Here is a 72,089-nt window from a genome sequence, read left to right on the forward strand (position 1 = left end):
AACCTGTATGGAAGGTCATTATTGACACTTGTAACCTGTATGGAAGGTCATTATTGACACTGGTAACCTGTATGGAAGGTCATTATTGACACTGGTAACCTGTATGGAAGGTCATTATTGACACTGGTAGCCTGTGTGGAAGGTCATTATTGACATTGGTAGCCTGTATGGAAGGTCATTATTGACACTGGTAGCCTGTATGGAAAGTCATTTTTGACATTGGTAGCCTGTATAGAAGATCCCCAATGATACTGGTAGCCTGTATGGAAGGTCATTATTGACACTGGTAGCCTGTATGGAAGGTCATTATTGACATTGGTAACCTGTATAGAAGATCCCCAATGATACTGGTAGCCTGTATGGAACCGACATCAATATACATGTATATGTATATATTAGTTATTTACAATCTTAACGTCTAATAAATAACACCCACAAACGAAGTTTCACAAATGGCTAATTTAGTTAAGATTATCCAAAATATACTCGAAACGTATATGTGGGGCCATAAAAGCAAAATTCGCGGACCAAGAGGTGCAAAATGAAGAGGTTTAATGTGTTATAGTGTCAGTGACATGGCCTTAGTGGCAAATTAACAATTTGCTTTTATAGAAGTTTTGAAAGAGTTTTTGTTTGTAAAGTGAATTCCAAGATATTTATAATCAGTGACATATTCGATTAGTGAGCCATTTAATAAGATATGTTTTATCTTGTCTCTTTTTGTACCACCAAAAACTATAATTTTTGTTTTACTAGTATTGATATGCAATCTCCATTTTCTGCAGTAAAGTGAAAAAATATCAAACATATTTTGTAAACTTTGATGATTTAAAGCTAACAAAACTGTATCATCTGCATATACGAGTGCGAACAAAACAACGGAGAGATCTAACACAAGGGCCATTGAGCAGCACGTACCGCACGTGCAGCAGCACTATGAACGGTATTAAACTGAAGGGTTTTTGATTGCCTGACACTGCGTCAATCGAACTGTGAAAGTTCAGCAACATGCCAACATTAACAGAAGTGCAAAGAAACAACGTCATAGGCCGCTTTCAGGCAGGGGAATCCCGATCAGCTGTAGCCCTGGTTTTCAATGTAGCGCCCAGCACCATCACAAGGCTATGTGATCGGTTTAACAGCATGGGTCAACACGTGATCGGCCAAGGTCGGGACGACCAAGAGTAACCAGCCCCGCCCAAGATCGCTACATTCGACTAAGCCACCTAAGTGAAAGGACGACCACAGCCACCTCAACCTCATCCCAAATACCCGGACTGCGCAGAATCTCCGACCAGGCCGTACGAAACCGTTTAAGAGCAGCAGGTCAAAGAGCAAGGTCCTGTTCGACGCGTCATATTGAGTCAACAACGACAGCACTGGTGTTGTCAACACAGGGTATGGAGAGATATCTGGTTCAGCGACGATTCAAGGTTTCCCCTCCGCCGAGGGGATGGAAGAGCTCGGGTCTACAGACGTCGAGGAGAACGTTACTCCGGAAACTGCGTCCAGGAAGTGGACAGGTTTGGTGGGGGTAGCATTATGAGCTTTCTCTCATCATGACAGGACAGGTTTGGTCCATATCCAGAGCAGTCTTGCGGCTGAACGATACATCAACGAAATTCTCCTACCACACGTCCTCCCAATTGCAGCCAACAGCAACGGTGTATTCCAGCAGGACAACGCTCGACCGCATACAGCACGGATCACAAGAGCTTGTCTACACACCTACAACGTTGATGTTCTCTCTGACCCTCCAGATCCCCGGAATTGAACTCTATAGAGCACCTGTGGGATGAATTGGATAGACGGCTACGCCGACGTCAACCACAACCCCAGACGTTGCAGCAATTGGCGTTTCCGTTGCAGGCCGAGTGGGCTACCATTCCCCAGGATGTGATTCGCATACTCGCCTCTTCCATGGGCAGGAGATGTCAGGCCGCTATGATGATAGCTGACCTTCACCTTGGACTTTTCCTGTGTACCGATAACTGAGATGACTACAATCACCAAGTGTTCTGTCCACAACATATTGGCTGAATACCTTGTACGGTTCCTCGTATAAATGTATTTTCCTAACTCACACAAATCTGGCTTTGTATACATTGAATCTATCGCCAAATGCATCTAGCTAGCTAAATTTACAGATCGGAAAGGCGTCAAGGGGTTTTTCTTTTTCAAATGATAAAACATAATGCAATTATAATAAAAGAACCATAGTGAATGTCATTTTTATATTTCAGGCTCGGGCTAATTGAACGTCTAGCAAGTTTCATTCAAGTCCTCAAACTGACTTCTGTTTGCCTACAAGCCCAAATATTATGAACTGATACAGTTGATCAACACAATTACACAAAGGGTTTGTTTGTTTGTTTGTTGTTTAATGTCGCACTCAGCAATATTCTAGCTGTATGACAGCAGTTTGTAAGTAATCGAGTCTGGACAATCCAGGGATTGATATCATGAGCATCGATCTACGCAATTAGGATACGATGACATGCATCAACCAAGTCAGCGAGTCTGACTACCCGATCGCGTTAGTCGCCTCTTACGACAAGCATAGTCGGCCCTCACGGCAAGCATGGGTTGCTGTAGACCTATTCTACCCCGGATCTTCACGGGTCTTACACAAAGAGAACGTTTCGGCTTCACACATAGCACAGATTACATTGTCTAACCGAGGCTGACCATGAGCACGATAACGTGGAAACTAGTGTCTCTTGACGTACATAAGCTCTTGTTATTTTCCGAGGCACATGTTCACACCTACCAGTTTCGTCATGTCAGACTTTGATAATGACCCCTACTTCAAATTGCTTGGTAGAGTATTTCTTCAACATAAAGGGCGTTTCTGGGACCAACTGTAGAGCTGTGGAGAAGACCATTTCATTTGTTCTGCGAATCCCCGCTTTCAGCATTGTAAATGCTCAGCTGTCCTGTCGTTGTCATTGTTTTCATGTTACTTATAAACAAAGACGATCAGAGAACACATATGAAGACGTTTGCGTTTTAAATGATACCACGGGGCAATATGCTCTGAAAATACGTTGACGATAAATATTGACATGAAAACAGGTTAACATGTGTGACTTGGTTAAAGGAGTTGGACACATCTGCATTCAAAGACAATGAAACGGATGTGACACAATGGATGTCACATCTCTCTGGGGCGTCATGGGAAACAGCACAAGGAAATCCCGTCAGTACGGGAACCTAACCACCAAACCAGTATTGTTGGGAATACCAGTAGCCTACATATAGATAAAGCCGAATCCCCCCAAACCCATTGCTTCTTACTGAAGACCTGCTGTCAATGAGAGCTATTTCTGCAGGTACGGGTTTTCACTGTCCACATATGTCATAGTTCCTGTTGTTAATTCGGTGTAACTGTTCACATTCGTACATTTTTTAACTTTCCATCTGGGAATTGAGGGAAAGGCATGATTATGCCTGACAATATCAAGGATCAGCGTGTCCTGGATATACGAGGTGGGTAGGAAATCCCCCTTCCCGTTCACACCAAGCTGGATGTTCCAACAGGAAAGGTCGTATAAGCTGATCTCTGCCCGCTTCAAGAATATTATCAAAACATTCATGTCGAGTTATTTCCGGCGCAATACAAGGGAGGTAACTCCGTCTAACATATATCTTTGCAGTACTCGCTTGAAGCCAGAAAGTAACAAGCCGTTACAGAGAGTGAGTGAGCGAGTGAGCGAGTGAGTATGGTTTTACGCCGCTTTTAGCAATATTCCAGCAATATCACGGCGGGGGACACCACAAATGGTACAAGTCGTTAGATATACTTTGCTCGTTCTTTTATGCATCTTTTAACGTCTTTTGGTAAGACGCGGCTGGGGATCGAACCCCGGACCTTCCGCTCTACCACTAGACCACGGAGGCGGTCATTTGATTAAAATAAACCACACATTATTTTAATTGCACTGCATACATGTATACTGATATCAACACTTTGAACATGCATACATAGCTTTGACTCAAAATATTAAAACAAATGTGTCTTTGTGCTCCAGTCCACATCCAAACACATCGATCGCAATTGCGTGGATCGATGCTCATTATATCAATCACTGGATTGTCTGCTCCACACTCGATTATTTAAAGACCGCCGTCATTAAACTGGTATATTGCTGAGTGAGGCGTAAAACAACAAACCAAACCCAAACCAAACACATCGAATGAGATTCGAACCCATATGACAATACCCAGAACAACCTCATTTGATTTTTGTGGCCATTTTACTAAAGATTACCAAAAATAATGAATATTCGTCTTCAGTGTCTCAGTATATATGTCACCATATATATAAAATGAAATGTATTACAAGTAAAGAAGTAAAAACGACGTAAAAGTAAAAACACCAAACAAACAGAAAAGAACCTTTGCTTACTGTGTGTATCTCCCGTGAATCTACATTGAGGCAAATGTTCACTCGGTGTACATGTAAATATATAATACAATAATAAAGTCCACGTTAGTCCCACATCTTCTTTATATCAGTTTCAGGCGTAGTACTCTCTTCCGTGTAACTGACAATGACATATGACAATGACATAATTATGATGACGTCATATATTACAGTTGTAATCTGTTAGTATCTTCATCGTTTTATGCCACTGGAGACATTACACAACCCCAAACATGACTCTGACACTGACACAAAATATCTTCTTAACGTGTCTCACTTAATATTTCCGTAAGGAGAACATACACAGGTAATACAAAGAGTGAGTGAGTGAGTTGGGTTTAACGCCGATTTTAACAGTATTCCAGTTATATCACGGCGTGTCAGCTTAATGTGGGAGGAAAGCCCGAAGTGATGCAGGTCTCAGACGTTTACCACTTCGGTGAAACCCACGAGCACGGGTATGTTGCTGACAAACCTAGAAACATAATTGGGGCGTACCGGGATTCGAACCCACAATCATAGGTTTCTGGCGTGCATAAGGGACGCAACTCTGCCAACGAATCGCGGCGCCTTAGACGACTGGGCCACCCGTGCCCCCAATACAAAGAGACAAGGTAGACAAACATGAAATCATATAAAAATAAATTGATTACACACTGATGAAATACGAGGGGCGTTCAATACGTTTTGCAACTTCAATATTAATTCACAGAATATCTTTTGCACTTTTATTTTTCAATTTAATTTTCATTCACCTCAATACACTTATTCCGTTTGTCCTTCAAGCTTTTAATACCACTTTGATAGAAATCAGCAGATTGGCCCTCTAACCACGCCTCTATGGCAGCCTTTATGTCTTCGTCTTCCTGGAACCGTTTTCCGCGTAGGGCAGAGTTCATTTGCCGGAACAGAAAATATTCACTGGGAGCTAAGTCTGAGCTGTACACGCCCCGATTATGTCTCTAGGTTTGTCAGCACTATACCCGTGCTCGTGGGTTTCACCCAAGTGGTAACCGTCCAAGACCTGCATCACTTCGGGCTTTCCTCCCACATTAAGCTGACACGCCGCGATATAACTGGAATACTGTTAAAAGCGGCGTTAAACCCAACTCACTCACTCACTAAGCTGTACAGTTAAATCACCCACCCTACAGTCCAGACTTATCCCCCAGTGACTATTTCCCATTCCGGCAAATGAAATCTGTCCTATATATAGCTACGTGTAAGACGCTACCAGGATGACGAGGTCTTTTATTGAAGTTGCAAAACTTATTGAACGCGCCTCGTATTATGCCTTTTGATATTGTATGACCTGTTAAACCAAAAAATACATAATGGTACAATTACACGTTAAATATTAGCTTTTAGATACTTATTAGAAATATATATGAATATAAAAAGGTGAAGTAATCGTAATGTTACATTATTTAGTGAGAGGTATAAAACTCAATAAGCTTGTATGACGAATGCGTGGTGACCTCACTGGAAATGCATAACAGCCTTTGGGCTTTGTTTTGTCACTACTCTCGAAATAGCGTGTAGTAGTTCCTATTTTCCTTTTGTAGATTTAAAGCCACATGTATATCATTTACAATTTAATCAGGTCGGTATCACATACGATTTGGAAAGAAGTTGATCAAGGATACAACCACGGGTTCTGTGCATTCACATCCTTGCTATAATATTTTTCGTATTACATGAACATAACACTTTACATATACATCGACCAAGACTCTGTACAATGACAAAACCTGTTTGCTTATTAAATAACTTCAAAGCTTATCAGTGCGTAATAACCTTTGACAAGACGGTCACCCCTCTCTACACACACACAATTATTTCCCTATGGGTGTTATTCAAAACTAGAGTTTTACTGCGATACTATTGTCGTAATTGTTGGCAAGGCCACCTTGACTCACGTCACCCCCGGAGATTGAAACCCAGTTGACTGGCGATACGTGATTTCAGTACCATATAAGGCTTGATTTAGCTAACATGTAAACAATATTTTTGAACTTTTTATGCTAGTTATTGTGCTGGGGTCAAGGTTCAGATTGTTGTACACACAAACTGTACCTGTTTTACCACAACTACCCCATATTATAAAACTATATTATCTGTAACACCTGTTTTGAATACATCTTCAAATAAGTATAAATTGTCAATGCAACAGAATACCCAGTCTGGATTAGCCGCCGAAACAGATTCCAGTTTGAGAAAAGGGCAAACTACATGTAGTTATAAAAAATGTATGAGTGGACCAGTGAAAATCGGTGATGACACCAGGTATTCGCGAAACATTTCACTACAGTATTTAACCTGATTATCATAATGTACATAATATAATAACACATACAAAGGGTTGAAGCATGTTTGTTCATAGTCTGCAATTTCTGACTAAAACCTGCGACTTTGAGACCGCCTCTGTGGTCTAGCGGTAGAGCGTCCGCTCGAGAACGGAAGGTCCGTGGTTCGACACCTGTCCGCGTCATACCAAATGACGTTAAAAGATGATATTTGTTGTAACCCTGTCTGGCGCTCGGCATCAAGGGGGTAAAACAAGGGCTGGTCAGCTCGACGTCAGTATGCTGTCTCTGACTGGGGTATTCATGTTAAACTGAGGCATGGTATCTCAGTGTGCTAGCACTATTAATCGGCATCAGTCCGGACTAGTACAAGCAGCCACACACACACACATACGTGCATGCACGCCGCTGTATAGGTGCAATAATCTTGGACGCGACGTTAAACCCATAATTTCAACTCATCTCACCTCACCTACGACTTTGATTACTAGATTCTAAAGATTTATTAGTTGCACAGCGTCTGCATTAATCTAAAGTGTGTGGGCAGTACAGTATTGTCATATTAATTGGTAATTTAATCTGTTACCAATTCAGACACCATAGCTCAGTTAATTATATAATACAGCTTGTGTAATATGTTTTGACGCGTCAATATAATAATATGACGTCATGGAATATCATTATTGATGTCATGTGGCCACTGGTTGTTGTTGTTGTTGATTGTTGTTTAACGCCGCACTCAGCAATATTCCAGCTATATGACGGCGGTCTGTAAATAACCGAGTCAGGACTAGACAATCCAGTGATTGACATCATGAGCATCGATCCACTCGGTTGGGATACGTTGACATGCATCAGCCAAGTCAGCGACCCTGACCATCCGATCCCGTTAGTCGCCTTTTGCGACAAGCATGGTTGCTGAAGACCTATTCTACCCCGGATCATGGTAGTATCCCGACATGTTTTGTTATTTGTATAGACTATGTCATTATTTGTATATTTTGGTTTTGGTTTGGTTTGGTTTGTTGTTTAACGCCGCACTCAGCAATATTCCAGCTATATGACGGCGGTCTGTAAATAATCGAGTCTGGACCAGGCAATCCAGTGATTGATATCATGAGCATCGATCCACACGGTTGGGATACGATGACATGCATCAACCAAGTCAGCGAGCCTGACCACCCGATCCCGTTAGTCGCCTTTTACGACAAGCATAGTCACCTTTTACGGCAAGCATGGGTTGCTGAAGACCTATTCTACCCCGGAATCTTCACGGGTCTATTTGCATATACTATGCTATTGCTTCGCTGCGCTATTGCTTCACTGCAGGTAAAGCCCGGAGTGTGGATCGTAAATAAAGGAAATATTACACTCGTATGTGAATCGTACTCTTTAAAATGATCGTGTTAGAAAATGTCTGCCTATTTTATCAACGGTTAAACAACTACACATACATTGTTATATATTTGGAAAGGGGTGTTTAAAGCTGTTTCTCACAAAATATCCAGCATTTCACTCCTGGTGGAATATCATTCCCTTGGGAATGCTCATGACATATTGCTCAGTCGTGTGAAAATATCTTATAGTGATAATACCAGGTGTTCGCAAAAAGGTTAGCGTATCCTGCCCCACTGGTTGACATCTGACATCAGTTTGGAAATGTCTTCTACATGTCTGCCATAAAACGTTTTGAAAACTTTAATGAAGTCTTGAATGTTTTGGCCTGATAAAATAAGTTTTGAATATGCGTCGTATGACGTTCTTTGAAATCTTGGTAGAAAGAGCATGCTCGATTGAATCTCAAAAGTTGTGACGTCAAATGCTGGAGCTGCTGTAATATTGTTTGACATAAGGTTACGTTGACTATAGGAAAGTTGAAGTTACTCTCTTGTCATTTTATCTTGTGCAGAGATTTGTTTTGTCATTGTGAATCTTTATGCACCGATCTAAGTATGAAATAGATAAGGCGGTCTCACTGGTCTCCTTTATTTATTGCTCAGGTGGGTAGCTCAGTGCAAGGCTATATGCTGATTATTGAACGATATTAGATCATCACTCATCAAATGAATCCCGGATCGACAACATATAGGAGTCTAAACATGTCCAGGTTCAAAACATACTTGATCCAAATAACAACACAGCTTCTACTTTTGTAACGGAAATGAATGTTTTGATTTTAAAGACATATCGTATCTAAATTAAATTACTATTGACAACTTTACATCATACCTTCCCTATATATTCTGTTCTAACTCACACACACACACACACACACACACACACACACACACACACACACACACACACACACACACACACACACACACACACACACACACACACACTGTCACTATACAATTAACCAAATACCTTTAAGCATGTTTCACACGTTAACACTGATACAACCAGAAGATGCATGTGGAATCCCAAAGCATAATACCTAGGTGCTAAATCTTGGGAGAATGTCTCGTGTCTTTTCCGCTCGTGTCCTTGTGTCTTTCTTTGAATGTACTCGTCTAAATATAACGCTTTTCACCACACGCATTACTAAAAAATGCCTAGTCTAAATTGCGAAGTTGAGTTCAGGTCAAACATGTTACAGTGGTCAGAATTTTTATGGAAAGTTTATTTTGCTGAAATGAAAGGTTACAATTCAGTTGCTTTTATCCCTGGTTTTGACATAACCGAGAGAGGCTATCAAAACTAGAGAATAGCTAATGAACTACGATGAATTAAGGATAATTTGTCCGGAGTGAATGAATCTCCCGAGATATCGACGAGGAAATTACAGCTTTTACACCTTTCATTCTCGAGGAACAGATTATCAGTAATTCCGAGTTTCAAGTAGGTTATTCTATATATTACTCATTATCATTTTAAGAAGGAAAATTAAAACAAACCGTACGAAATGTCTACCCTGCAAAGATTCTTCTCTGAAGTTAGCCTATTGTTCAGATGACCTCGGGGGAAGAGGTACGCCAGAAACTTGATTGTGAGACCGAATCCTGGATTTGCCCTGATATGTTTCCTGATTTGTCAGCATAATACCCATACCCCTGTGTGTCACTAAAGTGTCTGTGGCCTGTGTTATTTCGGGCTTTCCGTCCATGAAGCTGACATGCCTTGGCATGACAAATACTGTTTATATTCATGTGCGGAGGATGTATAAAGGATCTAAATATGAAATAGATGAAGCGGTCTTACTGGTCTCCTTTATTTCAAGATCAGGTGGAATGGGAATTGGTATTTGATGGTTATTGAATGGTATCAGATGATTGTTATACCTGAAGTTCAAGTTAAACGTCTTGGCCAAATTACCTTGTTTTGACTTGAGCAGAAATTCTCATTCATATGCATAAAGCAACATAGCAAGAAGGGATGGGACAATTGGTGCCCATGGGGATGCCTACTTTTTGCCTAAATGCCTTTCCCCCACATTTTACATAGATATTATCAATGAGGAAGTCAAACATTTCACATATTGTTTTTTCAGATTGCAATAGCTTTCATCTTTGACAAATTGACCTGAAACTCTGAGTGAGTGAGTGAGTTGGGTTTAACGCCGCTTTTAACAGTATTCCAGTTATATCACGGCGTGTCAGCTTAATGTAGGAGGAAAGCCCGAAGTGATGCACTTCAGTGAAACCCACGAGCACGAGTATGGTGCTTACAAACCTCGAAACATAATCGGGGTGAACCGGGATTCGAACCCACAATCATAGGTTTCTGGCGTGTCCAGGGGACGTAGTTCTGCACAGCGAATCTCGGCGCCTTAGACGACTGGGCCACCCGTGCCCCCCTGAACCTCTGAAGATAGATATGCAACTACACATATATCTATGGTCATCATGTTTTGTAACAAAAGCCCAATTGATCAAGGAATGAAATGTTCATGAAGTTTGTAATGTTGGATTACAAATCCTTTGAGGTTTTAATAATCCACAGGATATTATTTCCTCTTGTCTTAGGTACAACGAATGTAGGCTATAGGGTTGCATGGTGACAACCCCGTATAGATCCTGGTTAGAATTAGTTTTCAGCAACCCTTGCTTTCGTAAGAAGCGACTAAAAGGATAGGGTGGTCAGGCTCGCGGGCGTGGTTGATCCATGTCATCGTATCCCTATTGCATAAATTGATGTTTATGATGTCAATCACTTGATTGTCTGGTCCACATTCGCTTATTTCTGGAATATTACTGAGTGAGGCATAAAACAGCAACAGGTAGAATGAGTTGAATTTTTAGTTTATATCCTTATGTTGATGTTTGCATTCTCTTTCAACAAATAATATGAGGACCGTGCCTCTTTAATCAACCGTCATATCACACCCGAAACGTGTTTTGAAAGTAGGACAACCATTGTTTGCATTACGGAAACAGCAGGCCGGGTTACTTCAGTTACATCACGCGATGAGCACATGTTAATGGAGGTAAACCGGAGCATTGTGATACTTTAGCAGCTCTCACACTTTTGCCGAGGTGGTTGCCGAGCTCTCCCGAGCCTAACTCGGTGAGGACTCGGGAGGAGACTACATACATACGAGTATCATACGAGTACGCTACGAGTGTGTTACGAGCCCCATAGGGTTGAGTGACTGAGTTGGATTTAACGCCGCTTTTAACAGTATTCCAGTTATATCACGTCGTGTCAGCTTAATGTGGGAGGAAAGCCCGAAGTGATGCAGGTCTTGGATGTTTACCACTTCGGTGAAACCCACGAGCACGGGTATGGTGCTGACAAACCAAGAAACATAATCGGGGCGAATCGGGATTCGAACCCATATAGTCCAATAGGAGTCTAATAGGAGTCTATTAAGAGTTGCATACGAGCAAAACGATCTCGATACGAGTTTGGTACGACTTTGGTACGAAGTGGCTACGAGCTGCTAAATAATTCGGCGTGAATTACACTCGTACAGTTCGTATTAAACTCGGTCAACACGGCAATACATTTTGCAGACGATCCTCATACAAGTTCTGTACGGACACCACGAGGTCGCCACGAGAGTACTACGAGTAGGACGAGTGTGTTACGAGTTTGTTACGAGCTTACGAGAAGTTGGGATTGCGGCCCGACTGTTTGAGCACTTCCAGAAGTCTCGTAGATCAGTACGAGTTACCCCGAGTTACTCCGAGTTTAGTACGACCTCGCTACGAGCTCCATACGAGTACCCCCGAGTCAGCTAGGGTCCATACTCGGGACGCGACTCGGCAAAGTGTGAGAGCTGCTTTAGTCCAGAACAGATGACACCTGAATGGAAAAAAATGTCATTGTCAAAGAGCAATAGTGACTGCATTTATCAATGATAATTATCTACGCTCATACGGCGGTGGAGGTAGCTGTCTATTCACATAGTACAGTCAGCAGTATATAACAGTGGTTAGGGTTAATGATAGTGTCCAAATACAGTAAACTACGGTTATAACGAACTGAAAGGGACCACCTATTTTAGTTAGTTATAACCGTAGTTCGTTATAAGTATATATCCAGCGTATATACAACAAACGGACGAGACCAAAAGTATACAGTTCGTTATATCCGCCAGTTCGTTATATCCGCCAGTTCGTTATAAGCGTGTTCGTTATAACCATAGTTTACTGTGTGTCGGTTAAGTCATCGCATAATGTGCAGGATGTGTGTAAATGTAACTTGTGACCTCCACCAGATCAAAGATCATTACCTCTATGAGTACAGTTTGTGAATGTGTAAAACGTAAATAATATATACTTCTCAACATTTGATAGGTATAATCTGAGTGTCCAGATTGGGGATATATCTGACGCGATTTGTGCATTGACGCATGCTAAAGTTTTGGCAAACATTTTGATACGTTGTTGTCTCCTGATTTTAGAGCTAGCAAAGTATCCCTATCGGGAGTTGAATACTAACATTCAGACTTTTGTATCTGAGTGAACTACAGATCCATTTTGCCATCGTCTTGGGAAATAATTGTTCAGTAGCCTTTATGCAGCAAAGATTAACTTATCCCCATCCCGTGTCTCAAAATAAACCAGGGGAACTGGGTTCGACTTTTGTTTATTATTGCTTGAAATGACGCTCAGCATGCGTCCGTTACACGCCCAAATCGCATCCTACTAGTATGTCAAAATAACCCGTCATGTATATACCCCACCTTGACACTCAGAATATCCCTTCAAAATTGTTGTTTATAAAAATAGTACGATGAGTTAAGCATAACATTTAACTGTCGGCTCAAATACCTTGTTATTTTATGCACACTCTTACATACACTAAACCTGATATGCTGACATATACCTGAGATTACAATCTACCAGGTACATTGTGTCCCTGTGTCATTGCAAACTTGGTCACGTGGGACGTAAGTTGGACATGAGTGGGACGACATTCTCGACATCCAGGTAAGAACGCAGTTCAACTTGATCTCGTTTTAACACTATTACTGATTACATGAAATTATTCGCTGATTGTCTAGTGCCAAAGCTCATTGTTAAGAACGTTTCTGTGTGAGTTAATATAAGCCTCAGTGAACTCAATGCTTTTCTACATGTTGCGTGAAGCTTATCGGTGGAAATGGTTACTGCTTGTCTCTACCCGTCACCAAATGGATGTACACGCTCAAAGTTCGAGGTTAAGTTAATAATGTTAATTTATTTGTTCACAGTAGGTTATGAACAGTTGAATCTAAGCCAAGTCCTTGACCGTACTGTTAACGTTACAATGAAGTATACTATACTATAATATTTTTTGAATTTTCATCTCGTTCAAAGTCCATGGTGTTTTGGGTGTCATCACTGATTTTCACTGCTCTTTTGCCTGTTTTGAGACTACGTTCGAAACTGGTTGTTCTCTGACGCTGACGTTATACATGTCAGTATCTTCAAATAATAGTGTTTAATATCCTAATAAGTAAAGGAATTGATGTATCGCTATCTTGAAGGTCGTAATGAATTTCAATTGTTTTTTTAACTTTCTTTTTTATTCAATTCAGTATATGATACTACAGAGTTGTACATTGAGTAGCACGTCATGTGGTATACGTATTAGGTGTAGGTTACATACCTATACAGCAGACAGTAAATTTAAGTTGGCTACAGGTGTCCAACAATGTTTACAAATGGAGAAACGGGCAGACTAGATGGTTATGGGCCGGAAGAGCGAAACCTAGCCATAATCAACTCTAAAATCTCTTCTCTTTCGTGAAGCTACAGTAAGACTGGTCACGCTAAAGTAAACACGGGATATTGCTGTACCGGGACTCTCAAATTACAAGAAAAACACAGAAATGCGTATACCGTATTTACAGTAGTAATTTATTAGAGGCTGAAGTATAGTATAGTTGCACAAAAGTTCTTTACATTTAACAAATTTAATAACTCTAATACATTAATATTTCATAGATGTACATTATAATTTCTACAAAAACAACAATAACTTATATCTTAAAATATGGTAAATACATAAATACATTCTATGATAAATTTGTCATTCACTCCAAGTGGACCAGGTCACCAACGTGATCTGTGTACTCAACGTCGCCGATGACGTTGTTGACGAGATTGTCTTTCAGAGCCTGAAGACGGTTGTCAATCAGCCGGTATCTTCTCTTTCTGGGTGGTGCTGACCAGTGGGCTCCAATTCGTTGAATGGCGACTTCTACGTTGGATTGTTCTCTTTGAAATAGTTAGTGCGATGCCCTTGGTTACCAAAATGGTTCCAGATCTCAGGTCTACGTGTGTGTACGTATTTTCGGACTTGTTCGGGAGCAGACAGTACACAAGCGGGAACATGTGGCCTTGGAATTCATCATGCAGTGTGTAGATCTGCTCAAACAGTCGTGGAGCCGAGGAGAAGGTGCCGTCACCAAACACTTCATTAATTTTTTTGTCTAGATGTACCGCACATCTGACATTGCTAAGCCACTTTGGGGTATCCCACTTAGTTTGATCCTGTTTATGCTTTTGGGCATATCAATTGACTCTGTAAGGTTGTCCCCGACAACAACATACCCTCTTCCACACTTATTTATTCGAATAATATTTTTGTGCTTCAGCTCTTTGGCAATATCTTGAGCTGTTAGGATCTTATTAAGATCTTGGGAGAAGTCTGCGCTAAAGACTACTTTTTCCCATTTGGTTTGTGGTCTTCTATTTTGTTGTGTCTTTGATTCTGATGAGACCATTCTTTGTCTTTTCTGTACAATTTTAGACTTAGGTGGGCTAGATTGAGGCTGTTTGCTTTTCAGCATGCCTTGAGCCCACAGGGCACTATAATCGATATTTTCTTGAACGTGAATCTGTCCTGAAAACGGTCAGGGACATTTAGCGCGGCTTGACTATAAGTCAAGTTGGCTGTTTTTTGGCAGTTTTTCTGGTGACCAGAGTGAAGGGATTCCCTTCATTTGGGTTGGGCTGACCCTTTCGAGAACTGGGCTGGTTCTCTTGAGAGTTGGGCGAACTCTCAACAATTGTAATTTCTGGACATAAGTCCGCCGTCTCCATTTCCAAGTTCATATTTGTCAGTCCCAGGGGCCTGGGTGATTGACAACAGTGCAGTTTTAAGCTGGTGAGCGAACCGAGCTTGGTAGGCGCGGAGGGTTGTGTACAGTACGGGACCTGTGACACAACTGGACATAGATAAATACTTACTTACTTACTTACTTTGGAGATTTAACGTGCTCTTCCGACTGATGCGTATTTCGCTCACGGGCCCGGCCAGGCCATTTAATGTGTTTCCGAAAGGGGCGAAAGTAGTCTGTGCAACCCAAGAGGGGGCTTTAGGGGTTGCTTATATAGAATTTGGGAATTTTGAGATTTGGAATAGATGCCGATGGGGTTGGGGAGGAGAACTAAGGGAGCTGGGTATGGTGGATGTTTGTTTGTTTATGTGATTTTGATTTGGTAGGTTATTGTGTTTTTAGATGCGTTTTATTTGTTCCGTTTTGATTAAGAATACGCCTAAGGCCTTGAAGTTTTCTAGTTTATTTTGTGGGTTTAGTATTGCTTCTAGAGTGAGAGCCTTGTTTAGATTGAGGGTGGTTTGTAATGCGGTTCGATGTGTTAGGTAGTGTGTGCAGTGGATGAGTGCGTGTTCTTGGGTTTCTAGTTGTTTGCAGTGTGGGCAGTTACCTGTAGTGTGTTTTTAAAAAAAATTTAGGTGGTTATTTAGGTTGGTGTGTCCTGTTTGGAGTTTAGTGATTACTCTGTCGATTTTTTTTTGATGGATGGAGAATTTTTGGTTTGGTTAGTGGTTTGCTGAGCGCTTTTTTGATTTGGCTATTTGAGTTTAGATATAGGTTATGCCATTTTTGTGATTTTTTGCTTGTTTACACTTTTAATTTCTGATTTTGAGATGGGTAAGTTTAAGCTTATTTCTGGGATTTTGAGGGATAGTTTAGCTGCTTTATCGGCGTTTTCATTACCGTATATTCCTACATGGGCGGGTATCCACAACAAGGTTATTTGTTTGCATGCCTTAGTTAGGTCGTTGGAGCTTTTAAGTATTTGATTTATAAATTTAGGTTGGTTTTTGGTATTTTTGTTTTGGAGGGCTTGCAGTCCACTTAGGGAGTCGGTAAGTATTAGGATTTTTTTGTGGTTTTTGGATTCTTGATTATGGAGGGCTGAGGCCATGCCCATTAGTTCTGCCGTGAATATTGATTGGCTGTTTGGGAGTCGGAAGGATTGTGTGGTTTTAGTTGGTTGTGTGGTATGGACTCCGAAACCTGTGGGTTTGGAGGTCGGATCTGAGGATCCGTCCGTGTAGATGTGACACCAATTTGGCCAATTTTCGTGTATGTATGCTGTTGTTGTTGTTGCATTAGGTGTTTAAGAGGTCGCCTTCTGCCTAGGCAATTTCGCCTGACCTGTCCCTCTTTGGGACTCCTGTGTGTGAGAAGGGTTCACATATCTATTGTGATTTCGGTGTTCACATAATTTCTGTTTTTGCATTGATATGATTTCTATTTTCTTATATTGATATAATTTCATTTTTATCCTTGGCTGCTCTGTTTATATACGTTCGAGCAGCGGTCCATCTCTCAGAAATAAAGTTAGTTTGGCCTTCGCTATTGCATCTCTTGGCTTTAGGAGATCTATGACAGATAGTGGATCTAACTGCAATTCTTGTTTTAACCTAGCCCGGGCTGGGGCATGGTCTTGACATTCTAGTAACACGTGGTCAATGGTTTCAGCCTGATTGCAAGATGAACAAACCTTGTCATAGTGTTTTCTGTGACCAAGTCTGAGGCGTGAGATAGCAATTTCAATTTTCCTTACATTTGAGTATGAGTTTGGCTTTTGTTGGACCTTGGGTTGAATTTTGTATAGCCATCTGCCGATCTTACTTGCGTTCCATTCGGCTTGCCATCTTTCTGCTATGGAGGCTTTGATTTTGCTTTTTATCTCTAGTTTACTAAAGGGAATAGGCTGTATATCCGCTTTGTCTAGAGCTAGCTTCGCCAGTGAGTCTGCTTTTTCATTTCCATGAATATCTATGTGAGAGGGGATCCAACACAGCTCCACCTGTTGCCCTTGGTCCGATAGTTTTGTATATTCATATAGAATATTGTTGACTGTGTTTGGCCTGGAGTTTGAGTTTCTGCCACTGATGGCCTGAAGTGCACTTAGCGAGTCTGATAGGACGACTGCCTTTGCTTCCGGGAGTTCCGGTATGAGATTGAGTGCATGATGAATTGCCTCCAATTCAGCCGTGAATACTGACTGACCATCAGGCAAGCGAACTGAATGTGCTTGGGGTTTGGAGCTGTGGATATGGATCCCGTAACCAACACTGTTGTTGATAGGATTCTTGGATCTATCAGTGTATATATGGGCCCAGCTGTCCCAGGTAGTTTGAATTTTAGTGATAGCTACTGATCGTAGTAGGGTTGGGTTTTCTCTTTTAGTGACTTCTGATGTTAAAGCCCTGAAATTGCCCGTAATACGTTCAGGTCTTTTTGACTTTTGTTTTCGACATATTCTATATGCTTGCGCCAAGTGAGGTGTTGATCAAGGATCACACCAAGAAATATTGCAGGTTTTTCGAATTTGATAGGTTTGCCTTTTATGGAGACACGGGGTATCATAGCATCTTTACCCCGGCGTTTGAAAAGAACTCCAACAGTTTTTTCACTTGAAAGAGTGAATCCCCATTTATTGCACCATTGATCTGCTCCGTCCAGGGCTGACTGGAGTTTTTTTTCTGATTTGTGAAATATCTCTGTGCTTTACCCATATTGCTCCGTCATCGAACTTAGAAGTTTGGGTAGGAGAGTTGACATGGTCAAAAAGATCATTGATCATGATATTAAACAGGGTTGGGCTTATAATGCTGCCTTGTGGCGTGCCATTGTCCAGTGCCATTGTCCATAGTATGTATGCTAAATGTTGTTGTTGTTGCATTAGGTGTTTAAGAGGTCGCCTTCTGCCTAGGCAATTTCGGCTGACCTGTCCCTCTTTGGGACTCCTGTGTGTTAGAAGGGTTCACATATCTATTGTGATTTCGGTGTTCACATAATTTCTGTTTTTGCATTGATATGATTTCTATTTTCTTATATTGATATGATTTCATTTTTATCCTTGGCTGCTCTGTTTATATACGTTCGAGCAGCTGTCCATCTCTCAGAAATAAAGTTAGTTTGGCCTTCGCTATTGCATCTCTTGGCTTTAGGAGATCTATGACAGATAGTGGATCTAACTGCAATTCTTGTTTTAACCTAGCCCGGGCTGGGGCATGGTCTTGACATTCTAGTAACACGTGGTCAATGGTTTCAGCCTGATTGCAAGATGAGCAAACCTTGTCATAGTGCTTTTTGTGACCAAGTCTGAGGCGTGAGATAGCAGTTTCAATTTTCCTTTCATTTGAGTATGAGTTTGGCTTTTGTTGGACCTTGGGTTGAATTTTGTATAGCCATCTGCCGATCTTACTTGCGTTCCATTCGGCTTGCCATCTTTCTGCTATGGAGGCTTTGATTTTGCTTTTTATCTCTAGTTTACTAAAGGGAATAGGCTGTATATCCGCTTTGTCTAGAGCTAGCTTCTCCAGTGAGTTTGCTTTTTCATTTCCATGAATATCTATGTGAGAGGGGATCCAACACAGCTCCACCTGTTGCCCTTGGTCCGATAGTTTTGTATATTCATATAGAATATTGTTGACTAGGTTTGGCCTGGAGTTTGAGTTTCTGCCACTGATGGCCTGAAGTGCACTTAGCGAGTCTGATAGGACGACTGCCTTTGCTTCCGGGAGTTCCGGTATGAGATTGAGTGCATGATGAATTGCCTCCAATTCAGCCGTGAATACTGACTGACCATCAGGCAAGCGAACTGAATGTGCTTGGGGTTTGGAGCTGTGGATATGGATCCCGTAACCAACACTGTTGTTGATAGGATTCTTGGATCTATCAGTGTATATATGTCCCAGGTAGTTTGAATTTTAGTGATAGCTACTGATCGTAGTAGGGTTGGGTTTTCTCTTTTAGTGACTTCTGATGTTAAAGCAGTGTCAACTTTGGGAGTTTTTAAAGTCCAGGGAGGCCGTGACCCTTTGTAGTGACTTTCTGGAGGCTGAATGTCATTGCAATTGTGACTTCGAATGAGTTCACGTACTAATATCCCAGATGGCTTTAGTGAGGGATTTTTTCGAGCTAGGGCTTCATCTCGAGTGTTTTTGTCTTGCCATATCTTTTTAACCAAAGGGTTTGATGTTCGTCCCCTGAACGATAATATTGCCTGCTCTCTTCTTAGTTTCAATGGGAGTTCTCCCGTTTCTACTTGTAGTGCTTCTAGTGAGGTGCCTGTCGCTGCGCCTGTGGCTAGCATTAGGGCTTTGTATTGTATTCTGTCTAGGCGCCTCAAGACAGTATTTGATGCTGAATGAAAAGCCTCACAACCATAGTCAATTTTTGATCTGATAAGAGCTTTGTAGAGGTCCAGCTGAGTGTCCCTCGATGTGCCCCAAGATGTGCCTGAAATTGCCCGTAATACGTTCAGGTCTTTTTGACTTTTGTTTTCGACATATTCTATATGCTTGCGCCAAGTGAGGTGTTGATCAAGGATCACACCAAGAAATATTGCAGATTTTTCGAATTTGATAGGTTTGCCTTTTATGGAGACACGGGGTATCATAGCATCTTTACCCCGGCGTTTGAATAGAACTCCAACAGTTTTTTCACTTGAAAGAGTGAATCCCCATTTATTGCACCATTGATCTGCTCCGTCCAGGGCTGACTGGAGTTTTTTTTCTGATTTGTGAAATATCTCTGTGCTTTACCCATATTGCTCCGTCATCGAACTTAGAAGTTTGGGTAGGAGAGTTGACATGGTCAAAAAGATCATTGATCATGATATTAAACAGGGTTGGGCTTATAATGCTGCCTTGTGGCGTGCCATTGTCCAGTGCCATTGTCCATAGTATGTATGCTAACTTACTTACTTACTTATATTGGAGATTTAACGTGCGCTTTCCGACTGCAAGCGTATGTCGCACACGGGCCCGGCCAGGCCATTTAATGTTTTTCCAAAAAGGGGAAAAGTGAGTTTGTGCAACCCAGGAGGGGGCTTTAGGGGTTACTTATATAGTAATTTTGAAATTTTGAGATTTGGAAAGAATGCCAAGAGTGGGTGGGGGACGTACTAAGGGAGCTGTGTGTGTTGGGTGGTTATCAAATAAGGTAGTTTTGGTTTTAATATTTTATTTGGGGTTTAAATGCGACTAATTAGTCCTGTTTTTATTAGGTATATGCCTAAGGCTTTGAATTTTTCTAATTTATTTTGTGGATTTAGGATTGATTCTAGTGTAAGTCCGGTTTTAAGATTTAGGGTGGTCTGTAGTGTTGTTCGGTGTGTTTGGTAGTGTGTGCAGTGAATGAGTACGTGTTCTGGTGTTTCTTGTTGTTTGCAATGTGGGCAGTTTCCTGTTGTGTGTAGTTTAGCTATTTTACGGTGATTATTTAGTTTGGTGTGGCCTGTTTGTAGTTTGGTAATTATTCTGTCGATTTTTTTGGATGGGTGTAGTATTTTGGGTTTATTTAGGGGTTTATTGAGTACTTTCCTGATTTGGCTATTTGAGTTTTGGTATATATTTTGCCATTTTTTGTTAATTTTTTGTTTAGTGACACTTTTGATTTCTGATTTTGAGCTGGGTAAGTTTAAGCTTATTTCTGGGAGTTTAAGGGATAATTTTGCTGCTTTATCTGCCTTTTCATTTCCAAAGATTCCTACATGGGCGGGGATCCAAATGAACTCTATTTGTTTACCTACCTTAGTTAAGTTGTTTGAGCTATTGAGTATTTGATTTATTAGTTTGGGGCGGTTTTTAGTGTTTTTATTTTTGAGGGCTTGTAGTCCACTGAGGGAGTCGGTTAGGATGAGGATTTTTTGGTGTTTTTTAGATTGCTGATTGTGTAGTGCTGAGGCCATGCCCATTAGTTCGGCCGTGTGTGTGTGTATGCTAAATAAGTTGCAATCTTTATATATACCATCAAATGCATACTGTATGTATTCTTAAGAAACGACTCTCCTCTCCTCTCCTCTGTTTGAACAGCACGGACGCTAATCTAAACTACGGTAATCCGGTGTTTTTATAGCCATTACTCATTTCTCGCTTTCGTGGGACAAATATCCCAACTTGGGTTTTCGCTTTACTGATACTAGGGAAAATTGGATTTTCGCTAACCCGGCACGACACCGACTAGATTCGCCATGTTTATGAACTCAGCATGAAGCTAAATCCTTCCAGCATATTAGCGGAAATTGATCATGTTTCAAGAAAAAGAAATAGAGACATATTAACTAGACAATTCATTTGCCAAATTTTTCCATTTTCTGTCAAACTGCCTTATTGTATTGTTTTTGTGTGCAATTGATTTCTCTATCCGAAATATATCAATTAAAGTCTTCAGAAACTCTTCAAGTGACAATTTGTTTTTCTTAATACTTGATACATGAATATAGGTTTTGTATGCCAGTATGATGTGATTTAACAGAATGTTAGAGTTGTACCAAAGTAAAACAGAGCATTTTGTAAATGTAAATTGTTTTGAACATTTTATATTCAGAAAACATTCAACTTTAGCCCAAATCTCCTTAACATGCTTACAGTCCCAATATACATGAAATAAGGATTCAGTATCAGTTTCACAAAATGAGCACAGATCATCATTGAGAATTTTCATTTCAAACAATTCTTTCTTTGTATAGATATCGATGATGCGATAAATAAATTTATATTGAAAAATCAAGTAATTTTACATCTTTTGTACATTTTCTGTATCTTATAAAAACATCCTTCCATGATATATCTAAGTCGAGATTTGTATCCCATTTTTCACAGACTGTTGGGAGACTTGCTGTAGTTGAATTATTAATTGTTCGTTACCTCATTGCCAGGCCAGTTGCCTATTTACCTATTTTAAGTTCCACTGCTTTACGTAAGCAGTAATTAATATGACTAGTGTGTACAGTTTGCCAGTGCATAAGCGTAACGTTATCTGTCCCAGGTCAGAGAAGGAGTGACATGGGTTCAACAACGCATAGATCGGTAATCAAGATAACATACAACAGGCACGAACTGAGCATAATATATAACATGGTGGTCGTTACAGGTTATGATGACCTAGCGAAATAATGATTGTCACAACAGTAAACGGGATATTATATATGTCTCTGATCATACACACCTTAATGAATTTAATTACATTGTCATTCAGATAATCAGTTTCTGAAGGTGTGAAGGCTTGCAATTGCAACCGAGTGCACAGGTTGCAACGACGACATTAGGTATATTATTATCAACAACTGTAAAACAATGCGTGTTAGACCACCACAATTCCAGATCATCTAAACGTCGCCAAAACAACCAAAACCAACCTGATATCTCAATGTTTTTTGTTACGTTACTATGCAGATCGTTTCCACCAATAAACAGAAAAGAAACCTATTCATTATAAGGATAAATTACATATTATGGAAGAGGAAATAAGTTATTCCCAATTTATTATCAAGATTCCCTTCAATTTATATGGAACATACTCTGAGTATTATCAGTGTTACATTTTCCGAAACGGAAACAAATACCTCCGCCTATCACTGAAGATATTAAACAATAAGGACATTATGATAAGATATATCATTACATAAACAATTATGTTCAAGGTAAAATTACTTTTCTCTTGAATGCTCTATCACGAACTGCACGTATGTAGCGACCAGAAGTGGGATACTACCAGAACTGGGATAAACACTGGGATAGCGAATTATATCTGTCACATGCAACTATGTGTTTAATTAAAAAACATTTAATAAGAGCAAAATCATCTGCACTTCTTGTGTATATTGTTTTTACTCCTTTCTGCAAAGTTCGCCAATGGCAGTGCTACTGACTCGATATCCGTCATTTGTAGCTAAATATAAAAGTGGTAATGCGGAACTAAAGCGGAATACACTTTCTTCTTTTTAAACAGATCGCTGATGAAAAAATGCAATTCCTATGAAAATGGTCGTGTTGCTTATTATCTGTAATTACTACCCATTGCCATGTTTAATTTCTAACCATGATATCACTCCCAATGTATTATTTAATTGTCTTTCATATCATAACCTTTGTGAGGTGGTGACATGTTTAATAACAGAATCAATTTTCGGTTAAATAGCTATCTTGGCCACTTCTGAACAGTGTTTTCCCACGAAATAGCAAAAGCCAAATGAAAATAAAATGATTCTCTAATTTATATATTTTAAAGATGTTATGCCACTCATTTGTTGGGATATAAGTTCTTTGGATGTTTGCTATTTTTCAAGATTATTTTAATTATTATTCTCATACACAGACACACAGGAGTGTACAATAGGCGATGATGTTTACAATATATATGTAGGAGGGTATGCAAAGTAATATAATCATAATAATTATTTTGAATATTACTGAGTGTGGCGTTAAACATCAAACTAAGAATAAGATACACAACAGAGTTAAAAGGGGTACAATTACATTTGTACTATTCAAGGGATTTCTGAGCCCCAATACCTCAGAGCCCTCTGGCAATTGATGCGTATAATTTTGTTTGTATTCTAAAGTCCCAAAGTCATTTTTTGTAAATATTATTATCACTATAATGCAAGAATTTTATATTCAAAATCACTCCATTTGATTATTGTGTACTATTTTTTTTTTTAATGTTGGAGGTGCATGTAACTGCTTCAAGGCATAGCAGATGCGGAATGTGAGAGAGTTAACTGGGAAACTCATTGAGCCATTGTTGGTAGCTTATTGACATATGTATATTATGGTCTCTGATACATATGGAATCTAAATAATATCATTTATTATGATTGAAATAATTAGAAAGGCTTCAACATTACCAACTTAAGACAAATAACATGTATTTCATAAACCCATTCCTAATAGAGAATTGAACTTGTTATCTCATGCTCTGTCATCATTGACATAAAATTTGCAAGACAAAGCGACAGTAACAGTTATCCTCCCTTCACAACTTGATCAAAATGGTCGTCTGGTCCTTGCAGTTGAAGGCCAAGTGGCTGAAGCTTCTAAGATATTTTTTCTTTTAAAGCGAGAACGTCAAGGTAAGTGATTATACCTTTACTTTTTACGTTTTTTCTGTGGTTTCTATCAAGGCAGGTACAGACCTAGCACAATCTCATACATTGTGCAGTCAGTCCCTCCATGATGATCAGTTAGCCTATAATAGTTGTGAAGGGGACGAAGCTTTTTTTTAAACTAGGTTGTTTCATTTGAAAAAAACTTATTATCAAAGAACATGTTTCTCATAGGTTTGAAATCTGAATGACAATCAACAGAAACAAAACTCTCAAGATTCCTTACATTCTTGAAAGCATTACATTTATGCCACTACTGGTCGAGGGGATGTGAGTAATAATATAGTAAAATGTCTCTTAAAATTGACCCATAGCATTCCAATTCTGCTCACAGGTTTGAATTGAGATTTACTATCATCAGCCAAAAGAAAACATTAAGATTCCATTAAGTGTAGATTTTATGGGTGATATCCGATTTCTTGTCAAGGTGATATAATTAAAACATAATAAAAATTCTCTTAAAATTATAGATATTGTCTCATAGTATTCAGGCTTTGGTCCCAGGTTTTAAATGGTGTTTACTATCATCAGCCAAGAAGAAATCTTAAGATTTCATTAGTTGTAGATTTTATAGGTGATATCCAATTTCTGGTCAAGGTGAGATGAATGATATATAGTCAAAAATCTCTTTAAATTATAAATATTGACCTAATGCATTCAGATTCTGCTCACATGTTTGAAATGTTTCCTACTATCATCAGCCAAGAAGAAATCTTAAGATTTCATTAATTGTAGATTTTAAAGGTGATATTCAATTTCTGGCCAAGGTGATATGAATAATATATACCGGCAGTCACAAATATTGACCCAAAGCATTCAGATTTTGCTTACACGTTTGAAAGGTTATTTACTATCATCAGCCAAAAGAAAATCTTAAGATTTCTTTATTTGTTGAGTTTATAGGCGTTATCCCATTTCCGGTTGAGGGGATATGAGTAATAAGATAGTAAAAAATCTCTTGAAATTAGAAATATTGACCCATAGCATTAAGATTCTGTTCACAAGTTCGAAATGTTATTTGACAAGGAGAAATCTTAAGATTTCATTAATTGTAGATTTTATAGGTGATATTCAATTCCTGGTCAAGGTGATATGAATAATATATAGTCAAAAATCCCCTAATAATTAGAAATTTTGACTCATAGCATTCAGATTCTGCTCACAAGTTTTAAATGTTATTTACTATCATCAGCCAAAAGAAAATCTTAAGGTTCCTTAATTTGTCAAGTTTATAGGCGTTATCCAATTTCTGGTCAAGGTGATATGAATAATATATAGTAAAAAATCGCTTAAAATTAGAAATATTGACCCATTGCATTCAAATTCCGCTCACAAGTTTGAAATGTTATTTACTATCAGCAGCCAAGAAGAAATCTTAAGATTCCATTAAATGTAGATTTTATGGGTGATATCCCATTTCTGGTCAAGGTGATATAAATAATAACATAGTAAAAATTCTCTTAAAATTATAAATATTGTGTGATAGTGTTCAGGCTTTGCTCACAGGTTTTAAATGGTGTTTACTATCATCAGCCAAGAAGAAATCTTAAGATTTCATTAGTTGTAGATTTTATAGGTGATATCCCATTTCTGGTCAAGGTGATATGAATAATATATAGTAAATAATCGCTTGAAATGAGAAATATTGACCCATTGCATTCAGATTCCGCTCACAAGTTTGAAATGTTATTTACTATCAGCAGCCAAGAAGAAATCTTAAGATTCCATTAAGTGTAGATTTTATGGGTGATATCCCATTTCTGGTCAAGGTGATATAAATAATAAGATAGTAAAAATTCTCTTAAAATTATAAATATTGTGTGATAGTGTTCAGGCTTTGCTCACAGGTTTTAAATGGTGTTTACTATCATCAGCCAAGAAGAAATCTTAAGATTTCATTAGTTGTAGATTTTATTGGTGATATCCAATTTCTGGTCAAGGTGATATGAATAATATATAGTAAATAATCGCTTGAAATGAGAAATATTGACCCATTGCATTCAAATTCTGCTCACAAGTTTGAAATGTTATTTACTATCAGCAGCCAAGAAGAAATCTTAAGATTCCATTAAGTGTAGATTTTATGGGCGATATCCCATTTCTGGTCAAGGTGATATAAATAATAACATAGTAAACATTCTCTTAAAATTAAAAATATTGTCTCATAGTGTTCAGGCTTTGCTCACAGGTTTTAAATGTTATTTACTATCATCAGCCAAGAAGAAATCTTAAGATTTCATTAATTGTAGATTTTATAGGTGATATTCAATTTCTGGTCAAGGTGAGATGAATGATATAAAGTCAAAAATCTCTTAAAATTATAAATATTGACCCATTGCATTCAAATTCTGCTCACAAGTTTGAAATGTTATTTGCTATCAGCAGCCAAAAGAAAATCTTAAGGTTCCTTAATTTGTTAAGTTTATAGGCGTTATCCAATTTCTGGTTGAGGGGATATTAGTAATAAGATAGTAAAAAATCTCTTGAAATGAGAAATATTGACCCATAGCATTAAGATTCTGTTCACAAGTTTGAAATGTTATTTACTATCAGCAGACAAGGAGAAATCTTAAGATTTCATTAATTGTAGATTTTATAGGTGATATTCAATTCCTGGTCAAGGCGATATGAATAATATATAGTCAAAAATCCCCTAATAATTAGAAAATTTTGACTCATAGCATTAAGATTCTGCTCACAAGTTTGAAATGTTATTTACTATCAGCAGACAAGGAGAAATCTTACGATTTCATTAATTGTAGATTTTATAGGTGATATTCAATTCCTGGTCAAGGTGATATGAATAATATATACCGGCAGTCACAAATATTGACCCAAAGCATTCAGATTTTGCTTACACGTTTGAAAGGTTATTTACTATCATCAGCCAAAAGAAATTCTTAAGGTTCCTTAATTTGTCAAGTTTATAGGCGTTATCCAATTTCTGGTCAAGGTGATATGAATAATATATAGTAAAAAATCGCTTAAAATTAGAAATATTGACCCATTGCATTCAAATTCTGCTCACAAGTTCGAAATGTTATTTACTATCACCAGCCAAGAAGAAATCTTAAGATTCCATTAAGTGTAGATTTTATAGGTGATATCCCATTTCTGGTCAAGGTGATATAAATAATAACATAGTAAACATTCTCTTAAAATTATAAATATTGTCTCTTAGTGTTCAGGCTTTGCTCACAGGTTTTAAATGTTATTTACTATCATCAGCCAAAAGAAAATCTTAAGGTTCCTTAATTTGTCAAGTTTATAGGCGTTATCCAATTTCTGGTCAAGGTGATATGAATAATATATAGTAAAAAATCGCTTAAAATTAGAAATATTGACCCATTGCATTCAAATTCCGCTCACAAGTTTGAAATGTTATTTACTATCAGCAGCCAAGAAGAAATCTTAAGATTCCATTAAATGTAGATTTTATGGGTGATATCCCATTTCTGGTCAAGGTGATATAAATAATAACATAGTAAAAATTCTCTTAAAATTATAAATATTGTGTGATAGTGTTCAGGCTTTGCTCACAGGTTTTAAATGGTGTTTACTATCATCAGCCAAGAAGAAATCTTAAGATTTCATTAGTTGTAGATTTTATAGGTGATATCCCATTTCTGGTCAAGGTGATATGAATAATATATAGTAAATAATCGCTTGAAATGAGAAATATTGACCCATTGCATTCAGATTCCGCTCACAAGTTTGAAATGTTATTTACTATCAGCAGCCAAGAAGAAATCTTAAGATTCCATTAAGTGTAGATTTTATGGGTGATATCCCATTTCTGGTCAAGGTGATATAAATAATAAGATAGTAAAAATTCTCTTAAAATTATAAATATTGTGTGATAGTGTTCAATTCCTGGTCAATATATAGTCAAAAATCCCCTAATAATTAGAAAATTTTGACTCATAGCATTCAAATTCCGCTTATAAGTTTGAAATGTTATTTACTATCATCAGCCAAGAAAAAATCTTAAGATTCCATTAAGTGTAGATTTTATGGGTGATATCCCATTTCTGGTCAAGGTGATATAAATAATAAGATAGTAAAAATTCTCTTAAAATTATAAATATTGTGTGATAGTGTTCAGGCTTTGCTCACAGGTTTTAAATGGTGTTTACTATCATCAGCCAAGAAGAAATCTTAATATTTCATTAGTTGAAGATTTTATAGGTGATATCCAATTTTTGGTGAAGGTGATATGAATAATATATAGTAAAAAATCTCTAAAAATTAGAAATATTGACCCATTGCATTCAAATTCTGCTCACAAGTTTGAAATGTTATTTACTATCAGCAGCCAAGAAGAAATCTTAAGGTTCTGTCCACAAGTTTGAAATGTTATTTACTATCAGCAGCCAAAAGAAAATCTCAAGATTCCATTAAGTGTAGATTTTATGGGTGATATCCCATTTCTGGTCAAGGTGATATAAATAATAACATAGTAAACATTCTCTGGAAATTATAAATATTGTCTCATAGTGTTCAGGCTTTGCTCACAGGTTTTAAATGTTATTTACTATCTCCAGCCAAGAAGAAATCTTAAGATTCCATTAATTGTAGATTTTATAGGTGATATCCAATTTTTGGTCAAGGTGAGATGAATAATATATAGTAAAAAATCTCTTAAAATTATGAATATTGACCCACTGCATTCAGATTCTGCTCACAAGTTTGAAATGTTATTTACCATTTTCGCCAACAGGAGATTTTAGGATTCCATTAAGTGTAGTCCTTGTGTAGGCCCCTAAATGCAGGGGTAACGACCTGTACTATCTGTTAACGTCTTTTGGTATGGCGCGGCCGCTTGTCGTGCCACTGACCTTCCACTCTCCTGGCAGACGTTCGTTCCACCAAACCACAGCGCCGGTCCAAAAGTGTGAAATGGCAATATAGCATTGTCAAAGAACCGAACGATGGTCATGTACTATATTACCAAATCAGACAGCACAGTAAAGTTATATAACTGTTTGCGTGACATGTAATAACGCCAGAGTAGAAGATGACGTAATGGTATGTCATTATTGACGTCATGTTGCCACTGGTCGAATCGCGTCTAATTATTTTTCTTTATAGGATACACTACTGCTTCACTGCAACTGCAGGTAAATCCTGCATATTATATTCCTGTCTGAATCATACCATTTAAAACAATCTGTCTGTCTATCATAAATTGTCCGTCTTTTTAATCACTTGCAAAAACTACATATACATTATTTCTATTTTCGTCAATGGGTATTTTTTCAGAGTTTCGTCAGAATTATCTAGGATATAATTTTAGGTAGAATGTCCTTAATAACGCAGTTACGTAGCGTTTGTTGTTTAACGTGGCACTCAGCAATATTCCAGATATGTGTTGTTTAACGCCTCGTTTAACAACATCCCAGCTAGATGACGGTGGTCTGTATATAATTGTGTCAGGACCAGACAATCCAGTGATTGACATCATAAGCATCGATCTACACGATTGGAATACGATCATGACATGTTTAATCAACCAAGTCAGCAAGCCTTACCTCTGATCCATTTAGTCGCCATTTCCGACATGCATAGGTTGCTTGAATTCTTACCTGGAATCCTCTGGGGTGGTCAAGGTGTTGTTATCGCCTAATCCGAGAAGCTAGGTCAACAGCGCTTAGTACAAGTAATTCTCAGGCCAGAGCACAGAGCAGTAACATTAGTGACCAAGGTAGAGTTCACAGAGATGTTTTGCCATTTTCAGTAAATGTTTTTTTTACTACCTCCGATTTAAGTTTTGTACATGATGTCGATATATGATTTGAATTCCAATGTATGATATATGAAAAGTATTATGTTTTTGTTTGTTTGTTATTCAACGCTGCACTCAGCAATATTCCAGCTATATGACGTCGGTCTGTATATAATCAAGTCTGGACCAGACAATCCAGTGATTGACATCATGCGCATCTATCGACGCAATTGGAAACAATGACATGCATCAATCAAGTCAGCGAGTCTGACCCCCCGATTCCGTTAGTCGCCTCTTACAACAAGCATATTCGCCTTTTAGGGCAAGCATGGGTTTTTGAAGACCTATACCACCCCGGATCGTCATGGGTTTCAATGTATGATAATAATCTTATGATGATAGTTATTGACACCTTACCATGAGTGTCATATGCTATATTTTCGTCCTTACACTGAATTCAACCAGGGTTACTGTAATGGGTTGGGGGTGGGGGACGTGGTCAGGATTTCTTAAGTCTCCATCGCAACCGTCAGGTTCAAAGAGATAGTGTAAAAGAAGAGATAAAAAAAATAAAATATAACAAATAACGGAAATCTTTACTTGTTTTTGTAGTTATTTATGGCAGTTACCATTGCAATATATCAATAAACTAGCTGCAAGACGTAGATCTACTTTAATTTAACCCTTATCAGTTTTGACAGTTAGATGATCAATTTCTACAAATTTTAAGTTTTGTTTAATTAATCTGCTTGAAAGAATAATTACTAGACGCAAAGGAAGAGTCAATAATGCTGCAAGGTAATTATTATAAAAAAAAACCGTTATGTACGTTTATAGAATCATAATAATTTTTCTAAAAAACTCGTGGGGCCGAAAAACTACAACTTACGTTGAGTCTGTTATTTCTACAACTGATTTGGAACGAGATTGTTATCACGGTGACGTCACTTCCGGAAATACATGTAGCAGAAGACACCAACATTTAGACCGAGAAGAATGCGATTAATCACCAAATATAAGATGTGACAGTAATTTAGATAGATGTAATCTACCCAATAACATGGAAAGTGTTTATGTAAGCATTTTGAAAAACATATTTTTACTTACGTGAATTTAAAGCGTGAAACAACCTGGGAAAGAACTACACAACTTTTGATGACGTTAGCGCCAGCAGTTCGCGGGACTATTTGAGCCGATCACTGAAGATAAACTACGACTGTAGAATATTACTCGGATACATTTGATCTTTCTTATGCCTACAGTATACATAATTTTACACACAAGACGTGTATGTAATAATAAATAATCATATCTTGAAGAGCTATAAAAACTCGGAAACGTGGGCGAAAACCAAAGGTCTCAATGGTTTATCACAAACCCGACTCTCCAAATCATACGAGTTTATTCAGATGGGAGACAAAAATACAAACTAGGATTACAGTGGAAACGAAATGCGAATTACCCGAAAAAAATACAAACGAAATGCGATTCAAATGCGATAAAAAAATAAAATAAAATAAACATAGTGGCGCAAGTTAATTCTGCTTTTCGTTATCGCATTAACGACCCGTGCTTGAATGGCATATTTGTTTGAGCATACACTCTGCATATGTTTCTGCAAGTTATTAAGAAGCATGAAATTGAGGGTCCATTCCATTAAACCTGAACTGCATGTAGCTTTCTTAAATATAATACGTCAACATCAGAGAATAATCAGTCTAGATTATTTGCCGAAACAGATTCCATGGGTGTAAAAGACAACTAGAGGTGAAAATTATATGAATTAGTCCATGCGCCAGACCAGTTATTGGTACCACTTGGGGTACGCTTTTTTAAAAGTAAAATATCCACAGATGAAAAAAAACACACTTTAAAAACAATCAGAGACTGTAAATACATAACAACTTTCGTTCGTTGACAGACCAAACTGAAACCGGTTGCAAAATCTGGTTGCGCATGAATATTGATATATGACCAAATATGGGCATTGTTGACATGTTTATGCATACGCATTAACAACATGCGCCTGCTGTTCTGTTTGCAAACAAACCAGCACCGACGCTCAAGATCCTTTTGGAAGAAAGTCTTCAACTTATGGTAATTCAAGCGCCATGTTGTTAGTACGCAGGACACCGATAAGAAAATTTGAAATGTCACATTAGCGCCGCGCTTTGAATATCGGACCAACAGTCGGTCACACTGCCGGGGTCCTGTCTTTGCAATCAAAATGGTTCGGTTTTCTTGATCTATCAGCTGAATTTATATCATGTCCGTACCATTTTGGAAGAGGGAAATCAGACTGTTTGCCAAAGACATTCATGTTAACTGTACCACCCTTTACTGAAGACGTGAAAATCAACAAACTCAAGTCTGCTTGCATGTCAGTGACAGCTTCGAACGATCAAAGGGCAAGGTCGCCACCGGAATAAGAAAAGACAACCGCGATCCACTCACAGCGTTTTACGCTAGAGATAGGGAATGTTACTGTTCACATTTGGGATGTTTGGGGCCACAAAATCAGAAGTCAGGCACACCTCCACGGAGTTTTCGAATGATTTTTATCGGAACTGTGAACTTTAAGTGATCTGGTCGTGCTGTCGTGTTCGTTCATTCATGAACAACACCTACCGAAACAGCGCCACAAAATACGCTTCAAAGGGGACACCGATGGCACAAGTAAGTCTAGATATCTGTCCAGATAGTTTAAACAGACTTCATTTCACCACGCTTATCCTTTTACGTTAAATCAAATTGAAAGTTGCGAAAATGGTCGGGTGCGTCACGCTCAAGGGACGCGCTCGATCGGCAGTCGTACATTGTAAATCGATTTATAGATCTAGCTCGATTATACGTCTGTAGGAGCTCTATGCATAACTTATATTGAATGCAAACCGAATTTGATGCGTGTGACTATCTTGTTTGGTTTAATAAAGTGTTTGTAAATATCTCTCGTTCTCATGAATTTCTTCAGTTCTGCCTTGTAATCGCAAAATGAATGACGTCTCGCGATTTTTTATGAATGAAAAAAGTAGTCCCGGTGTGACAGAGGTCACGGTTATCCAATCAAAACGAATAAAACAAGGTCAACCTTGTACGACACACGTGTGACGTACGGATTTAGTATCTTACCACCTGTATCTTCACCACGTGGGTAATAAAGTAATAAGGTAGTCATGTAGGCCATCAGAGGTCAAGAGGTCACGAAATATGACCGCTGCCTAAAATCTTACCACCTGTCAATACACTGCAGATACCACATCAATGAGACTTTCTCATCCCATATGGGTTATAATTGAAGCCAAGAAGTAACCAAGTCTATTAAAAGTCTGTAAAAGTGGAATTCATTGTCTTTTGTGTAGTGGTACAGAACGATTTTTGATGCAATTTCAGAAAAAACACGCAAAATTGTAGGAAGTTGGCCTGCTAGAAATATATCACTCCAAATGATAACAAACAAATTCTAGATGTATTCAGTACTGACATTTTGCCACCCTAGGTGGTACCGCTTTATAAAAATTGGGGTATGGCTCATGGACTAAATAGATAGTCAAAATCAGAGATGACACGAAAAGGGTAAGGATGTCCTGTCCTACCAGCAAGACGTGGGACTCTGACGTACTGCATTTGACGTGTTTTCCAAAGCCGAAAGTGAATTAAGATTAAACCGGAAGCTCCTCTTCTGTTCTTATGAAGGTAGCTGGGTGAATGGGGGTGTATATATTGGTCTGGTTAAAATAGCTAAAGGCCTAGGACCTTGTGTCGCTTTCAGTTTCAACTGATCAGTAATTGCGTTATCGATTGTGAGGTCTACTGCTATGATTTGAATGTCAAGATACATAGGACCTTCTGGATTAAAATTTTGGGGATGTTTTATTCATGTGTTTTACTTAGCCGCTTTTATTTACTCTAACCACCAATGACCTCATTTTAGCAGAGATTTCTTATGATTCTGGAAATCGTTTCGTCGGTTAAGGGATGGTTCTGTGTTTGCAAATAACTGTAATGATTTACCTAGTTTTCACAGAAAACGTTATTACATAAGCATAATAGTTAACAATAATATATTTCTTATGCAATAGATGTGATTCCCGTGGGTGTCAGTACGTGTCCAAATGAATTCCATCTTACAACCCTGAACATGAAGAGGAGTCACTGTAGCCTGATATTCACTGCATACCAAACGAATGATCCCAGAAGGACATTGCTTTTGAGTCTAAACATGTCTAGGTTCTGATCATAATTGACCTGATCAACGATAAAGTCTCTATCTTTGTCGCTGAAATAAGTGTTTTGATTTTAAAGACAAATCATATTATAATTATTATAAACAACTTAAATACATTATTACCTTGATATAACTATTTAGACGCAGTGCATAGTTGGATGGATGAAGGAAAAACATATACATGAACACATTCATTTTGTTTACAATTACAGTTTTGTAAGTAATAACTGTTTACAATTCTAGGGAAATAATTTTGCCATAAGACTCTTCAGTGTTGACATTGACACGGTAACACGATATCTTAGGGGAAGTTTCACATGCTTATGCTAAATTTAAGATATATGAAGTTCCAAAACACACTACCTGGGAACGAAATCTTGGCTCACATGTGGGGTAATATATTGTCGCTGTGCTGATAGTGTTGTCGTGTACCTCTAGGGTCATAAACTGCAGTTCAACAATCCCTTAAGTTTAACGCGTATCACCATGTCTTTATACTTTTTATAACATTCCAGTCCTAACATGACTAGTCTAAACGGGGAAGTGTAATTCACCTCATGCATGTTACAGGGTTCAAATTCCTGACGAAGGTAGAGTGGAAGTGCTGTTTGGCAGAACAGAAAGGTTAGATTTCAGTTGCTTTTAATCGTGCCTAGTCTAAACATTGAGAATCGCTAAAAGTATCTTATATTGTTACAACTCGTTCTATCCACCCTTATCTGATTTATTCATCACCAACAATGACCCTGTCCTGCTACAAAGTTCTTTTAAAAGTAAAAACTGCTCATCTACTAATTCATTGCTGATAAAATCTCAAGTCTAGTAATGGTAAGATAGATTTCTCTCCTGTTATACTTGCATCGCTGTAATACAAGGTGAGTGAGTTAACATTTAAAGTCACATCGGCAACATTTCAGCCATGTAGTGACTACTGTAATACAAGGACTGTTCTGAAGCGTAGTCCGTTCAAATGTTGTAGTTTTTCTCGCTTCTCATATACTTTTATGTCTGACGATATGTATCATCATTCTCGTGTACTCGCCACCGTTGCATTTCTGACAGTTTTGATGTGTAGGTTCTCTTGCAAATGCTTAGTTTACCTTTAGACGGACACTTAGACAGACGCGCGTGCGTGTGTGTGTGTGTGTGTGTGTGTGTGTGTGTGCGTGTGCGTGTGGCTGCTTGTACTAGTCCGGACTGATGCCGATTTTATAGTGCTAGCCCATTGAGATACCATGCCGCAGTTTAACATGAATACCCCACTCAGATACAGTATACTGACTCCGAGCCGACCAGTGCTTGTTTAGCCACATATTTTAATGCCGAGCGCCAGGCATTGTAACACCAAGTACCATCTTTAAACGTATTTTGGTATGACGCGGACGGGGATCGAACTCCGACCTTCCGCTCTCCGGGCAGACGCTCTACCACACGACAACGGATGCGGTTTATCAAAAATAGAACACCTACACTTAACTCACATATAACATAACATGTGCCCCTTATCTAGCAAACTGCCATCTCATATCTGGCTTTGATGATCAGACTGAATACGTTTGACACAGTGAAACATCGAAAAGCTCAGTTTGTGGTAAGGTGGTTTAAATTGGGGTCAGAAGAGTCGAAGATACATTCGGCATTACTAAATTTCATTTGAACTTTAATCACTCAAGGCTACACGGCATAGCATTATGAGGTAGTTATCAGAGATCTATATTCAAGTACATGTCGGCAGATTAAACTTATTGATTATTTGACAGCAACATCTAGAGATTTTTTTAATATAATGTTTTTTAGACTTTTAAATAGATTTATTATATTGAACATTGAAGGCCTCTTTAGATAATATATTGGCAATAATTTCCTTCTTATATCTACAAAGTATTCGCAAACAAATAGACAGTGATACTCGTCTCCAATACAGGAGTTTCCACTTTTGGCAGACCTGACAAAATCACAAACAATCGCAAACACCCACAGTCGTAATTGATGAGTGACGTAATATAGGTTGTGTCTATTAATTTCAGTATTTAGTTATTTACACCAGAATACCTTAATTATAACAATAAAAGACAATGCACTCATAACCCCAAGGGGCCCGTGAAGGTCCGGGGTCGAATAGGCCTTCATCAACCTGTGCTCGCCGTAAAAGGCAACTATGCGTGTCGTAAGAGGCGACTAACGGGATCGCGTGGTCAGGCTCGCTGACTTGGTTGATGCGTGGATAGATGCGCATGATGTCAATCACTGGATCGCCTGGTGCAGACTCGATTATTTACAGGCTGCCGTCATATAGCTGCGGCGTTAAACAACAAACAAAATGACAAACATACCCAAAGGATCTGCCCGGAAAGGGTAACGTTTACAGTAAACATCACTATATCATGACATAGTGTCTACAGGCGCGGTAGTTGTGACGTCATGGCAGAGTAGAGTAGTGGCACATGACAAGGTGTGTTATGATAAAGCATTGACAATATAGTCACTTAGTAGCGCCACCTATACTAGTCCGTCTGATAACACCGGAGTAGGAAAGCCTATATGGGGGTAACAAAGCTGACGATTTTGAGTTCAACATATCTCCTCGGATATACGGTTGCTATAGTCACGCAGTTGTTCTGTGAGCCCAGTTACATCGTAGTACATTACCGGGATTGCTGATCTAGCTACATGTTAAAATCATGCAGGAAGACGGAAACTTTCACAATGATTAACTGGAAAAAATGTATACAGCTTAAAGCTCTTTTGATAAATAACTACACATACGTTAAAATTGTCATTTGTAACCACGAGAAGCATAAGAAAATTTATAATTATTAAACATGCACAGGAAACAGAAACAGACCCGATACGTGCTCACAAATTGATACGAAGAAAATAGTATGTTTTAGCATAGTATTATCATTAGTATTGTTTTGTTCTTTATAAAAATTTTTTATCTAAAGCTTAATGTGGGGTTCCAATGCAGATACAATCTAATGGGTGACAACAGTACATGATCATTGTACATATGCATGTTTGGTTTGGTTTGTTCTGGTTAATTTACATGCCACAGAAGTACTGCTGTGCGGTGTCAGGCAACAAACACTTACTTATTTTCATTCAAATTGTGTGAGTGGCGGGTGCTACCAGGAGGGCAGGCCATGGTTTATCTTTTCGCCTGGTAGCATCAGTGACTCCTTTGCTTGTAATCTGCAGGAGGCACGGCTGTGGAATCCCCACGTGCACAATTGCATGGTGCATGAGTGTGAAGAGGTTCTTTGAGGTGGACACGTTTGACGCGAGAAGAAGGTAGGGTATTATTGTCTCCGACGTTTTGCCTTATCCGCCTAGTGGAATCTGTTTCGGCGAATAAGTTGTTCATGAACGGAAACTTGAGAATGTACTAGCCTTTGCAATCATCCCTTGCCAAGTGAATAACTTAAAAGGGGGCAGTACAGTGGTTTCTAACACCGTCCAAATCAGATGCTGGAGTCAGTTAGCTGACTTACACAACTGTGTGTGATGAAAGACTTTGTAAGCGTCACAAAGGCCACAGAAATAGACTTTGAGGATATTGCTAGAATAATCTCAGAACTCTGATAGGTTGGAGAACGTTCTTTATTCAGGTGCCTGCGTTACAAAGAACATTCGACTATTATATAATTACAGAAAGTTGGTTGGTTGGTTGGTTTGTTGTTTAATTGTTCAGCAATATTCCAGCTATATGACGGCGGTCTGTAAATAATCGAGTCTGGACCAGACAATCCAGTGATTAATGTCATGAGCCTCAATCCACGCAATTGGGATCGATGACATGACATGTGTAATCCAATAATTACAATATGTTACAATGACAGTGTGTGCGTGTGCGTGTGCGTGTGTGTGTGAGTGTGGGTGCGTGCGTGCGTGAATCCGGATTCTGATTTCTAGGAGATCATACGATTCTTGACATTTAGCATTTGCTTGGTCTGAGGTATTTATCTGTTCGGACATAAATAATGTATTTTATACTGAACCGCAAAAGAAACGTCACCCCAAGTAACAGTGCCTGAAAAGTTGTCATTTAAATATGAAAGTTGCTAAAATTTCACATTAGTTTGTCCGGAAAAATGAAATTTGATGATAGAAAAACAATAAAACCGATCGACCAAACGCATCACGGCAACGGCCATGGTAACCCGATGTACGTGAGTTCCGTGCAAATTGAAATGCACATGCGTTCCCCCATTTCTTGCCCTATTAAAATCCCTCCTGATCGGATAAAATTCATTCTTTTTTCAATTTCTACCACATGTCAAGATTGACAAAAAATCAGCGACACCAAGCCCTTGGACGATTGCTAGCTGGACAAACCGCCTGGCAGGTAGCCGATGCATTTCAAGTCCACGTAAGGACCATATACATGCTCCAGCAACGGTACCAGACACCCAACACTACAGATGACCGACCACGTAGGGGAAGACCAAGGGTCACCACCCGATGTCAGGATCGTCAGATTGTGCGACAGCATCTTCAAGATCGCTTTGTTACTGCTGCGGAAACAGCTTGACAGACCAGAGGGACACACCAGCGACACATTAGAGCAGACACCTCCACTGTCACAGGCTACCCCGAGGACACCTTCTGACGCCGCGTCATCGCCGGGACCGTCTTTAGTGGGCAACACAGCACCAGCATTGGCGCCACCAGTAGTGGAGAAGAGTCCTCTTCTCAGACGAGAGCCGTTCCTGTATCTTAACAGCAGATGGCAGAGAGAGAGAGTCCGGCGACGCCGCGGGGAACGTTATTCAGATCCTTGTGTTGTTGAGAGAGACTCGTGGGTCTGTCCGAGCATCATGGTTTTTGGGATGAATTGGTCTTGCACAAAGGGTCGGCCCTGTGGTCTTCCAGAATTTCGGTCCAGGGAGAGGCATTGGTGTCACAGCAGCTCGGTACATTGATCACGTCTTGAGACCACACGCCATACCTCATTTGGCACGTCGACGCAACCACGAGTTTCAGCATGATAACGCCCGTGCCCACAAGAGACTTCCTCCAGCTGAATGGCATCAGAACCATGCAGTGGCCTGCCCTCAGTCCCGATTTAAATCCCATTGAGCACCTGTGGGACGAGATGCAAAGACGACTGAATGACGTCCGACCAAGGCCGACAACTGCACCTGAACTGTGTCAGGCGTTCCTCAGAGTGTGGGCTCAAGTGTCGATGGCCTTTTATCAACCGTCTCATCCATTCCATGTATCGACGTTGCATGGCAGTCATCAATGCACATGGCGGACACACGAGATACTGACTTGTGATGCCATTTTCTCAGAGACTAGTATTGTGTTTCACTTTAAGAACATTTGACACTTTAATTTTCAACCTTTTTGATATGCCTCAAAGTATGTTTACAGTGCTTGGACAAATAAGGTTGCTCATATACATGTATCTACCCATGGTGACGTTTCTCTTTCGGTTCAGTATATAATATTCACATGGCAGTGGGTAAGGAGTGACATTGGAGTCTGCAACAAACGCTGAAAAAAGTTCTTTGGCAACCTTGAAATAAGTATTTACATGTGCAGACAACCAGACATTTGACGAAGCTATGCTATAAAAAAGGCTATATGATACATTATATTTTAAGCTCATATAATTGTGTGTGCGCATCAGAACATAATTCTCAGCTATCTCTTAAACTAACATCGTGTGTAGGGACGTCTTCAGATTGTAAGCAGGTGATTTCTGAACATTACTGAACCACATCTACAGCTGGTGTAAGGGATGCTCAGTTGAGAAAAATGGAACTGTTTTATATATCCCTGTGCATGTTTACAACATTTAGCATCTATGCACTCACATACTGCGAAAGAGGTTCAGGCATACAAGGGGACGAATATCGTTCATAAATGTCCACTGCTCTTGATTCTTTCTCACTATCGTTTCGAAGTCCATCGATGTCAGATTCAACATCTGAAGTGTCCCTTTCATTTTCGTCAGATGCGTTATGTGTACCTTCACACAGGTGTACAGGTGACTGGGAATCATCAGAGGACACAGCCATGTTTCTGTGCATGTCACTATAGTTTATTTCCCAGTACCTATGCAGGGGTTCATATCGTGTATCCATATGACGTATTTCATCAACAACCACAGCGTGTTCTGGGTCGTTTCCGTTGGACAATCTTCTCCTAGAAACATATATAGGTCTGAGACATACGAAATGGGAGTAATGTAGAATTATCAAGTCAATTAGAAACTCTTCCACAAGAAGCTGCGAAAATACTTTCTGGGCTCCAAACACAAACATCTGTATTATGAAACAGAATGGTACAAAGGAGGAAGTGTAAGCTATGTTTGTTCTACAAAATACAAAGTAATATTACCCCAGCTTATCTTAAAGACATTATAACTATCACTGTAAGTTCAAATGAATCATTTCATTTAAGAAATTCAGACAATCTTGTGGTTCTAACTACTAGACTAAAGTACTCAACGTGTTCTTTTATTCCAACAACTGTAAAGTTATGGAACACCTTTCCTGTAGCAGGTAGAAATTGTACATCTGTATCCCAGTTCAAGTCATACATAGGGAAACAGCAATGTGTTGCACCTTCATATTTTTCCTATGATGTGAGAAAGTTGGAATATTTATAATACTCGATTAATATACATGTAAAGCCAGTTAACATATTATTTTCTACAGAACAGAGATAAAATATGATCCAGTGTGTCAATGTGGTAATCCATGTGGAAAACTCATATCAATATTTATTTGAGTGTCCATTGTAAAGCCACCAAAGAAAATCTGTGTTACTTAAAATTTTGGTCATATAACTTTGCCGAAAAAAAATCTTGCATTAGATTTAAGTTTGAAGATGGATGGAAATGAGTGTTTGTCCATTATCGTTAATCAACATTTCTCTGATGTAGTGCAAATATACTCCTCACAAAAAGTTAAGCATCAAATCTATTATGTGTCAGTCCATGTTCATATATTCCAATACCTAAAAACTGACTAAAGCAATACAAAGAAAGAGCACAAAGACACATTGTCCTCAAAGGGAACTGAAAAGCGTTTATGCCTAACAGGTTTACAAATGATCAAAAACAGTATCATGAAAACAGTCGTGCAAAATGTGCTGCACTGAAAGATGAAAATCTTTAAATTTGAGTTTAGACATCAGTTCTGTGTCCAACCCTGATGCCAGCCCAGATCATCAAACTTTCACCTCCGTACTGGTCGTGTTCAGCAATTGTACAGTTGGCGTATCGTTCATTACGGTTTCTCCGCACACGTGCCCTACCATCGTTGAAGTCAAGGCAGAATCTTGACTCGTCTGTGAAGAGAACGTTACGCCAGCGCTTGACCCTCCAGTTACGGCGTTGATTGGCTCAAGCAAGTCTCTGTTGTCGATGGTGTGCAGGCAGTGGGATACGTCGTACTGGTCGTCTGGACCTCAGATCCTGAGCGTGAAGTCTGTTTCTTACTGTCTGTGTTGAGACTCCGTTTCCTGCAACTATCTGAAGGTCATTCTGGAGAGATCTGGCAGTAGTAAACCTGTTTCTCCGGGCTAGGGTGGCTAAATACAGGTCCTCACGAGGAGTTGTCACCCTTGGACGACCTGTGCGTGGTCTCTCTGTCATCAGTCCAGTTTGATGGTATCGAGTTATCGCTCTTGAGATGGCACTGCGGTGAACATTAAAATGATTGGCAACAGCAGTTTGGGTGAGACCCCCCTGTACCATTCCAATAATCTGAGCAACCTCAGTTAGCGTTAAGTGACGCCTAGCCATGTCTAAAGTGTTAATGTCGACAAATTGCCCTTGCTGGCAGTTTTTAAGCAATCAGGGTGCATGGGTGAAGTGTGTACAAACATGTATGTCGTCAGGCGATGTTATCAGTGTTATCAGGAAAATCTACATGGAAAAGGCTTTAAGTCGAGTATTCATAGGTAATTCTCCTGTCTGAATTTGTTCTCAATGGATGGCATTCAACAATGATGAGAATGTTGCACGGAAAATAATACTTAACTTTTTGTGAGGAGTATATTTATATGCCACACAAAGATATTTAAGTAACTCATAAATGTACATACTTTTCTTTCTTTTGCACATTCCTTTTGTATCTAAACACTAATCTTCTTTTTTGTTTCCCTTACGTTATCCCACAACTGTAAAGAACGATATCGATTGCCTGTTGTCTCTCTAAAGTCTCAGCATACCTACCGAGGACAAAACTGTGGTGCTTTACGCGGAAGGAGCAACAGCAATAGGATAATAACAATCAGCAGCAGAACAGCCAGGATGATTCCCACGTCCAATATGTAGTTAGGTTCAACAGACACTGAATACAAGATACAAACTTTGATGAATAATACAATGAATCATGTTTTCACACTTTCAATTACATTTGTAGCTCATTGGGACATACAATCCTCAATGGCCAGGGCAATATATATTTTGTTTATACCTATATCTGCGTTAAGGATGTCTACACATATAGTAATCACATCCTCCATTATGTCGAAAGAGAAATTATTTACTTGCTCTGCACATGCATTCTGAAATACGTTTTGCACCACCTGGTGAACACGGTTCGTTTCGACTATTCGAGTACGGGTACAGGGGCTATTATCATACTTAAGGTCAGAAACATATCTAGGCATTATCTGTTGTCTATCAGATAATGGTTATAAAACGAACTGTACATGTTATTCAGTTAAACTCGTTATGTCGAACTTGGATATGCCGAATTCCCGATCGTCTCAAACTCATTTGGAAGTCCCAAGTATCCAAGTTAAGCATAAAAGTCCCCTGATGTCTCGAATCCTGGATAACTCTAACTTTCGTCCAGGTCCCCTCGAGTTCGACGCAATGAGGTTCGACTGAAGATAAATTTAAGGCGATTTGATTGGTGTCTGTGTTGTCCTGTAATTGATTTTATTAGAGTCTTGATATGAAATGTTATCACTATTACATAATTACAGGACCGTCCAGAGTTTAGGAATGTATCAGCTAGCGTCTCTTACTTTTAGTTTACTTACCATCTTTATCATATCCGTTCTAGTTACATGTGATCGGTAGAAACTAACAGTTTTAGTCCACCAGTCCTTATTATGATAACATACAGCAAAGCCCTTAAAATGGCAAATTTCTACTGGCCCTTATGATACCTTAACTAGTTGGCAGTTTGGCAATTTCTACGGTTGCATGTATCAAATACCTGGCAGGTTGAATAAAACAAGCATGAAATATTCATTCCGTCAATCAGTCCCCCCCCCCCAAAAAAAAAAAAAAAAAAAAGCCGGGGAGTGGCTTCTTCTAAAAAGACAATGACACTGACTCATAAACTGATGTGCTGCTGGTTGAATTGTACATGCTGTCGTCTCTGTAAGGTAGTGTCACTGGAAACAGGGGTTATCATCAAACCCTAATGTTAGATCATGGCTTGACTGATAACTGTAAAAAGTTTGATCAACAAATATTGAACGGTCTTTGAGTTGTTCTCCGAATATAAACCTTACCCTCATTTAAGGCTTAATCTGATTTGTTGTCGTGGAAATCGGAACAAATAAACACAGACCAAAGGCATCACATCATGCCGACTTGTATATATTTGAATAATAATTATTACAACTAAATGTGGGATATACGTTTGCATAACACGTCCCTTTTCACAGTAATACATAAATGTCATTCCAAGATTTAATATGGGAACAGTCTCATAAAATATACTTACCTTTTTTATCAAGATCTGATTCTGTTGTCGAGGAAGTTATTGCATCACTGCACCACTTGGATGTCTGGCATATGTCAGACGTAGAACAGTTCTCCTTGCACAGTTTGTCACAGTCATTGTCATAGGTGGAATTACATTCATCTACACACAATCCAGTCTGTTGTTCGCACACACTCGTCACACATGATCCACAGTGTAAGCTACAGTTCCAACCGTAGTATCCCTTCTTGCATCCATCAGCACAGTGTCTGCTGTGGGTGTCGCACGTTCCATGACACCCTGAGTGACACTGGATGCACCCCGGGCCATAATAGCCCAGTGCACAGCCATGTTTACACTCGCCGTTCTGGTCACATTCACGGTGATAACATCCACTGCTGCATGTTTCATTACACTTCTCTCCGTACCATCCGCCTTTACATCCATATTTACATTCCCCCGACGTTTTGTCACATTGTACGGGAGAACTACTGGTTGAATTGGAAAACACATCACAGTTTATACTGCATGTGTTACCACAGAGTTGCCCATAATACCCTGTTAAACATGTAGTACATTGTGCCGTTGTACAATGTCCTGAACAGTTGTGACACACATGCTCACACTTTCCTCCAGTGTAACCGGTCGTACACCTTTGGCATTCTCCTGTCGTGTAGTTACAGAGTTCACATTGTTTCGAACACGATTTACACTGGGAACCAAAGTAAGAATCCACACAGTTTCCCCAGCAGCTGTCGTTTTGCACGCAATAAGATCTAACACATCCAGATGCACATCTGTTACATCCAGGTGAAGATGTTATACAGGGCACCCTACAGCTTCGACCAAACAACCCTAACTGACATCCATTAGAGCACTCGCTGACACCATTTTGTGTGTTTAATGTACACGTATTGTTTAAGCATCCTTGGCTACATCTGTGGTTACAGTGTGAGCCATAATATCCATCAAAACACTCACTTTGGCACTTGCCATCGGAGCCACATCGTGAACATTTCTGGCCTTCTGTGCAAGTCGAATCTGGAAGAGAAGGAAAGTAGCCTTAGAACAAGGTTATGTTTTTAATCTGCTTGAATTTTGATTTATCAAGATTATCAAAAATATATTACTTTGACAGATATTGTTTCTCTCAATTCACGCTGACGGCAGTCAACATCTGGAAAGAAAATATGGTATTAATAATAATTGCTCGTTTTCATACTTCACATGATACTTAGTAATTGTATCATTACCTGACGGCATGCATAGATGTGCCGACGGAAGACACAGACACACGCCAAGTATAAAGATAAATCCGTGCATCATCACAGATCCCACCCAAGCTGGCACAATAAAATCAATACGAATTAACAGTGGCAGTTCGCCGAGGACTGTCGCTGTGGCTGTGACTGGGGCAAGTGACATCAGTGCATATAAGGAAATAAGGAGAGATGAGACATATCAGCGCAGTCGCGGAATAGGAAAGCAACTTTGCCAGTGAAGGAAACTTTTCAATAAATAACGTTGGGTCTTTATGTCCCATTGAACCTAGACGCAATTGCCAAACTACATAGCTCGGGTAATGTAGAGGACGGAGAAAGTATAGGTCATGCCAGTGTAATTGCATGGTTAAATGTGTATTAAACTGACAGTGGCAATTGAATCATTGCGAAATTTTTCATGTTGTGATTTCATGTTGTGAACATCAGGCATCAATCTGACAATATGTTCATACGAAACTTACACTCATGAAGTGAGGAGAAGTGAAATGAAATGAAATGGGGCTTATATAGAAACTTGTTTTCTTTAACATAGTATACTCTTTGGTAAAAGTTGAGAATGCGACAATAGAACATGATGTTAAATTTCGCAATCTCAAAAATGTATACTAAAACATTCAGTTTTGGGTTTACAATAACAAAGGCAATACCACTGGTCAAACAAGTGGCAACAAAAATACACGACAAGCCCTACAACGCGTTTCAGAGCACTCACGGATGGCAAAAAGGTTTTACTTTTAAAAGTCTTGAAGGAGGCCCGAGCGCCTTTCTTGATACTGGGGTAGTTTTTGAAGATGACAGGAATTCGGTGTTTTCAGAGTGGCACCCTGTCCGCACCTGTCAAGTCAATCATAAGAGGCCCCATCATTCTATACTGATCCATCTCGAAACTCCTGGAATGGTAAAGTCTGTCCCGTGTTTGTCCACTAAAAAAAGGTACTCACGGAAATGAAAAAAAACCTGTTTTTTCGATCTCAGATTTTAAATAAATGCAGTTAATATACAAAATATATAAATATTCAAACAACTCAATTAGTACTAATTGGACCATGGCACAAACACAGCATATCAAAGGTTTTTATGTCTTTTTACACGTAAAAGTATGTAAAAAAAGGAACAAAACAGACTATTGTGAAACTGGGCTTAACAAGGTGTTAGTAGATCAAGGTGAAAATCCATGACCTATGACACCTTGACGACAGGTGCAAACAGGTGCTTGAAACCCACGTGCATGTGATATGTTAGTGATTTGTGAGTGGCATTGTGGGATAGTGAATCATCGTCATAATATCAGAACGTAAAAGTAACATATTCCCGTCTCAAACAACAACTTACACGTCATTATTATTATGTACATAAACATAGCTGTTATTTTTATTGTTGTTTTGATAACTTTGTTGTTTTGATAACTTTTTTCCCAGCCTAATGTATTAAGATCACAAAATATGGTTGGTATTTTACAGGTTGTATACAAAGCACGAGAAACACTGTTATATATTTGCACATGGTAGGAATCAGCGTTCAATCTCACCACATAATCATGATTGAAAATACTACACGAAATATTTACAAATTTTCGTACATAATCCATTCAACAAAATAAATAAAAAATTCCTAGATCTATCATGAATTACATTCATCTACACACAATCCAGTCTGTTGTTCGCACACACTCGTCACACATGATCCACAGTGTAAGCTACAGTTCCAACCATAGTATCCCTTCTTGCATCCATCAGCACAGTGTCTGCTGTGGGTGTCGCACGTTCCATGACACCCTGGGTGACACTGGATGCACCCCGGGCCATAATAGCCCAGTGCACAGCCATGTTCACACTCGCCGTTCTGGTCACATTCACGGTGATAACATCCACTGCTGCATGTTTCATTACACTTCTCTCCGTACCATCCGCCTTTACATCCATATTTACATTCCCCCGACGTTTTGTCACATTGTACGGGAGAACTACTGGTTGAATTGGAAAACACATCACAGTTTATACTGCATGTGTTACCACAGAGTTGCCCATAATACCCTGTTAAACATGTAGTACATTGTGCCGTTGTACAATGTCCTGAACAGTTGTGACACACATGCTCACACTTTCCTCCAGTGTAACCGGTCGTACACCTTTGGCATTCTCCTGTCGTGTAGTTACAGAGTTCACATTGTTTCGAACACGATTTACACTGGGAACCAAAGTAAGAATCCACACAGTTTCCCCAGCAGCTGTCGTTTTGCACGCAATAAGATCTAACACATCCAGATGCACATCTGTTACATCCAGGTGAAGATGTTATACAGGGCACCCTACAGCTTCGACCAAACAACCCTAACTGACATCCATTAGAGCACTCGCTGACACCATTTTGTGTGTTTAATGTACACGTATTGTTTAAGCATCCTTGGCTACATCTGTGGTTACAGTGTGAGCCATAATATCCATCAAAACACTCACTTTGGCACTTGCCATCGGAGCCACATCGTGAACATTTCTGGCCTTCTGTGCAAGTCGAATCTGGAAGAGAAGGAAAGTAGCCTTAGAACAAGGTTATGTTTTTAATCTGCTTGAATTTTGATTTATCAAGATTATCAAAAATATATTACTTTGACAGATATTGTTTCTCTCAATTTACGCTGACGGCAGTCAACATCTGGAAAGAAAATATGGTATTAATAATAATTGCTCGTTTTCATACTTCACATGATACTTAGTAATTGTATCATTACCTGACGGCATGCATAGATGTGCCGACGGAAGACACAGACACACGCCAAGTATAAAGATAAATCCGTGCATCATCACAGATCCCACCCAAGCTGGCACAATAAAATAAATACGAATTAACAGTGGCAGTTCGCCGAGGACTGTCGCTGTGGCTGTGACTGGGGCAAGTGACATCAGTGCATATAAGGAAATAAGGAGAGATGAGACATATCAGCGCAGTCGCGGAATAGGAAAGCAACTTTGCCAGTGAAGGAAACTTTTCAATAAATAACGTTGGGTCTTTATGTCCCATTGAACCTAGACGTAATTGCCAAACTACATAGCTCGGGTAATGTAGAGGACGGAGAAAGTATAGGTCATGCCAGTGAAATTGCATGGTTAAATGTGTATTAAACTGACAGTGGCAATTGAATCATTGCGAAATTTTTCATGTTGTGATTTCATGTTGTGAACATCAGGCATCAATCTGACAATATGTTCATACGAAACTTACACTCATGAAGTGAGGAGAAGTGAAATGAAATGAAATGGGGCTTATATAGAAACTTGTTTTCTTTAACATAGTATACTCTTTGGTAAAAGTTGAGAATGCGACAATAGAACATGATGTTAAATTTCGCAATCTCAAAAATGTATACTAAAACATTCAGTTTTGGGTTTACAATAACAAAGGCAATACCACTGGTCAAACAAGTGGCAACAAAAATACACGACAAGCCCTACAACGCGTTTCAGAGCACTCACGGATGGCAAAAAGGTTTTACTTTTAAAAGTCTTGAAGGAGGCCCGAGCGCCTTTCTTGATACTGGGGTAGTTTTTGAAGATGACAGGAATTCGGTGTTTTCAGAGTGGCACCCTGTCCGCACCTGTCAAGTCAATCATAAGATGCCCCATCATTCTATACTGATCCATCTCGAAACTCCTGGAATGGTAAAGTCTGTCCCGTGTTTGTCCACTAAAAAAAGGTACTCACGGAAATGAAAAAAAACCTGTTTTTTCGATCTCAGATTTTAAATAAATGCAGTTAATATACAAAATATATAAATATTCAAACAACTCAATTAGTACTAATTGGACCATGGCACAAACACAGCATATCAAAGGTTTTTATGTCTTTTTACACGTAAAAGTATGTAAAAAAAGGAACAAAACAGACTATTGTGAAACTGGGCTTAACAAGGTGTTAGTAGATCAAGGTGAAAATCCATGACCTATGACACCTTGACGACAGGTGCAAACAGGTGCTTGAAACCCACGTGCATGTGATATGTTAGTGATTTGTGAGTGGCATTGTGGGATAGTGAATCATCGTCATAATATCAGAACGTAAAAGTAACATATTCCCGTCTCAAACAACAACTTACACGTCATTATTATTATGTACATAAACATAGCTGTTATTTTTATTGTTGTTTTGATAACTTTTTTCCCAGGCTAATTTGCACAATGCCTATAGCCTGTTTCTGCCAAGTCAATTTGGACTTAGTTTTATTTTTTAATGTTCAAAGCGCCTACAAATTACATCCTGTAAAGTACATTTTGTATTGAGCACTGAGATAAAACTAGCAAATCGAGACTAGTACTTTTCCAGTTGTTTTGTTATTTCGTATTTCCATCTACGTAATGCTTTGTGTCGATTATTAAATCCAGCAAAACAGGTTTTTTTTTTCATTTACATGAGTACTTTACCAAATTAGGTAAATCAAAATCACACTTCCTTTCACAATCCGGCCACTACTCGATATTATACGTATGTTTCAATCATTTGCTGTCTCTGATTACCATTACAAATAAACTTACAACATTCTCACTGCCACGTACCTCATGGTGTACGCGTATACATTGAATCAGTTAATGCTTATTTGTTGGTCATTCGCATGCATTACGTATGTTATTGATATTAATAGCGAAAGACCCCCACTCAGTTTGAAAACTGTAGATATATTTGTAAGTTTACTTACGTATAAGTTGGTCTGAAAATATATGTTAGAAAATATGTCAGGGTCTGTTATGTTAAATTAACATTTGGTCCCTATGCCTATTAATTATTTATACGGGGCATTTGTTGCATAACATCTTTGTACAGACAATCTACCTCTTCGTTGTATCTAAGTCACCATGTAATTACGATTGAAATATCGCATTTTGAAGCCTAATGTATTAAGATCACAAAATATGGTTGGTATTTTACAGGTTGTATACAAAGCACGAGAAACACTGTTATATATTTGCACATGGTAGGAATCAGCGTTCAATCTCACCACATAATCATGATTGAAAATACTACACGAAATATTTACAAATTTTCGAACATAATCCATTCAACAAAATAAATAAAAAATTCCTAGATCTATCTGATGACAAATTAACAGAAGGTGACATCCATAAATTATCTTCCTTATTCAGATTTAGGTTCACAATAACAATGACACTGGCAATATAAGTGGCAGCAGACATACGTAACAGGCCCTACAACACTTTTCACAGCATTCACGGAAGTCAAGAATTCTGGACACCGGGGTTGTTTTTGAAGCTGGCAGGAATTCGGTGTTTTCAGTTTGACATCTTGTCCGAAATTGGCAAGAAGATCGTTAAATGCCTAAAATTTCCCTGGTGTTGCTTTTATATAGGTTCAGTCATCTTTCTAGTAACTGACCTATCTCAAGTATGACACGTGTTTGTCAACAACCAACTGTGGGAAATCTCAATCACATTACTTTTCACAATCCAGCCACTACTCAATATTGTACGTGCGTTTCAGTCATTTGGAGTCCCTAACAACCACTGCAAATAAACTTACTACATTCTCATAACTCATAATGTACGTGTATAGATTGAATCTCTATGTGCTTATTTGTCATTCGCATGCATTATGTACGTAATCGATATTAATAGCGAAAGGCCCCCACTCAGTTTGAACACTGTAAATACATTTGTAAGTTTACTTACGTATTAGTTGGTCTGAAAATATATGTCAGAAAATATTATCAGAGTCTGTTATTTTAGATTTACATTTGGTCCCTATGCCTATTAATTATTTATACGGGGCATTTGTTGCATAACATATTCGTACAGACAACCTGTCCCTTTGTTGTTTCCAAGTCTTCAAGTAATTACGATTAAAATATCGCATTTATTAAAAGACTTATCTACTGATATCACATTATGAAGTTCGTGAACAGTTTACAGGTTGTACACATAGCCCGAGAAACACTGTTATATATCTTGTATTACCAATGACATTAACGTTTTACTGGCGAAAGTCCATTCAGTTAATAATGTATAATAAACACAGCACGGAAGACTAGTAAGTTGACAGGCTGTGTGGAACTACCTTGTTCAGACTGTTGGATATGTCATTGATGAAAATCAGAAAATATGTCGATGTGTTTCGTGTATTTTGTGTGTAAAGTGCTTATCATTTAATCAATATGTATTACAAAAGCGAATCGCATGTTATGCAGTGTTAACCATTCAGGAATATACATATGCACGCCATTGATGTACTTATTATTCAGAAGATGGGAGTGAATTTGAACGTAATCTGTACAATTTAGAGATATTGATTCATATAATCCACAACAGGACAATTTAGGCGCTTCGTTATGTAATAAATTGATGTGAGGAATTGTTGTAAAATAAGGTTGATGTAATTGTTAACTGAAGTCAGATGTTTTTGGTGAATAGAATGGAGACTGATGAACAACATAGGGAAGGTAAATATTTAAATCGCTTTGGGGTTTACGAATGGGTCCGAAAACAAGATACACAATCCTTTTTGCCTTTGGTTATCATACGTGGTCCTTAGCGCTGATAATGACTTAGCTTACAAAGAAATATCTTATCTAACAAACACAATGAGCTTAGTGTATTGAAGGTCATCAAATCATAGGTCTAATTTATTTTGGGCCGGGCATAGGACCGTCAAATGTGACGCATATTGTGGCCATAGATTGGAATTTGTGTCCTTTGCAACTTTAAATTCAACAATAGCTTTATTTCTCGTATTTTGTATTCTCGGTACGATAATTTTAAAAAATCAGTTTGTAAGCATAATTTGTAAAACCTATGTGTTTTTGCATACGACAACGTGAAAAAACATCCGTGTCTGGTTTGTTTTTTAAGAAAAGGTATCATTCAAATGTCAAGGTTCATCGATATTAACACTATTGAAGACAATAAAACCGTTTTAGTCCACTTTGTCAAAACACAAGAACATGTAGACATATTTTTTTATGTGGCAGTGCAACATGGAATACATTCCATCAACGAAATTAATTTTTGTAGACTTTTAAAAAACCCATTTGAAGCAGGCAATTTATAGCTTTGATCTGTAACCGAATCAGGGTATTTATCATGAGAATAAAGATATGACAAGAGTAAGTGGAATCAGTGTACAGATATTCGATCAAGTGTCGATGACTCTACCTAGGCTATAACATAACACAATACATCGCGTTATGGACAGGGTTGAATATTTCACTGTTCATTATTTGATGGAAATATTTGACATTGTCGCACAATTAACACCATGAGTCATAAGAGGTTAGGTGGCTTTCACGACACTGATGCACTGATGCTCACCTTGTCTGCTTTGAGTCACATCAATATGTACAGAACTGCCGTCAAATAGCTGGAATATTGCTGAGTCTTGCGTTTAAACAACAAATAAACTTGCAGAAACATATTATTTCGAAACTGCATGAAACTTGAATATATAATGTAAAACACATCGGGCGGCGTACTATTAAATTAGATCATCTTAGTGATGGATTAACACTGTGTAAGTGGATTGGTATATATGATAACGTTTATTTAAGTAAAACTATGCTTGTCGCGAGGGGACTTACGGGATCGGGTGGTCAGGCTCGCTGACTTGGTTGATGCATGTCATCGATCCCAATTGCGTGGTGCGGTAGATTTCCGTGAAGATCCGGGGTAGAATAAGTCTTCAGCAACCCATGCTTGCTGTAAAAGGCGACTTTGCTTGTCGTAAGAGGCGACTAACGGGATCGAGTGGTCAGGCTCGCTTACTTGGTTGATGCATGTCATCGATCCCAATTGCGTGGATGGATGCGCATGTTGTCAATTACTGGATTGTTTGGTCCACGCTCGATTAATTACAGACCGCCGTCATATGGCTGGAATATTGCTGAGTGTGGCGTTGAGTGTCGCATGTTTCGTTGTAATGACATTTCACATGTTTCAGATTAGTATTTGGAGATGAATTCAGTATCGATGTGGAATGAACATTTTAACTTGGACGGTTGGGCTCTATTCCATCTTCCAGTTCGGTAAGGTTTGAACAGAACCTACAAAACATCATCGCATTTGCCATCCTTATTTAGAAAGTGTGAATATACCAACTAACCTAGATAACCAACTTAATATCAAGTATGTTGGTTTTGGGTCGCTTAAATGCAGTACTTTACATTGCACGCCGATGTGATCTTCTAAATATTAAGTTCTAAAACGTAAATGAATTAGTTGGTATCTGTATTGCTGTATTTACCTGGAGCCTTTATTTCACTAAGGAACACCCGACTCTCTTATTGTTGCTGTAATCTGCTGACATTCATTTATCCTTGACAGTACCAGTGACCAGTGAAGTTAGAGGTGAACACTGTGGCAGTAACAAGTGGGGACCTGCTTGTGACAAGCAATGTTCATCTAACTGTCGCCCTTTACACGACACAGTCCACTGTGATGTCACTACGGGAGAGTGTCTGGAAGGTTGTAACGTAGGATATCACGGTACCACCTGTCTCACAGAGTGCAACTCCAACTGTATCAACAATACCTGCAACCACGTAGATGGCGAGTGTTCCAATGGGTGCAAGAATGGAACACCGTGTATAGTGACATCACCACCAACAATCAAGTCTGATACAGATATCACGCAAACTCACTGCGGTAAGAGTTGCAAGGAGATTTTCAAGTAGATATAACTTCGAACCTTCCCAGCATCGTAATACAGTTGCGTGTATTTATCAATGTCGACCGAGGTTATCCTGTGGATTAATGGTTCCGTTTGTTCTGAGTTTCAGGTTTCACTAGCTGCCTCGGTTACAGTGTTTCCTTAATCATCATAGTGATTTTATGTGCACTCTCAGGATTGTTTGTATATGCCATATGGTAAGTAAACGCATTCAAACCTGGATGTATGCAATTATTTTAAACTTTGCAAACGTTAGCGAAAACTGTTTGTCACTGGCATACATTTGTCAGTATACGTACAGGGTGCTAATGGTCCACTTAGAACAATATGATCAAGTCTTGGTGCAATGTTATCGGGTCTGTGCTAGTTAATGGTCTAACAATTCTTTATAGTAAGCAGTGTTTTATTGTTTATAATTCGTCACGAAAAACATTTAGCTGGAATGCCATATGTTATATGAATATCAATTAAATATTATTCACAGGCGCAGGCGCAGACACAGGCACAAAATACGGAAAAATAAGAGGGCTGATAGGGGTCCTGTAGAGGAATTGGTATGTAGCATCACAACTGAGTGTTTTATCCTGTACATGGATCTTTCGCTTAATAGATTTTGCCAGATATTGACGGCGGTACGACCCTTAATAGCCATGTGGCTTATCTGTTTTTATTTGATTTACTGATATTAATTCACTTGAGGAAAGATATACAGAAAGCTTAGTTACAAATAATAAATTGTGTTGCACAATTCTACATTCAAGCTCGCGACTTGAGCCAGAGTTCGTAAAACTAAATATTTTAACAGACGTCAGTCACAAAGGAAACTTTTTTAAGTTCCAGAAATCTAAATGTTTCTCGACATTTACTCAAGACGCTGAACTTCTATTTTTATTTCTTACAGGTTGAGATGAACACACTGGATACTGGAAACAGCTATTGATGATTTCTGTACAAAATATTGATGTGAGTGTCATTATTTATAATTGAAATCATGGTTCATTAAAAAAACCACACACATTATAAACATCTAATTTCATATACGTTGTCATCATACCTAAACCTCTCCGAATACACAAATATGCAAGTTTCGTGGTTTGTTTTGGATGTAGATACACCATTGTCATTGTCTAGTTTTACTAGTTTTACTACCCCCCCGTGGAAAGATCACCCGTTAAATTTACAGCTATACTAAACATGCGGACGGGACTGTTATACTAAACATGCGGACGGGACTGTTTTGGGCATCAGCTGGTTATTCGAAAGGGGGTGTTAGAAGCACTATGCAACTGTACGCTCCAACGTCTACCCTACTCACTATAGACACTTCACTAATTCTCAAAACACCAGCGATACATAGACATATTACGCATGTCGGCATGCATATCAAACTGTAATTGTTGACATATTTTAACTTTTAGGTGTCGCCTGTGATGTATTGCATACCTCGCGAACAAATACGAAATATAGGATGCATGGTGGAATTATAAAGGTTCAGAGATTCACTAATAGTATTATGCCCCATGAGCATATCGACATTCATCGCCGCGTCTACTTACGACCTTGAACTTCGTCTTGTAAATTGGGAGAAGCGCCCCTCGGACAAAGTTGACAGTCGTTAGAAATTCCACACTTGACTCAACTGATGCAATCTCGTCGTGAATCCTCTGTGCTCTGTAATTTAACGGATGGTAAATGATGAAGTGTATTGATAACACGCTGAATTCCAAACACCAAATGTATACTGAAAGCGATACAGATGAGGTAACGTAACGGAAATGATAGCAGATGAATCATCTGCTAAGTCGAATGTTACAACATAGTCAACGAGAAATGAAACTCTACTCACCTTAGTTGGAACGAGTTTGAAACAGATTTTTCACAGTGTGTGTGTGTGTGTGTGTGTATGTGTGCGTGTGTGTGTGTGTGTGTGTGTGTGTGTGTGTGTGTGTGTGTGTGTCCAGATCATGATTTTCGCATTAATGCCGAGCGCCAAGGATGACACGACCAGAGATCGAACCACCGCACTCCGGGCAGACACTCTATTCACCAGGCCAAGTAAACGTCTGTCCAGATGGGTGAAATCCCGTGACATTGACGGCCATGTTAGTATGTTTATGTTCGGAGCACTCAGGTGTGGTGAGATGAAATGGGGTTTACATCGCCTTTAAGATTATAGCACTTATTTTGCGACGTGAGTGCGTGCGAGCGTGCTTGCGTGCGTGCGTGCATACATGCGTGCGTACGTACGTGAATGTGTGTGTATTCTGCTTGAAATTGATCCGGAGAAATGTCGTTTACAATATATGTATATAGCGACGTGCATGGACTGTGTTAGTGGCTGCTTGTACTAGTCTGGACTAATGCTGGTTTCATAGTGCAAGACCACTTAGATACCATGCCGCAGTTTTAGATTGATACCCTACTCAGTATACTTACTCCAAATCGACCAATCCTTGTTTTATCCCCTCTATGCCGATCATGGTAACAACAAGTACCCCCCGACCCCTGGTGTTTGCCAGGTGTTTGTTTGGAGTCGGGACAAAGTAATGTCCCAACCTGTTACGTTGCTCTGGAAATAAGCAAGAGCTGTTCTGCGCCCATAAGAGAGAGCTTCCCACATCATGATACTTCCTCTACCGAATGTGTCGACTTCATGAACGCATCATCCGACTTCACACTTATTCCGACGCCAAAGTACACGCGGATCCGCCCATTTCATCTTTGAAGAAGTAAACGTGATTATCACTAAACCAATTATGTTACGCCAACGTTCTTGAAGCTAAAAATAAAAAATAACTGATAATGTGGCCGAGACCACAGCAGCCGCTTTGAGGTAAAATACAGTTAACGTCGTTCTCCCATGCTCGGATTCCGGCAGCTCGTAAACCATGAATATGTTTTGGACTGTAGGTTGCAGTGAGCGACCTGCCAAGGTGGCCAGGGTTCCGTCCCACAAAACTACCGTAGTCCATAAGTGATCGTAACTCCATATGCTTTTAAATAGTCTTCAATAAGAGTAAAAATTCAACTGAATTTCATAGTGATTCATAAACACATGCTTATATATAGTTAGCCTTTAGCTGAGATTTCTCATGATTTTTTAAGCGATTTTGCTAACACGTGACATATCCCATGAGCTGCATGTGAAAACTGCGTTTATGGTTCCCATAAAATAAATAATGAATATGTCAAAGTTCCTCTCTATTAACTCTTTCAACAGTTGTGACACTTTATAAGTTAAAAAAGATCATACAGGCCATATATTCATGTTGCAGTGCGACCTGGAAAACTATCCATCCATGAAGTTAAATTTTGATTTCTTTTTTAAAATGTATATATATTCTGATGATAGCGTTTATTTTCAGCATTTCTGCAAGTATGGATGGATGTCGATTATTTCGTTTCGTCGTTTTATGTAAGTATCGGTATCAATATGTGCATAGTAATTAATTGTGGCTTCATATGTGACACGACGAAAGGGCCCCGTCTACCCATCTACAGGGTATGGTTTAAACATATTTATGTCACAAAATGTGTGAAGTTTGATTGGTAAACAAGTAAAGACTTATATTAATGACGCTCTGGAACTGCAGATACACGGTCAAGTATTCGTTACTATCCATGAATATGTATAGCCCTGTCCGTCACTGCACCTGTACCTCAGAAACGGAGATGTTTTAAACGTGTCTAGGAAACATAAAATCACGGTTGTGTATAGAGAAAATCATTACAATGTGATGAAGTCACACGTTGATCTGAAGTAAACAAATTTGATAAGAACCTAGGCAGAGACTGACAGTAAACATTAAAGAAAATTGTCTTGAAGCTATTTATGACATTGTCATTTTTAGTTTTTGAAACGTGATATGTTTACAAAGTTAAAAATCAAAATACATGTTAGCTACAAACTGGTCTTTGTTCCTTTAAGGCATCTAAACAGACTAATCGGAAATTGAAAATGTAGAGTATGTTAATAGTTCTTTGAATCATGCATTACAACAAATACTTTGACTTGATTTATGAAGATATGCCTTGTTCATTGTACATATATAATAAAAATATTTTTATTATATATGTACAATGAACAAGGATCAATGTATCACATATCCACAGTTACAAAAAATGCCATAAAAGAAGCTTGAGATCCTCAAAACAATTAACAAAATTCTTAAATATAAATACTCAGCTAAAATCCATACCACATTCCACAATGCGAATTAGTTTAAAATTGGTGTATTGTTATGTTCTGTTACATGCACATATGTTATTGCTTAGCTTCTTTTAAAAGAAGTATATACCTGTGAAATCATGCATCAGAGCTTAACCGTGGTGACGTGTACTGATCTAATCTAAATGTAGCGTTGACATGAATGTTTCAGTTGTTAAATTGTTTCACGATAACTTTTTTGCTTTCAGGGTCAGTGGTTGTTGGTATACAGAATCGACAATGCACAGGCGGTTTCTATGGTAGCAGTTGCCAGCATAAGTGTCCAGTGACTTGCAATAACCAGCAATGCAAGATTGACGAATTTGGTCGTGCTTCTTGTATTGACGGATGTGTTGATGGATACAGAGGCACCTCATGCAAAATCCCCTGTCCGGGGAATTGTCAGCTGTGTGAACGTGTCAACGGCAGTTGTACTGGCTGTAAAGATACATTTCATGGTACAAACTGTACTCTCACATGTGAAGAGTTGTGTCAGGGATTCCGGTGTGACACAGACCAGACATGCTCCAAAACGACGTGTCTTGACGGGCGGTATGGACAGAACTGCAGTAAAAAGTGTGATGACCCCCGGTACCTGACATGTGCCCGATCTACTGGAGACTGCACTGCCTGTAGAGATGGTTACTATGGACAGTTCTGTGAGCTGGACTGTCCTCGGTGCGGCTTTACAGATGGTAGTGTTGATCAGACATGTAAAGATGGATGCAACACGATTTCATGTTCAGATATCACAGGCGGCGACTGTGGAAGGAGTAAGTAATATTGCACATTGCAAATATTGTACAGGCGCATCAAGCGAAGTATGTACCTCTCTTGCACTTGAAGTGAAATTGCAAAATGCCAACGTAGAGTATTTTAATGTAATGGTCAAGGTTATGCTGTGTAATATCCTCTTTCGATAAGCAACACATTCACATATGTTATTAACCCGTGATTCATATCAAATGAATCAATAGTATAACTCACGTGGTCTTCAAATTCAGTTCGTTGCCAACTAGGTTGTTCTCCCACAAAACAATAGAATTTCCTTATAGTTGATGATATTGGTATTTGATAATGTTTTGTTTGACTCCTCAGAAAGTATTGAACAATATTTATTATTGTTAATAATTCATGGAATTAATACAGTGTCAATAATCATCCTGCTGTTATCGCACTTTAAGAATCTTTTGATTTTTAAAAGATGTTCTCTCTGATTAATATATTGTGCAAGTAATCATACCTTGCTTCCCAGCCTTCATGCGCATGAGAGAGACGGAAAAACATCGCTTCCTTCCATCAACAGTCTGTCTTGATGCAGAATATTGGGAAGGCGAGTGGGATTACTCCTGATGTAATAGATGCAGTATACTTTGTATTATTAACAATGATAACTATTGTTTGATAGTTCCCCCGAAATCCAATACAAAACCACTAATGCCAGAATATACCTGAATGATCGGTGGGTTTTTTTCATCTAGTAATACCTTGGATATCTAACAGGCTGGATTTAAAATCAAAGTAATACAAGCTTCATGATTTCCATCCAAAGTGGGACTCTAACCATACACTCATTATTTTGTGTGTAACTACTTACTCCAAACCATCATATGTTTTGACAAATAATAGGTGCATCTAATCTCAAAAGGACCTCAAATGGTCCGATTACAAATTTGAGCCAAGGATATATACAAAATATGTGGTAGACTTCCATAGGGCTAAAGTTCGGGCTACAGTCATCACACCATTGGATTCTTTAATACAAACTTGAATACAGGATGCACTTTAAAACAAGTAAACGTGACTCTGGGTGTGCTTGCGTGCACACACAGAGAGAATAATCGCTCGAATGGGCACACACAGATTGAGATATATTTAGGGCTCCAAGCCGAAAGGCTGTAGAGCCCTATTGTAATCGTTCGATTTATTATTATTAGGGCTCCAAGCCGAAAGGCTGTAGAGCCCTATTGTAATCGTTCGATTTATTATTATTATTTATTATTATTATTATTATTATTATTTATTATTCCGCCGATTTTTGTACCAGGCCTAGCAAAATAACCACTTGCCTGATTGTGTTCAAATTTTGTATGTATATGTGGACCGTTGGGTACTAGTGCCCGCCAAAAATCCAAGGCCATAGGCCCAAAGGCCAAGGGCAGATAACTGAAAAACAAGTATTTTTTGACGATATATTTTGCCCTGCTGCTCCACAACTGTTTGTCCGTTTACTTTCAAACCTTGCATGTATCTGCTGCTTCAGTTCTTTGATATTTTTTGTTCTTTGACTTTGGTCATTGGTCACGTGGTTTGGCAGCAATATTGGATTCAAGGTTTTGCCAAGGTTTTTTGGGCACCTGTCTTCAAATACTATCTCCTCTGAATCCACTGCATGAAATGATTTCAAACTTTCTGAGAATTGTCTCCATACAGAACACAACAAATTAGCATAGCCGTTTTTTTATATCTTTTTTAGTTGCGGCCATATTGGATTTTGATTTTGATAATTTTTTTCACCAAAATTTTACTTTAAAGATCATATCTTGTAAGGTTCTCCACAGAAACTATTGAAAGTTTGCATGAAGTTTTGATACTATATGTACCTCATTTTTTTTCTGGGTTGCATACTGAAAGCACCATCGCTTGGTGGTATTACTTGATTTTAGTAAAAGTTATTGAGTACAAATTGACTTGAGTACAAATACTGAAGGAAGCGCCTCATAAATCTACTATAAACCCCCATTCACTGGCTTTGCAGATACTTAAGCGTTCTCCACAGTCTTGTTCAATATTATGTGTACTACCCTTGACGACCAGAGTTAGAATTGGCCTTTTTCAACCGATGCTTGTCCTAAGAGGCAACTATGCTTGTCACAGGAGGCGACTAATCGGATCGGGTGGTCAGACTTGCTGACTTGATTCTTCATTTCTCAATTGCTAATTACTACAGTACCTTATTTTTGACGGCGTTGTTAAAAGCAAACCATTTGCGGATTAGATTATGGGAAACTGTGGCACACGCCAATTTGGTAGCGGCAATGTCCTGCAAACGGTGACTATCTTTTGACGGAGTTGGTACAACCAAACCATGTGCGGATTCGAACATGGTCGAAGTCAAACTTGGGTTAAGAATACACTGGGACACATGTCATGATGTCTCACAAGCGGTTAATTACATTTAACGGCATTGGTACAACCAAACCATTTGGGGATTCGAACATGGCCGAAGTCAAACATGGGTTAAGAACACGCTGGGACACGTGTGGTGATGTCTCACAAGCGGTTCATTACGTTTGATGGAGTTGGTACAAGCAAACCATATGCGGATTCGAACATGGTCGAAGTCAAACATGGGTTAAGAACACACTAGGACACGTGTGGTGATGTCTCGCAAGCGGTTCCTTACATTTGATGGCGTTGGTACAAGCAAACCATTTAAGGATTCGAACATGGTCGAAGTTGGAAATTGGTTAAAACATCCTGGGACACCCAGGCACATGTCAATTTAGTAGTGGTGATGTCTCATAAGAGGTTCCTTACATTTGACGGCGTTGGTACAGGTAAACCCTTTGAGGATTCGAATATGAACGAGGTCGGAAACAAGTTTAGCACTTTATCTCAGCAATGCGACAGGAACCCGGGGTCCGGACAAACGCAGAACGCTAATCCGTTTGACTTGAGCCCAATTGACAAAGAAGTTACAGCCTGTTTAAGAGTCACCAAGCCGAAAGGCTAAAGAGCCCCAGTGTTATCTTTTGATTTAATATTATTATTATTCCGCCGATTTTTGTACCAGAGCTAGCAAAATAACCACTGGCTCGATTTTGTTCAAATTGTGTATGTGTATGAAGACCGTTGGGTACTAGTGCCCGCTAAAAACCCAAGGCCGTAGGCCCAAAGGCCAAGGGCAGATAACTACAAATCAAGACTTTTTAAAAGATGTATTTCGCCCTATTGCTCCGTAACCGCTTATCCGATTACTTTGAAAACTTGCATGTATCTGCTGCTTGAGCTGCTTGACATTTTTTGTTCTTTTACTTTGGTCATTGGTCACATGGTTTGGCAGCCATATTAGATTCAAGGTTTTCACAGTGTCTTTTGGGTACCTGTGTTCAAACGCAAACAACTCCGAGTCCACAGCATGAAATGCTTTCAAGTTTTTGGAGAATTGTCTCCACACACAACACAGCAAATTCTAATAGCCGTTTTTGGATATCTGTTTTAGTTGCGGTTGTATTGGATTTTGATTTTGATTAAAAAAAATACCGAAATTGTACTTTAACGATCATATCTTGTTCGCTTGTTGACAGAAACTATTGCAAGTTTACATGAAGTTAGTGTATCATGTGCATCTTATTTTCTGTTCTTGGGTGCATGGAAAAAGTAACAACACTTGGTGGTATTATTTGATTAAAATTTGGGACACCCCTGGAACACGCCAATGTCCTGAACACGGTGACTATCTTTTGACAGAGTTGGTACAAACAAACTCTTTGAGGATTCGAACATGTTTGATGTCAGAAATGGGTTTAGAACAGACTTAGCACACGCCAATTTCGTAGCGGCAATACCCTGCAAGTTGTGCCTACATGTGACGGATTTGGTACAAGGAAACCCTTTAAGGATTCGAACATGGACGTTTGTGCACAGTGTAACTTGGAGCCCGCCATTGCTGCTTTGCAGCTATATTTATTTATTATTATTATTATTTATTATTCCGCCGATTTTTGTACCAGGCCTAGCAAAATAACCACTTGCCTGATTGTGTTCAAATTTTGTATGTGTATGTGGACCGTTGGGTACTAGTGCCCGCCAAAAATCCAAGGCCATAGGCCCAAAGGCCAAGGGCAGATAACTGAAAAACAGGTATTTTTTGACGATATATTTTGCCCTGCTGCTCCACAACCGTTTGTCCGTTTACTTTCAAACCTTGCATGTATCTGCTGCTTCAGTTCTTTGATATTTTTTGTTCTTTGACTTTGGTCATTGGTCACGTGGTTTGGCAGCAATATTGGATTGAAGGTTTTGCCAAGGTTTTTTGGGCACCTGTCTTCAAATACTATCTCCTCTGAATCCACTGCATGAAATGATTTCAAACTTTCTGAGAATTGTCTCCATACAGAACACAACAAATTAGCATAGCCATTTTTTTATATCTTTTTTAGTTGCGGCCATATTGGATTTTGATTTTGATAATTTTTTTCACCAAAATTTTACTTTAAAGATCATATCTTGTAAGGTTCTCCACAGAAACTATTGAAAGTTTGCATGAAGTTTTGATACTATATGTACCTCATTTTTTTTCTGGGTTGCATACTGAAAGCACCACCGCTTGGTGGTATTACTTGATTTTAGTAAAAGTTATTGAGTACAAATTGACTTGAGTACAAATACTGAAGGAAGCGCCTCATAAATCTACTATAAACCCCCATTCACTGGCTTTGCAGATACTCAAGCGTTCTCCACAGTCTTGTTCAATATTATGTGTACTACCCTTGACGACCAGAGTTAGAATTGGCCTTTTTCAACCGATGCTTGTCCTAAGAGGCAACTATGCTTGTCACAGGAGGCGACTAATCGGATCGGGTGGTCAGACTTGCTGACTTGATTCTTCATTTCTCAATTGCTAATTACTACAGTACCTTATTTTTGACGGCGTTGTTAAAAGCAAACCATTTGCGGATTAGATTATGGGAAACTGTGGCACACGCCAATTTGGTAGCGGCAATGTCCTGCAAACGGTGACTATCTTTTGACGGAGTTGGTACAACCAAAAACCATGTGCGGATTCGAACATGTTCGAAGTCAAACTTGGGTTAAGAATACACTGGGACACATGTCATGATGTCTCACAAGCGGTTAATTACATTTTTAACGGCATTGGTACAACCAAACCATTTGGGGATTCGAACATGGCCGAAGTCAAACATGGGTTAAGAACACACTGGGACACGTGTGGTGATGTCTCACAAGCGGTTCATTACATTTGATGGAGTTGGTACAAGCAAACCATATGCGGATTCGAACATGGTCGAAGTCAAACATGGGTTAAGAACACACTAGGACACGTGTGGTGATGTCTCGCAAGCGGTTCCTTACATTTGATGGCGTTGGTACAAGCAAACCATTTAAGGATTCGAACATGGTCGAAGTTGGAAATTGGTTAAAACATCCTGGGACACCCAGGCACATGTCAAATTAGTAGTGGTGATGTCTCATAAGAGGTTCCTTACATTTGACGGCGTTGGTACAGGTAAACCCTTTGAGGATTCGAATATGAACGAGGTCGGAAACAAGTTTAGCACTTTATCTCAGCAATGCGACAGGAACCCGGGGTCCGGACAAACGCAGAACGCTAATCCGTTTGACTGGAGCCCAATTGACAAAGAAGTTACAGCCTGTTAAAGAGTCACCAAGCCGAAAGGCTAAAGAGCCCCAGTGTTATCGTTTGATTTAATATTATTATTATTCCGCCGATTTTTGTACCAGAGCTAGCAAAATAACCACTGGCTCGATTTTGTTCAAATTGTGTATGTGTATGAAGACCGTTGGGTACTAGTGCCCGCTAAAAACCCAAGGCCGTAGGCCCAAAGGCCAAGGGCAGATAACTACAAATCAAGACTTTTTAAAAGATGTATTTCGCCCTATTGCTCCGCAACCGCTTATCCGATTACTTTGAAAACTTGCATGTATCTGCTGCTTGAGCTGCTTGACATTTTTTGTTCTTTTACTTTGGTCATTGGTCACATGGTTTGGCAGCCATATTAGATTCAAGGTTTTCACAGTGTCTTTTGGGTACCTGTGTTCAAACGCAAACAACTCCGAGTCCACTGCATGAAATGCTTCCAAATTTTTGGAGAATTGTCTGCACACACAACACAGCAAATTCTAATAGCCGTTTTTGGATATCTGTTTTAGTTGCGGTTGTATTGGATTTTGATTTTGATAAAAAAAAATACCGAAATTGTACTTTAACGATCATATCTTGTTCGCTTGTTGACAGAAACTATTGCAAGTTTACATGAAGTTAGTGTATCATATGCATCTTATTTTCTGTTCTTGGGTGCATGGAAAAAGTAACAACACTTGGTGGTAATATTTGATTAAAATTTGGGACACCCCTGGAACACGCCAATGTCCTGAACACGGTGACTATCTTTTGACAGAGTTGGTACAAACAAACTCTTTGAGGATTCGAACATGTTTGATGTCAGAAATGGGTTTAGAACAGACTTAGCACACGCCAATTTCGTAGCGGCAATACCCTGCAAGTTGTGACTACATGTGACGGATTTGGTACAAGGAAACCCTTTAAGGATTCGAACATGGACGTTTGTGCACAGTGTAACTTGGAGCCCGCCATTGCTGCTTTGCAGCTATATTATTAAGATTGTTTTAATTACAAGAAGGTGGTAATCCTATTACAGTGTGATTTACAAGTGTTCATTTACCACCCATTTCTTCAAGCAAAGCGTTATGAAGAAAATCATACAATTTATTTATTAAATATGCTGAAACAAGGTTATATTCAATTTGTATGCTTCATCACGGTTATTCACTAATACCAACATTAATGCTCATGGCAGTCAAATTTAGAAAGATATCTTAACTTGTTCAATACTAGCTTTTTTAAAGTTTCGTGTTTATTCAGAGCATTTCTGAAACTGCGATCAATGCGATTATGTAAAACTAAGTATTATTAAAGACTTTTCCGCTTTCTACCTCATGTTATCCGTACCATTATACTATCATATCAAAGTCATATTTGCAAGCTATAACATTAGAGATACTCGAAATAACAATAACTATATGGAAACGTTATTTCTATTTTGTGAAAGTTTTAGGACAGTTGCTTCTGCAAGATCCTGCATCGGCTTCTGAGAAAGTGATATTTTCCTGACATCAATATATAGAAACCAATGATTTAGTAACTGTTATACCAAATTAGCATTTATCATGCTCAGAAACAGTCATTTTTTCATTCCAGGACGTTTGCAGAGTCAATGTTCGGCTTCTTTTTTTCGCAAAGGCAAATTACAAGCCGGCAACACGATAATTAGATAATAGTTCATTGTTTGGATCTACTTTAATGAAAGTAAATATTGATTTCTTAATGCCCAGTAGGATTGGTTCTAAATATTAACAAGGTGCCTATATTCGTAAATTTCTCCACCTCAAGCAATGACGACTAAACATATATAAAAACCTGCAGAACCCCCCTTCAATATCACCTTTAATGTACTTTCGATCTACTGTTGATATTGACGTGAGCATTGCTACAATGTCGTCGTGTATGTCCTACTATTGTTTGGAAATGAATTTAAAGACACAATCTTTCAACGCTATTTACAATCTTGTACAGAGACTACGTTAGTTTGAGTGTAACGTCTGTCGTCTGTCATACTGTCAACTATTAGTTCATTTTGAAGTGCCCGGAATCGTGTCATTCAGAAACAAAAATATTTTTGAAAGATATATAACTTAACAAGAAAACGTTCCCTATTTAAACCTGAGAGTTACGTATTTGTTTTAGTGTCCTATGTGTTTTATTTTTCACCAAAAAGACGAACAGTACAATGGAATGAAATTCATCGCAAACGTTCACTCCCTGTGCTTACATTCTACTTTTTGTGATGATAACCAGATGCCTCTATCTCCACATAAATTTGAACTTTACTGGCCGAAATTTAAGAGATTTGGCCGGTATATTTCAAAATAATTTATGTATTACTTTTTGACTGGACACAATGCTTTATCTGCTTGTTTTTGTAACTATGTTTTGACATTAGACACTGATTAGACGTGGTACATATGATACAATTTCAAGTTTATCGGAAATGTCGTTTAGCGTCAGTTCAAGATTATTGCACTTACATAGTCGCATGCATGTATGCACGCACGCACGCACGCGTGGTTGCGTGCGTGCGTGTGTCTGCTTGTACTAATACGGATGAATGCTGGTTTCGTAGCGCTAGCCCCCGGAGATACCATGCGCCAGTTTAACATAGATTCCCCACTGCGACACAGTATACTGATTCCAGTCCTAGTTTTATCCCAGTCATACAAGGCACCAGTAAGGGTAACACGTAGTACCATCTTTTAACGTCTTTTGTAATGGCATGGCCGGGAATCAAACCGCTAACCTTCCACCTTCCTAGATGAACTATCCACTAGACCACAGGGATGGTTGTAATAACTATGTATGCATTTTTACTATATGTTGAATATGCTTTCTTGTTGTCAACAAATATACAGCAAACCTCTCCTACTTCTTTGACCGATATACATTTATTAGTGAGAATTGTGTAAATGGCTGATCAGCACTTTACATTTTACTAACCACTCAAGGATTTGCTGCCACTGACAATTACCACAAACAAAATTAGTCCCTTCTACCACACAGCACTTTTTCCATCAAGAAGAAAATGTTTCAACACAGTGAATTCTGTCTAATAATGCTGTCAATGCTACTGTCGAAGCCATTCGACAGAGTGTGTCACAAGCCGTGAACACATTTGACAGGTGAATAGCTAACGACACCTCACAATAAAACCCGCACTATCTATACTGAACCAAATTAAAAAGTTCACAATCCTAAAATTTTAACATTTTGACCAGTTATCATTGTGGGCCCTTATTGTGTAATGGCCACGTATTGTCTTCAGATAACTCCCGTTTTTGTGCAGGTGAATCGATCAAAATCATGTGCACAGCACAATAGTGGCAAAAGTGTTTTTTCACGTGCAACTGGTCACGTGGCCATAATACCGCACGTATTTTCAGCCATACTTGTTAGCAGTCATTAACAAAAAAAGAAAAACACAAGAAAACAAAAGTCTTTACGGCCATTTGGTGGCCATACACGCTACTGATCTTGTGTGCCATCAGATTCTCGTGCTTGGGACTCATGATTTAAACTGTTGGTGTTATTACCGAATACCGTAGGTGCTTGGAACAAATTATGGTTACCACCGTTAATTATAATCCTTCTTTGGACATTAATGATTTAAAATTACCTTCTCTGATACATTTGTCCGTTGTTGATAATATATAGGATTACTGTTTAAAATGTGAAGTTTTTAATGTGAGGTTTTAAGTGTCATTTATATTACGTATGGTATGCATAAATAATCAGTTTGCAAAATATGAAAACTTTCAGTAGTTTATTTACATCAAAAAGAAAACATCTCGAGTCAAGAAAGTATTAGCCATATTTCTTGGCATATAACTACCAGAAACGGCCATTGTTGACTTGCATGCAGTCCGATATTTTCTGTACAATTTTATCATTTTTCTCATTGATCATAATTTTGTGTTATCTACTGAAAAGAAAACAATCAAGTTCCTTAATTTCTAAAGATTAGCAACTTTCGGGATAATTAATTACAAGCAAAACCAATCTGAATTATACCATCATCGATTTGATGAAAGTTGTACGATCATGGCAACGGCGGTAAACAAACAACTCCACGTGCATCGTGATCCTGTAATACCATTACAATCCTTTTATATATCCAAATTGATTTTCTAGAATTGTGTACACGAATGTATAAATCCTTGTAAAAATATCTCATTTTTATCGAGTTTGCAAAAGTTTTCGTTTGATAAACTTTTGGACCTTCACACGCTGTTGATAAGCGTAGTGACACGTTTGGGCGTGGCCTAACTCGCGATTTGCTCAGTTGAACAAAGTCAACAAACACTAAGAATAATGACAAATATTGGATGATACTCAGAATCTTAACTGGAATACATTCTAGGTAAACCATTCAATAGTAAAATAATGCAGATTACGAAAAATAATCAAATACTTCCAATTTTATCGGTCATTTCTGAAACCGGAAGCACGTACCCGCATGTCACACATTGAGGCAAAATATGCAAAAGTTAGCTATCGTCAAGAAAATTAATTTCGAAATAGATGCAAATTCAAACGAAATTATATAATTTACTAGTTTTCGTCACCTGTTTATTATGTATTGACCTGGGTAGCAGTCTTCACTTCTATGTTTCATATTTTGTCGTGATTGCCCGCGGGTGCTTAACATCAAATTTGTAAGTCTGTCTCCGAAACCGTACTGGATTCCACGCTCGACGATTTAAGAAATATTTTCTGAAAACGACGGCAGTGAAGAGCGATATAACATATTGATATGTTACAATAATAACAAAAACATAATATTGTTATTGGTCTGTCATTGCAAGAAGGACAATTTAGTAATTGCATAGGGAAAAGGGGCTTTCAGCAGTACATGTAAGCGCAAAATATACCACATAAGGTGACATGGAGTGTGTCTGACAGGATAAAATACATCTGACAAGGGTAATCATGTATACAGGGTCATTTCTTTTCACTCCATCCAGAAGGCTGAGACAGATGGAAAATGGCATGGACCTATACTGACTGGATGTTAAGAAACCTATGAAATAATCAAGGGTGTTCGATCCAAGGCTGGTGACGATCTGAATTTATTTTGAATTGTTGTACTTCACATTTACTGATAGACGAAAACCTGTTGACCACAGTTCAGAATGGTTCATTTCCTTTAGAGATACGCATGATCGTCACTGTCACACACTTGAGCATACTGCAACAAACCTGCCAGTCCTGCCAGACTAATTACATAATATTTCATTGGTGAAAATCCAGAATAAAATACAGGCTAATTCACCAGCTTAAGTGCCACCCTGGTCCATGTGATGAAACAAACAAAAATGTCATGTACTGTTTCAAAAAATTAATGTATCAAATTCATGTTACAGATAGGTTTTAGAATTGTTTTGTTTGGAAACTTACCTCTTAATGCACAAGATTAATGTCCAAATGAGTTTTGTGTGTACATGTTAAGGATCGTATCTATTTATTTCTTATTCATGGACTACCAGAATTAAATAATAGCATCAAATAGTTTCTTATTCCCATAATTGATGGTCATGTGAAAAATAATAATTGTTGAATAAAAATATGTTTGAACTAAAGATAATAATTGAAGTTTGATCAGTTACACTGTGCTGATGCATTGACCAATGTATAGTGTCCATAAACATAATCATTGTGGTAAAAAGAAATAACTAAAAATATGAATATAGATTAAATTTTAAAAGCTGTGAACAGCTGTAAAAAATGAAACATTAACAGATCTATCATCAATACGCAATCATTACGGTCATCATATTTTTGGAATAAATTTTAAAATGCTCGGTGAAATTGTTCAATAATCATGCTGGAATTTATAAAAGGAAAACTATCTCAAATGTATTGTGAAACTAACACTGAAAATATGTATGTGGTATTTTATATATGCGTATATCCTATCATATTCAGCAACGCATAAATGTTATTTAGAAACACGTGTTGTCACGCCAATTTTCGCGTACCTGTTGTGGAGTGTGATCATTACTGACTGACGATGACCATAGAATTATTGCGTGGAACACAATTATTATAGTGAAAACAAAATTATCAGCGTGTACACGGCAGAAAGATGAATCATATCCATTTATATTCAACGTAACTTCGACTGTTGATCCTTAGATAACAACAAAAGTTTAAATAAAGTCATCCTTTACCGTTTCCGTCTCACGGGTGCATGCAAGGTCAAACAGATAAAATAATACGCCAGTTATATCGTCAAAGTGACATTGTTATTTCATATTAATGGTGAGTTCTGATACAATGTATTAGTTTGTGTTAATTCTCTATGTGACAGGCAAAATATTTCAAAATTTACTGTTATTGTTTTGTTAGGAAAGATTATCAACAGAACACTCCTGAAACATTGCTTTCAGAATCTATCTCTCTTCTTAATAAACGGGAAATGACAAGTGAAACATTCTTCGATTGAGAAGATCGGCAACTTTCGCCAAGACATATTTATGAAGGCATTGTAACTCTATTGACATTAAAATAGCAATAAGTTATGCTGAGGTTGAGCGAAGTGCGCAGTGTTCGATTATCGTACGTCTGCTAGCATCACGACACGGGATTTGTAATCTCTATATCGTAAATATTCAATCAAAACACTTGAAATAAGGATTGGTTAATATTTATGAGTCATTAGTTGGTTCTTTTATAACCTGACACGTAAGATTAACCCCAATGTTCGTATTTCAGCAACTGACATGATGACCTCGAAAATAAATTTACTGAAATGGTTCATAATTTACAATCGTGCTGTTATTTGCAGATTTTATACTCAGTTAGAATAAAGATGTCGGAGATCTGATTATTGATATCAATTTGCACAAATATAACGATGTAAAAAGGTTTCTAGCATGAAACGCAAACCACCTTTAATAACGTAGTTCAGGTTGGTTCAAGAACATTTACAAATTTTACGTTTGCTTTTGTCTTAACCCCTGTATGTCAGGATATTTTTATATGACAATGGGTAATTTTCTATCAGGTATTAATGTGCAAAATCCTGGTTCAAATGTCCCTTGTTTAATGAAGCACCGACCGTTTAACACCACCCACCCTCTTTACAGCGCCTATTGCATAAAACTTATCCAGCAGGCAGCGTGAAAACAATTCATCGGGCTAAAGGTTGACACGGACACTTTGAAGGAGAATGTCTACTTGTATCACTTTTTTAAAAGAGCATAAAATACTTGCTACCTGTATAAATAGCAGAACTGCATGTGTGTACTGATCCAATCAAATGACCTTGATGCATGGTTTCAAGAAGAATCAGCAGATTTGTGATCAGTGAACGCTTCAATAGGATTCATTATAGTTCCAAAATACACCTAAAATTGTTGCAATGCCAAGATGAAAGCTTAGGTTTCTTTCTCAACTCTAAAGTAATGCTGCTGGTGCTTTTTATAATTTCTTTGACAAGTAACCAAAAGGGTGGTTTCGCATCTTCCTGTAACAAAATACCACCGGCACTGGTAAGTGAGGGAGAGTGGGGAGGACATGGAGAGGAATATATAAATAAAATGAAACAATTTTCAGTGAAACTATTGTTCCAGAT

General features: G+C 38.6%; 3 protein-coding genes and 1 long non-coding RNA gene across 4 annotated transcripts; 2 read left to right on the forward strand and 2 right to left on the reverse strand.

Moving 5' to 3' along the window:
- The first annotated feature begins 12,937 nt into the window (after positions 1-12,937).
- On the forward strand, positions 12,938-53,209 carry LOC139480576 (uncharacterized). The gene is made up of 3 exons (XR_011654425.1): positions 12,938-13,112; positions 34,847-34,900; positions 53,178-53,209. It is a non-coding gene; the product is annotated as an uncharacterized lncRNA (long non-coding RNA).
- LOC139478321 (multiple epidermal growth factor-like domains protein 10) lies at positions 40,087-45,285 on the reverse strand. Its single transcript, XM_071260747.1, has 4 exons — positions 45,213-45,285; positions 43,981-45,000; positions 42,468-42,585; positions 40,087-40,447 (listed from the first exon to the last, which is right to left on the reverse strand). Exons 1-4 carry the CDS (start codon positions 45,283-45,285, stop codon positions 40,087-40,089), a joined length of 1,572 nt encoding a protein of 523 aa, XP_071116848.1.
- Positions 46,863-48,043, reverse strand: LOC139478322 (multiple epidermal growth factor-like domains protein 6). The gene is made up of 2 exons (XM_071260748.1): positions 47,971-48,043; positions 46,863-47,758 (listed from the first exon to the last, which is right to left on the reverse strand). Exons 1-2 carry the CDS (start codon positions 48,041-48,043, stop codon positions 46,863-46,865), a joined length of 969 nt encoding a protein of 322 aa, XP_071116849.1.
- Positions 53,210-54,806: 1,597 nt separating the features above from the next.
- LOC139479583 (scavenger receptor class F member 1-like) lies at positions 54,807-59,466 on the forward strand. Its single transcript, XM_071262421.1, has 4 exons — positions 54,807-54,869; positions 57,272-57,321; positions 58,323-58,886; positions 59,369-59,466. Exons 2-4 carry the CDS (start codon positions 57,285-57,287, stop codon positions 59,464-59,466), a joined length of 699 nt encoding a protein of 232 aa, XP_071118522.1. The 5' UTR covers positions 54,807-54,869; positions 57,272-57,284.
- Positions 59,467-72,089: the final 12,623 nt, after the last annotated feature.

Source organism: Haliotis cracherodii, unplaced genomic scaffold (genome assembly GCF_022045235.1).
Source record: "Haliotis cracherodii isolate W230 unplaced genomic scaffold, xgHalCrac1.p SCAF_4, whole genome shotgun sequence".
Classification (NCBI taxonomy): domain Eukaryota; kingdom Metazoa; phylum Mollusca; class Gastropoda; order Lepetellida; family Haliotidae; genus Haliotis; species Haliotis cracherodii.

Bases quoted from the DNA above. Each gene is read 5' to 3' on its own strand.
- LOC139478321 (XM_071260747.1), bottom strand. From the start codon at position 45,285: ATGATGCACGGATTTATCTTTATACTTGGCGTGTGTCTGTGTCTTCCG. The intron at 42,586-43,980 runs GTAAGTATATTT...TCTTGTATTCAG, and splicing joins ATCAGATCTTGATAAAAAAG to TGTCTGTTGAACCTAACTAC. The intron at 40,448-42,467 runs GTAGGTATGCTG...CGTATGTCTCAG, and splicing joins GCACCACAGTTTTGTCCTCG to ACCTATATATGTTTCTAGGA.
- LOC139478322 (XM_071260748.1), bottom strand. From the start codon at position 48,043: ATGATGCACGGATTTATCTTTATACTTGGCGTGTGTCTGTGTCTTCCG. The intron at 47,759-47,970 runs GTAATGATACAA...CTTCTCTTCCAG, and splicing joins ACATCTATGCATGCCGTCAG to ATTCGACTTGCACAGAAGGC.
- LOC139479583 (XM_071262421.1), top strand. From the start codon at position 57,285: ATGGATGGATGTCGATTATTTCGTTTCGTCGTTTTAT. The intron at 57,322-58,322 runs GTAAGTATCGGT...TTTTGCTTTCAG, and splicing joins ATTTCGTTTCGTCGTTTTAT to GGTCAGTGGTTGTTGGTATA. The intron at 58,887-59,368 runs GTAAGTAATATT...CTTGCTTCCCAG, and splicing joins AGGCGGCGACTGTGGAAGGA to CCTTCATGCGCATGAGAGAG.